We start from the raw sequence: 72,089 nt of genomic DNA, 5'->3' as shown, positions 1-72,089 counted from the left end.
AAGATCATGTATAAGTTTCATACCAATTGGATTCACCAAAATGGTACTTACTTCACAAACATCCTTGCTGACCAGAAACTTGCAAAATTTCTAGAGGAAAAATAGATTGATGAAACATGCCCAAAATGGGTTGAGGTAGGTTATATGGATAATAGAAGGCCTAGAAAAATTGACAGCCATAATGGAGCAAGAAAAAATATACTTGCTTCACAAACTGAAATTTTGGGCAGAATCAAAGAATTGAAAGTGAGCTCACATGGAGGCATGACATGAGCTCTACTTTGGTGGAGGGCTATGATATGATGATATGAGGGACCATGCAAAATGATAACTCATTTGGATATGACTAGCTTGTACTTCCTTCACAACCACTTCCCTCAGACAGGAATTTAGGAAAATCATAATTAAATAATTACTAGGCAAATGAGGTTTCATTTTGGCATGTGGCAATGATATGGACTGAAAAAGGTGTCCAAGGAGTTTGAGGTCAATTGGGAAAAGATAAATGGCACTTTCTTCACAGTGTGCCATTTAGGGCAGAATAGGAAATGAATTAATTGAGCAAGATGATAAACTTGACAAAGGAAATATTTTGCCATATTTGAGAAAGATATAACCCAAAAAAATTATGAGAATTATTTGGGAATTTTAGGAGTGATCGAAATAAAGGTTGCTTCACAACCTAGGGCAGACAGGGTTATTCCTTTAATGGAAAAAGGAATATTCCTGAGAAAAAGAATTTAGGGTTTGGTCAAGTAGTGAAGTGACAAGATCTTGGCAGGGTTTTCAGAATGATGAGTCACTTGGGAAGGAAAAACAGGATGATTTCCCAGGAGACAAGGCCATAGAACCACTCCAAAAAGAAAAAGCAGAGCAAAAACCAATAAATCAAAAAGAAAAAGGAAAGGGCCAAAATCTAGGCTGTTACAACTCTTACCCCCTTAAAGAAATCTCGTCCTCGAGATTTAGTTGCTCTGGGAACAAGTATGACTTGAGGATACCATTTCCAACTCGGGCATCCTTTTTCCTTTATTTATTGTTCCCCCAAGAATTTCAGATGATCAACTTACCTTGCTCTGGGGTGTCTTTTCCCAAATTTTGATGGGTCTTTTCTCATATACCAAATCCTTTTGCTGACGTTGATTTTATCATATCTGCGGTGATGTCCGATGGATCTGATCATAAATTTCTTTTTGGTCATGAAAACCTTTTTACTTCTGTCATGCGGTTACTGCAAGCCTTCTGGGTTCAATAAATGATTAGAATTAATCATGGCCATCTTCTGACGGCATGTGACTGCTCATAGGTGCACTGATTTATCTTGATTTATTTCCTTTGGCTCGAGCATGTGGCATACACCAGACATTTGACTGCCTTCTGTCGTGAGCAATATAACGGTGCATGGAGTTATAGCTATGTCATTCCTCAAATATTTATATCTTGAGACCTTGCCCGACAGGGGCTGACGGACAAATGCTTTTCCTAACAGACTAACCGTGTACTTGATTCCGTTGGCGAGTATACCGGGTCTGAGCTGATTAGTTGGCTTTTGACTTTCTCATTTTGTCGGTATACCCATTTTTGGTAATATGTTGTGATATGTTTTAACTCTGCCATTGAGGTCAAACCGTTGATGTTGCAAAGGAATCTTGGATCTGACAGAACAGACTTGGATATTCCACACTAACCATGTCAAGCGGGTCAGCGGGATATGCAAATCCTTATAAATAGAGTAGGGCGCTGAAGGTGTATGTCTTTGTGGATCCATATGGAATTATGGCCTCCAATTGGTTTGGGTATCCAGACCCTGATGGTCTTGCAAAATACATAATACCTTTGTTGTAAGTATCACCCTTTAACGGTCATGATTCTCTTTGTCAGGATACCTTGCTGAAATAACTTGGCCACACATGTCCTTGATTCTTTGTATGACCATGGATGTGATTAATGTTTTTGACATTATTCCTTGTGCTTGTTTTTCTGACCTGTGTCCGCACATATATGGCATGTACTCGAGGTTTGTAGCTGTACGGAGCTCATTGTTGAGGCCAATCATACAAGAAGGTGACAAGATTTCATATATCACCTTGTCTGGTGCGGGAATAATGACCTTGATGACTGTTGATTTTGTGATGTCATCTCCCGATCTTGTCGATCCTTGAAATTCATGAGATGTATCTCAGCTTATCTTCATTTGCATGGCTCACGAGGCTGTTAGATCCGTACCTTTCTTAGGTATATCTCTGACAAACTTATTGCAAATCTGATCCTTGATCTGGAGAGAAAAACCATTCGTGTAGCTTGGTGAGGAAGGCTCATTAGCTTCTGCTCGAAGCTTTTGCCTGTGTAGCATACAGAAGAAGCCTTGATATCTTACACATGATGCTTGACCTGAGTAGTGTGCAGAAGAAGCCGGGTTTCCGTACTTGAGAAACTTCTCCTCGGGTATGCTTGTTGAGAAAAATTCATTTCCCGTCTATCGGAAGCTTTTACCGAGGTATCGTGGGCCGGAAATAGTTCACATATCATGCTAAGGAAAACTTGAGGAGCCTTGCCTCTTAAATTTCTTCCGATAGCGTGTGGAATAATGCTGGGTTTCTTATATCCAAAACTTCATACTGATATCCATGCACACATCCATAATATTTTGTGACTGATTATTTGCATGAGAAAATTTGTTTGACTGTCTTCCTTGAGCATATCACATCCTGACTTTCTCTTGGAGTATAACATATTTCAAGTATCATTTATTGCTGAGCCAAGACTTTGCCTATGCTCCATACCTTTGACTGAAAAATATACCGTTGGTCTTGCATCTGACTTGTATTTCTGCTGGCTGGATCATTACTGCTGTAGAATTGTTGCAGATAATCAATCCAAGATAAAATATACTTGCTTCACAAACTGAAATTTTGGGCAGAATCAAAGAATTGAAAGTGAGCTCACATGGAGGCATGACATGAGCTCTACTTTGGTAGAGGGCTATGATATGATGATATGAGGGACCATGCAAAATGACAACTCATTTGGATATGCCTAGCTTGTACTTCCTTCACAACCACTTCCCTCAGACAGGAATTTTGGAAAATCATAATTAAATAATTACTAGACAAATGAGGTTGCATTTTGGCATGTGGCAATGAAATGGACAGAAAAAGATGTCCAAGGTGTTTGAGGTCAATTGGGAAAAGATAAAAGGCACTTGCTTTCACATTGTGCCATTTAGGGCAGAATAGAAAATGAATTAATTCAGCAAGATGTAAACATGACAAATGAAATATTTTGCCATATTTGAGAAAGATATAACCCAAACAATTTATGAGAATTATTTGGGAATTTTAGGAGTGATGGAAATAAAGGTTGCTTCACAACCTAGGGCAGACTGGGTTATTCCTTTAATAGAAAAAAGGAATATTCCTGAGAAAAAGTATTTAGGGTTTGGTCAAGCAGTGAAGTGACAAGATCTTGGAAGGTTTTTGAGAATGATGAGACACTTGGGAAGGAAAAAGATGATGATTTCCCAGGTGACAAGGCCACAGAACCACTCCAAAAAGAAAAAAACAGAGCAAAAAACAATAAATCAAAAAGAGAAAAGGGCCAAAATCCAGGTTGTTACATATAAGTGTATGAAAGCTCAAACTGAAACTAAGTGGGTGTGCATCCAACTTGCTTGCTCATGAATACCTCGGGTATTTGGGGAAGCCCATCATCGGAATATACAAGCCAAGTTCTATAATGAAAGATTCCCACTAGTATATGAAAATGATAGCTCAAGAGACTCTCTATATGAAGAACATGGTGCTACTCTGAAGCACAAGTGTGGTAAAAGGATAGTAACATTGCCCCTTCTCTCTTTTTCTCTCATCATCATTTTTTGTGGGCTTCTTTGGCCTCTCTTTTTTATTTGGGGTTTTTTGGCCTCTTTTATTTTGATAACCTCACATGGGACAATGTTCTAATAATGATGATCATCACACTTTTATTTACTTACAACACAATATTACAACTCAATACTAGAACAAAGATATGACTCTATATGAATGCCTCTGGCATTGTACCCGGATGTGCGATGATCTGGCATAGCAAAGATATCAAAAAGCGGGCAAGCCATGATAATATCATGCTAGCTATCTGTAACACCCCGGATATGACTTTCCCAATTTGTACTCCAACTCTTGCCGTTTCCGGCTTTAAGTTATTTTATTTTCTCGGGTTCGGGTCTTTGTCTCCGTGTGTTGTTATCGTTGTCATGCATCTCATATCATGTCATCATATGCATTGCTTTTGCATACGTGTTCATCTCATGCATTCGAGCATTTTCCCCATTGTCCGTTTTGCATTCCGGTGCTCCGTTCTCCTCCGGTGGTCATTTCTACCTTTCTTTCGTGTGTGGGGATTAAACTTTTCCGGATTGGACCGAGACTTGCCAAGCAGCCTTATTTTACTACCGGTAGACCGCCTGTCAAGTTTCGTACCATTTGGACTTCGTTTGACACTCTAACGGTTAACCGAGGGACCGAAAAGGCCTCGTGTGTGTTGCAGCCCAACACCCCTCCAAGTTGGCCCAACACCCACCGAAACCTTCTCCATCATCTAGAGCGTTCGATCACGATCGTGTGGCCGAAAACCGCACCTCATTTGGACACTCCTAGCTCCCTCTATGCCTATATATACCTCCCCCTCTCCAAATTTCGGATCTCCCCGTCCAAAACCCTAAAAAAACACCTCGCGCCGGCCGGACACGTCCGTCCCCGGCCGGACAGCATCCGCCGCCACCTCCGGCAAACCGGGGCGCGCCACATCACCTGGGGGAGAGCCCCACTTCGCCGCCGCCACGCGGGCCCGCCAGGCCCGCACCGGGCCCCCGCGGCCCACCTGCCCACCGCCGCCCGCGCCTTCGTCTTCAAGCGCCGCGGCGAGCCTGCGCCGCGGCGAGCCCGCGGCGCGGCGAGCCCGCGCCGCCTCGCCTCTCTCTGCGGCGGAGCTGCGCCACCGCGCCGCAGCACGAACTCGCCGGTGGTCGCCTCGTCCCTTGGTGGCAGGAGCCTCCCCGCCGCCATCGCCGGCCGTCACCATCGACGCCGGCGCCCCGGCCTTCCTCCTCCCTCCTCAACGCCGCCTCCCTGAGCTCTCCGGCAAGCCGCAGGCCTACCTCCCCGACGAACTCCGGCATTCCTCGGTCAGCGTGTGCCCAGATCCAGATCCGAGCTACAGTAACGTAGGGTTGACCTCGATTTTTTTCCAAAGTCTGCATATTATTTGCTCATGTTCTTCATGCTATAACTTTGCATCCGTAGCTCCGTTTTGGGCATATAGCATATCAAAATGTTCATCTCAGAGAGTACATCATTTCATCTCATTGCATGTTTTAATTTGAGTTCATCTTGATGCCCGAAATGCTGTTAGAAGAGTGCTACTTCAGATAATTGTCAGATCTGCTGCTCCATTTAGCTATTTGTCATTTTTGCCATGATTTTTGTGTGCATGATATGCCCATGAGCTCTACATATGTTTTGTTAAGGCTTTTGCCATCTATCCAGAGGTGCAACCCATGTATTTTTGTGATGTGTGTGGTGACTAGCACAAGCTTGCAAAGTGAGGCACTTGGTAATTCTGATTTCAGGGACTTAGCATTTCCACTAAGTCCTTGAGCTGTTTATCTCATATGGCCATATGTTCATGTTGTTTCCTAGTGATACGTGCCTCTTTTGAGGATGATCAGTAAGGATGTTTTGTTATTCTTGTAGTGCTCTATCCATCCATGTCTTTGTTTGAAATTATGGAGCACCCTAGCTTGAGTCAATCGAGCTCTACTTTTGCTACTTCGTGAATCTGGGTAGATTGTCTACTTGTTAGCGATTTTGCCGATGATGTTGTAGTTGATCCGTGCATGCTATGCTATTGTTCTTGCCATGTCTAGCTTGTATTTTGTGTACTCTTGATGGGTGTATACTTAGATTGTCATGACTTGCTCTGTAGTGAGTGCATCGAGCTCGTAAACATGCCTACTTGATATCTGTTTCAGCATGCTCCAGTTTTCACTAAGTCTGTGATCTGATTATGTTTTTGCCATGTTCACATGCTTGCAAATGTATTTTCTGATCCCTTTTGGCTCAAGGTCAATAAGGGACTTTTGTTAAGATCTTTGAGTAGATCCATGCCATGCTTTACTTTGCCATGTTCAGGTCCTGTAGCATATAGTTTTGTTGCTCCAAAGAGTGCTATCTGATCTGAAATTCCACACAAGTGTTAATTTCACAAAGTCTGAAATCTGTTTGCCATATGCTTTTTTGCCATGCTTGTTTGAACCTGTTAATGGATAAATTGGCCGTAGCTCAGTGCTAGAATTTTGTTAAGCATCATGAATGCATCCCTGCCATGTATTTTGTTGTCTTGTTTGGGTGTTGTAGCATGTTCATCTTGTTGCATTTAGATGGCTACTTGCAGTAAATCGCAGAACGGGGCCATATTTGAATTGCTTGCCATTTCCAAACCGTAACTCCGATTCTGGCGTTCTTTATATCGTTTTCAAGCAATTTCATCTCATCTTTCCAGTGGCACACTTGGATTTCCATGTTGGGGCCAGGTTCATGCATCCCTTGTCAAATCTTGCATATGCATCCCGCATCGCATCCCGCATAGCATACCATCATTGCATCATATTGTTTGAGCTTTGCACGTGGTTTATTGTGTTCCGTTTGCTTGTTTATCTTGTTTGGGTAGAGCCATGAGACGAGTTCGCTTACGAGGAGCCCATTGAGTTTGCTTTCGAGGATCCAGTCAACTCTGGCAACTTCGCAAGCAAGATGATCATACCCTCGAAATCACTAGTATCTTTGCTATGCTAGATTGCTCGCTCTTTTGCTATGCCAATGCTACGATGCCTACCACTTGCTTTCAAGCCTCCCAAATTGCCATGTCAAATCTCTAACCCACCTTGTCCTAGCATACCATTGATTGGCTATGTTACCGCTTTGCTCAGCCCCGCTTATAGCGTTGCTAGTTGTAGGTGAAGTATGGAGACCGTTCCTTCTTGGAACATTATTTACTTGTTGGGATATCATTATATTATCTTGTTGTCTTAATGCTTCTATATACAGGGTAAAGGGTGGAAGGCTCGGCCTCTCGCCTAGTGTTTTGTTCCACTCTTGCCGCCCTAGTTTCCGTCATATCGGTGTTATGTTCCCGGATTTTGCGTTCCTTACGCGGTTGGTTTATAATGGGAACCCCTTGACAGTACGTTTTGAATAAAACTCCTCCAGCAATGCCCAACCTTGGTTTTACCATTTGCTACCTAGACTTTTCCCTTTGGTTTCGCGGACCCAAGGGTCATCTTGTTTTAACCCCCCCGGGCCATTGCTCCTTTGAGTGTTGGTCCAACCTAGAGCACCGTGCGGGTCCATCCCTCGGCAACTTGGGTTACCTTGGCTCCCGTATGCTTAGCTTATCCAGTGTGCCCTGAGAACGAGATATGTGCAGCTCCTATCGGGATTTGTCGGCACAACGGGTGGTGTTGCTAGACTTGTTTTACCATTGTCGGAGTTGTCTTGAAGAACCGGGATTCTGAGTCTGATCGGAACGTCTCGGGAGGAGGTCTATTCCTTCATTGACCGTGAGAGCTTGTCATGGGCTAAGTTGGGACTCCCCTGCAGGGATTTGAACTTTCGAAAGTCGTGCCCGCGGTTATGGGCAGATGGGAATTTGTTAATGTCCGGTTGTAGATAACTTGAACCTTAACTAAATTAAAATGAATCAACTGAGTGTGTTACCGTGATGGCCTCTTCTAGGTGGAGTCCGGGAAGTGGACACGGTGTTGGAGTAATGCTTGCGCAGGTTGCTCTCTAGTTTCTCGCTCGCGCTTTGCCTCCTCTTCTCGCTCTCTTTTGCGAACAGGATAGCCACCATATATGCTAGTCGCTTGCTGCAGCTCCACCATATTTACCTTGCCTTACCTATAAGCTTAAATAGTCTTGATCGCGAGGGTGCGAGATTGCTGAGTCCTTGTGGCTCACTGATTACTATTACACCAGATGCAGGGCCTGATGCTTCCGCTCCAGATGATGCGCTTGAGCTCAAGTGGGAGTTCGACGAGGACTCTCAATGATACTATGTTTCCTTTCCTGATGATCAGTAGTGGTGCCCAGTTGGGGGTGATCGGGACCGTGTCGCATGTTGGGTTATCTTTTATTTTGGCGCCGTAGTCGGGCCATGAGTGTTTGGATGATGTAATGTTATTTATGTACTTGATTGACGTGGCGAGTGTAAGCCAACTATGTTATCTCCCCTTTTATTATCTATATTACGTGGGATGTCGTGAAGATTGCCTAACTTGCGACATATGCCTTCAATGCGATTATGCCTCTAAGTCGTGCCTCGACACGTGGGAGATATAGTCGCATCGAGGGTGTTGCAAGTTGGTAATCAGAGCCTTCCCCGACCTTAGGAGCCCCATTGCTTGATCGTTTTTAGCGGCCGAGTTGTGTCTAGAAAAATGTTTTGAGTCATTTAGGAATTATATATCCGAGAGTTTAGGAATTCCTTTTACTTCCCAGTCTCCTCATCGCTCTGGTAAGGCATCCTGACGTAGAGTTTTGACTCTTCTCTTCTCAAATTTCACTAAAAAAAATTTTAGGATCACGCGGGTATCTTGGAATCGTTCCGATGGTTTTATGATGAGAACATTGTCTTGGTGCCTCCTGTCAGGGGTTTTGTGGAAGTGTCCCGGGGAGTTGAGCTCTGAGGTGTTGTCGTCATAATTTTATCGTTGCAGTTCTGGAATACCCGAGTTTAGTACGCCGACATCGAAAATCTCTTTTATGCAGTTCGTTGGTGAGATAACCTCGACACCACCCAGTACTGGGGAGGGAGTTCGGGAGTATCGCCATAACTTGTATAACGGATGCTTTTCGAATGTTGAGGTAGATGGTTTCCCTAGTTTTGTCGGTTATGTGTTGAAGGATGGATACAACTGGATGTAGGATTTGCTAGATTTGGGTGAGATATTATGCTTCCCCTGTATCCCCAACACCTGATTGCATAACCGGAAAGGTTCGGGAGTTTCATAGGTGGGAATTCTAGTAGATCTAGTTCTTCTTCCATGGATAGTTGGTTTGAGATTGGGATTTCTTACCGAGTATTCGTTCTTGATCCATACCTTGTTGATTTATTTCTCTACCTTAATTCTAAGTGGCTTCTCAATTTATGGATATGTGACCATTTCAAGAGGAATGCATTCGTTCATTTTGTTCGGATGTGAAGACTTTATGTTGCAAGTTTCATTCCGTTGGATTCAGCTTCAATATTTGTCTATCAATGTGCTAATGGATGTCAACCTCTTCAGGATGGCTCCTCCAACGCGCACGACTCCGAATCCTGATCCGCCACCACCTCCACCTCCTCCGGAGGCATGGCAAGCTGTGATGGCCGCAACCAATGCAAACACACAGTTGATCATGCAAATTCTTCAAGAGCGCAATCAAGGCAACCAAGGGAACCAAGGCAACAATCAGAATCACTTTGCTACACTCAACCAGTTCCTTGCTAATGGGCCAAAGACTTTCAGCAATTGTGTTGAGGCAACCGATGCTGACGATTGGCTTGTGGATCTTTGCAAGCATTTCGAGTGCAGTAACGTCAGGCCTGAGGACTTTGTGAAGTTCGCTTCCTTCCAAGTCAAAGATCAAGCTGCAGAATGGTTCCAGCAGTACAAGGATTCCAGAGGTGGACGTGTTATTACCTGGGATGAATTCCGTCAAGATTTCAGAGCTCACCATATCCCTCAGAGCATGGTTGAAAGAAAGCGTGAGGAATTCCGCAACCTGAAGCAAGGCTCTTTGTCCGTCTACGACTACAACAAGTTGTTTCAGAAGCTCGCCCGTTCTGCCAAGCAGGACGTCCCTGATGAGAAGAGCATGATATACCAGTTCAGTGGTGGTCTCAGAGAAGAAATCCAGCTCGCTCTTGTCCTCTTTGAGCCCTTGAGGTACGATGAGTTCTACAACATGGCATTGAAGCAAGAGTCCGCTCAATTCAGGTGTGATGCTTCCGAGAAGCGAGTCGGAGATGCTACTCCTTCTTCCTCTGCTCAAGTGGCCAAGCAGCAGAAGTATTGGCTTCCTCCTCCTCCGTTCCGGCAGCCGTATCAGCAGAAGAGCAAAGGTGGCAGTGGATCTTCCCACCCACCCAACCCTGGTTTTCAGAACAAGACTTCGTCTCAAGCTCCAAGATCGAGTGCTCCGTACCACCGTCCGCTTTCAGAGGTCACGTGCAACAAGTGCCAACAGAAGGGTCACTAGCCAATAAGTGTCTCAACCAGAGGCGTCTCCCTCCTCCTCCTCCTGTGAGATCGGCAAGTACAGCTGTCGTCAAGCATAACCCCAAGCACGCTAAGGTCAACTTGCTGAATGCAGCTCAGGCAGAGGACTCATCAGATGTCATCATGGGTAACTTTCCAGTTAACTCTTTTCCCGCAAAAGTTCTTTTTGACACTGGTGCATCGCATTGTTTCATGTCGAGATCATTTGTTTCCAAGCATGACTTTGTTTCGCAAATGTTGGGTAAACCTATGGGAGTGGTTTCTCCGGCTAAGTCTATGAGGGCTACTTCAATAGTCCCGGATATTTCTATCATGTTGGGTGACTTCAAGTTTCTGGCTTCCCCAATGGTTCTTGGTAACTCGGATATTGATCTTATTCTCGGGATGGATTGTCTTTCTAAGCACAAGGCTCAGCTTGATTGTGCAGCCAGGCAGATTCAATTGACTCCATCGTCTGAGGATGTAATTGAACTGGATGCTATCTCGCAAATTCCAGTCGTTTGCGAATATCAAGACATCTTTCCAGAAGAGCTTCCATGAATGCCTCTGCATTGGCCAGTTGAATTCGTTATTGATCTTGAGCCCAGCACGGAACCTGTGTGCAAGAGTCCTTACAAGCTCGGACCTGAAGAGTTGAAGGAGCTGAAAAAGCAACTCGATATTCAAGAGAGAATGGGTCTCATCCGGCCTAGTTCTTCTCCGTGGGGTTGTGGTGTTCTTTTTGTGAAGAAGAAGGATGGAACGGACCGACTTTGTGTTGATTACCGTCCATTGAACAAGAAGACCATCAAGAACAAATACCCACTTCCCAACATCAACGAGCTGTTCGAACAACTCAAAGGTGCCCAAGTATTCTCCAAGCTTGATCTCCATATGGGTTATCATCAGATTCGTATCCGTGAGCAAGATATTCCCAAGACGGCTTTCAGGACAAGCTATGGTTCATATGAATACACTGTCATGTCTTCTGGCCTCGTCAACGCTCCTCCAACGTTCTCTCGCATGATGAATTTCATCTTCAACGCCTACACCAATGACTTCGTTTTGGTCTATCTCGACGACATTCTGGTTTTTCTCAAAGAACAATGAAGATCATGCCAAGCACTTGCATTTGGTACTCGATAAGTTGAGGGAACACAAGTTCTACGCCAAGTTCTCCAAGTGCGAATTTTGGCTCGATGAGGTTCTTTATCTTGGTCATATCATCTCTGCCAAGGGCATTGCGGTGAATCCTGAGAAGGTGTCTGCAATTGTGAATTGGGAACCTCCTCAGAACGTGAAGCAACTCCGTAGCTTCCTCGGTCTCGCAAGCTATTGTCGAAGATTTGTTTAAAACTTCTCCAAGATCGTGAAGCCTCTCTCAAATCTTCTCCAGAAGCACGTCAAGTATGTTTGGTCTCCGGAGTGTGACATTGCTTTCAACACTTTGAAAGAGAAATTGATCACTGCTCCAGTTCTGACTCCGCCTGATGAATCCAAGCCGTACGAGGTCTTTTGTGGGGCCTCTCTCCAAGGTCTTAGCGCAGTGTTGATGCAAGAGAAGAAAGTTGTTGCTTATAACTCTCACCAGTTGAAGCCCATTGAGAAGAACTACCCCACTCATGATCTCGAGTTGGCGGCGGTTGTGCATGCTCTTTTGACTTGGAGACATCTCTTATTGGGAAGAAAAGTGGACATTTTCACTGATCACAAGAGTCTCAAGTACATCTTCACTCAGCCTAATCTCAACCTCAGGCAAATTCGATGGGTCAAAATGATTAAAGAGTATAATCCGAGTATCGAGTATACTCCAGGCAAGGCCAATGTGATTGCTGACACATTGAGCAGGAAAGCTTATTGCAATAGTCTGATTCTCAAGCCTTATCAACCCGAGCTTTGTGAAGCTTTCCACAAACTTAATCTGCAAGTTGTTCCTCAAGGTTTCCTCACCAACCTTCAAGTCTCTCCTACCTTGGAAGACCAGATTCGCCAAGCCCAGCTTCTTGATGCTATGGTGAAAAAGGTGAAGATTGGGATTGCCAAGAGTCAACCCAAGTACAAGTGCTACCGCCTTGATGACAAGGACACTCTCTTCTTCGAGGACCGTATTGTTGTACCCAAAGGTGAGCTCCGTAAAGTGATCATGATCGAGGCTCACAATTCTCTCCTCTCCATCCACCCTGGGAGCACGAAGTGTATCAGGACCTCAAGCAGGCTTATTGGTGGACTCGAATGAAGCGCGAGATTGCTCAATTCGTGAATGAATGTGATGTCTGCAGAAGAGTGAAGGCAGAACACCAAAGGCCAGCTGGTCTCCTCTAACCTCTTGACATTCCAGAATGGAAGTTTGACCACATTGAAATGGACTTCGTGACTGGGTTTCCAAAGTCCAAGCGTGGCAATGATGCTATATTCGTTGTCATCGACAAACTCACTAAAGTGGATCACTTTCTGCCTATCAAAGAGTCAATCACTGCAGCTCAATTGGCGGAACTCTATACCTCTCGAATTGTCTCTCTGCACGGTATTCCACAAGTGATCTCTTCAGACCGTGGCAGCATCTTTACCTCCAAGTTTTGGTATTCTTTTCAGAAGGCCATGGGCACCAACATCCGCTTCAGCACAACTTTCCATCCTCAAACTAGCGGTCAAGTTGAGCGTGTCAATCAGATTCTTGAAGATATGCTCAGGGCTTGTGTGATCTCCTTCGGCATGAAGTGGGAGGATTGTCTTCCTTATGCTGAATTCTCCTACAACAGCAGTTTTCAAGCAAGTTCGGGCAAGGCCCCTTTTGAAATTCTGTATGGCTAGAAGTGTCGTACCCCTCTCAACTGGTCCGAAACCGGTGAACGTCAGCTTCTCGGAAATGACTTAATCACAGAGGCAGAGGAAATGTGCAAAGACATTCGAGATAACCTCAAAGCAGCCCAATCCCGTCAGAAGAGCTACTATGATAGTAAGCACCGTGATTTGACTTTCGAGATCGGAGATCATGTTTACCTCCGCGTCTCTCCTATGAAAGGTACTCGTCGCTTCGGTATCAAAGGGAAGCTTGCCCCCAGATACGTGGGACCTTTCAAGATTGTCAGCAAGAGAGGCGACCTCGCCTATCAACTCGAGCTTCCTTCAAACTTTGCAAATGTTCATGATGTGTTCCATGTCTCTCAGCTCCCAATGTGCTTCAAGACTCCTGACCGCACCGTCAACTTCGAGGACCTTGAGCTCCAAGAAGTTCTATCCTATCATGAGCACCCCGTTGCTATTCTTGAAGAGACTAAACGCAAGACTCGCAACAAGTCAATCAAATTCCACAAAGTCAAGTGGTCAAACCATTCCGACCGTGAAGCTACCTGGGAACGCGAGGATCACCTCCGTTCTGAGTACCCGGTGTTCTTTCAGTCCTAGATTTTAGGACGAGAGCCTTTCGTAGTGGTGGAGTGTTGGAACACCCCGGATATGACTTTCCCAATTTGTACTCCAACTCTTGCCGTTTCCGGCTTTAAGTTATTTTATTTTGTCGGGTTCGGGTCTTTGTCTCCGTGTGTTGTTATCGTTGTCATGCATCTCATATCATGTCATCATATGCATGTCTTTTGCATACGTGTTCATCTCATGCATTCGAGCATTTTCCCCGTTGTCCGTTTTGCATTCCGGCGCTCCGTTCTCCTCCGGTGGTCATTTCTACCTTTCTTTCGTGTGTGGGGATTAAACTTTTCCGGATTGGACCGAGACTTGCCAAGCGGCCTTGGTTTACTACCGGTAGACCGCCTGTCAAGTTTCGTACCATTTGGACTTCGTTTGATACTCTAATGGTTAACCGAGGGACCGAAAAGGCCTCGTGTGTGTTGCAGCCCAACACCCCTCCAAGTTGGCCCAAAACCCACCAAAACCTTCTCCATCATCTAGAGCATTTGATCACGATCGCGTTGCCGAAAACCGCACCTCATTTGGACACTCCTAGCTCCCTCTATGCCTATATATACCTCCTCCTCTCCAAATTTCGGATCTCCCTGTCCAAAACCCTAAAAGACACCTCGCGCCGGCCGGAGACGTCCGTCCCCGGCCGGACAGCGTCCGCCGCCGCCTCCGGCCAACCGGGGCGCGCCACGTCACCTGGGGGAGAGCCCCACTTCGCCGCCGCCGCCCGGCCCGCCAGGCCCGCACCGGGCCCCCGCGGCCCACCTGCCCACCGCCGCCCGCGCCGCCTCACCTCTCTCTCCAGCGGAACGGCGCCACCGCGCCGTAGCACGAACTCGCCGGCGGCCGGCTCGTCCCTCGGCGGCAGGAGCCTCCCCGCCGCCATCCCCGGTCGTCACCATCGACGCCGCCACCCCGGCCTTCCTCCTCCCTCCTCAATGCCGCCTCTCCGAGCTCTCCGGCAAGCCGCCGGCCTACCTCCCCGACGAACTCCGGCGTTCCTCGGTCGGCGTGCACCCAGATCCAGATCCGAGCTACAGAAACCTAGGGTTGACCTCGATTTTTTTCTTAAGTCTGCATATTATTTTCTCATGTTCTTCATTCTATAACTTTGCATCCGTAGCTCGGTTTTGGGCATATAGCATATCAAAATGTTCATCTCAGAGAGTACATCATTTCATATCATTGCATATTTTTCATTTGAGTTCATCTTGATGCCCGAAATTCTGTTAGAAGATCTGCTGCTCCATTTAGCTATTTGTCATTTTTGCCATGATTTTTGTGTGCATGATATGCCCATGAGCTCTACATATGTTTTTTTAAGGGTTTGCCATCTATCCAGAGGTGCAACCCATGTATTTGGAGATGTGTGTGGTGACTAGCACAAGCTTGCAAAGTGAGGCACTTGGTAATTCTGGTTTCAGGGACTTAGCATTTCCACTAAGTCCTTGAGCTGTTTATCTCATATGGCCATATGTTCATGTTGTTTCCTAGTGATCCGTGCCTCTTTTGAGGATGATCAGTAAGGATGTTTTGTTAATCTTGTAGTGCTCTATCCATCCATGTCTTTGTTTGCAATTATGGAGCACCCTAGCTTGAGTCAATCAAGCTCTACTTTTTCTACTTCGTGAATCTGGGCAGATTGTCTACTTGTTGGCGATTTTGCCGGTGATGTTGTAGTTGATTCGTGCATGCTATGTTGTTGTTCTTCCATGTCTAGCTTGTATTTTGTGTACTCTTGATGGGTGTATACTTAGATTGTAATGACTTGCTCTGTAGTGAGTGCATCGAGCTCGTAAACATGCCTACTTGATATCTGTTTCAGCATGCTCCAGTTTGCACTAAGTCTATGATCTGATTATGTTTTTGCCATGTTCACATGCTTGCAAATGTATTTTTTGATCCCTTTTGGCTCAAGGTCACTAAGGTACTTTTGTTAAGCTCTTTGAGTAGCTCCATGCCATGCTTTACTTTGCCATGTGAAGGTCCTATAGCATATAGTTTTGTTGCTCCAAGGAGTGCTATCTGATCTGAAATTCGAGACAAGTGTTAATTTCACTAAGTCTGAAATCTGTTTGCCATATGCTTTTTTGCCATGCCTGTTTGAACCTGTTAATGGATGAATTGGCCATAGCTCAGTGCTATACTTTTGTTAAGCATCATGAATGCATCCCTGCCATGTATTTTGTTGTCTTGTTTGGGTGCTGTAGCATGTTCATCTTGTTGCATTTAGATGGCTACTTGTTGTAAATTGCAGAACGTGGCCATATTTGAATTGCTTGCCATTTTCAAACCGTAACTCCGATTCCGGCGTTCTTTATATCGTTTTCAAGCGATTTCATCTCATATTTCCAGTGGCACACTTGGATTTCCAAGTTGGGGCCAGGTTCATGCATCCCTTGTCAAATCTTGCATATGCATCCCGCATCGCATCCCGCATAGCATACCATCATTGCATCATATTGTTTGAGCTTTGCACATGGTTGATTGTGTTCCGCTTGCTTGTTTGTGTTGTTTGGGTAGAGCCGGGAGACGAGTTCGCTTACAAGGAGCCCGTTGAGTTTGCTTTTGAGGATCCAGTCAACTCTGGCAACTTTGCAGGCAAGATGATCATACCCTCGAAATCACTACTATCTTTGCTATGCTAGATTGCTCGCTCTTTTGCTATGCCAATGCTATGATGCCTACCAATTGCTTTCAAGCCTACCAAATTGCCATGTCAAACCTCTAACCCACCTTGTCCTAGCATACCGTTGGTTGGCTATGTTACCGCTTTGCTCAGCCCCTCTTATAGAGTTGCTAGTTGCAGGTAAAGTTTGGAGACCGTTCCTTGTTGGAACATTATTTACTTGTTGGGATATCATTATATTATCTTGTTATCTTAATGCTTCTATATACTGGGTAAAGGGTGGAAGGCTCGGCTTCTCGCCTAGTGTTTTGTTCCACTCTTGCCACCCTAGTTTCCGTCATATCGGTGTTATGTTCCCGGATTTTGCGTTCCTTACGCGGTTGGGTTATAATGGGAACCCCTTGACGGTCCATTTTGAATAAAACTCCTGCAGCAATGCCCAACCTTGGTTTTACCATTTGCCACCTAGCCTTTTCCCTTGGGTTTCGCAGACCCAAGGGTCATCTTATTTTAAACCCCCCGGGCCAGTGCTCCTTTGAGTGTTGGTCCAACCTAGAGCACCGTGCGGGGTCGTCCCTCGGAAAATTGGGTTACGTTGGCTCCCGTACGCTTATCTTATCCGGTGTGCCCTGAGAACGAGATATGTGCAGCTCCTATCGGGATTTGTCGGTACAGCGGGTGGTGTTGCTGGACTTGTTTTACCATTGTCGGAGTTGTCTTGAAGAACCGGGATACCGAGTCTGATCGGAACGTCTCGGGAGGAGGTATATTCCTTCGTTGACCGTGAGAGCTTGTCATGGGCTAAGTTGGGACTCCCCTGCAGGGATTTGAACTTTCGAAAGCCGTGCCTGCAGTTATGGGTAGATGGGAATTTGTTAATGTCCGGTTGTAGATAACTTGAACCTTAACTAAATTAAAATGAATCAACTGAGTGTGTTACCGTGATGGCCTCTTCTCGGCGGAGTCCGGGAAGTGGACACGGTGTTGGAGTAATGCTTGCGTAGGTTGCTCTCTAGTTTCTCGCTCGCGCTTTGCCTCCTCTTCTCGCTCTCTTTTGCGAACAGGATAGCCACCATATATGCTAGTCGCTTCCTGCAGCTCCACCATATTTACCTTGCCTTACCTATAAGCTTAAATAGTCTTGATCGTGAGGGTGCGAGATTGCTGAGTCCCTGTGGCTCACCGATTACTATTACACCAGATGCAGGGGCTGATGTTTCCGCTCCAGATGACGCGCTTGAGCTCAAGTGGGAGTTCGATGAGGACTCTCAACAATACTATCTTTCCTTTCCTGATGATCAGTAGTGGTGCGTAGTTGGGGGTGATTGGGACCGTGTCACATGTTGGGTTACTTTTATTTTGGCGCCGTAGTCGGGCCATGAGTGTTTGGATGATGTAATGTTATTTATGTACTTGATTGACGTGGCGAGTGTAAGCCAACTATGTTATCTCCCCCTTTATTATCTATATTACATGGGGTGTCGTAAAGATTGCCTAACTTGCGACATATGCCTTCAATGCGATTATGCCTCTAAGTCGTGCCTCGACACGTGGGAGATATAGTCGCATCGAGGGTGTTACACTATCTTAGGATCATGCAAAGCAATATGACAATGAATGCTCAAATCATGTATATAATGATGATGAAAGTTGCATGGCAATATATCTCAGAATGGCTATGGAAATGCCATAATAGGTAGGTATGGTGGCTGTTTTGAGGAAGATATTAGGAGGCTTATGTGTGATAGAGCGTATCATATCACGGGTTTGGATGCACCTGCGAAGTTTGCACTAACTCTCGAGGTGAGAAAGGGCAATGCATGGTACCGAAGAGGCTAGCAATGATGGAAGGGTGAGAGTGTGTATAATCCATGGACTCAACATTAGTCATAAAGAACTCACATACTTATTGCAAACGTCTATTAGCTATCGAAACAAAGTACTATGCGCATTCTCCTAGGGGGATAGATTGGTAGGAAAAGACCATCGCTCATCCCCGACCACCACTCATAAGGAAGACAATCAATAAATAAATCATGCTCTGACTTCATCACATAACGGTTCATCATACGTGCATGCTACGGGAATCACAAACTTAAACACAAATATTTCTACAATCCACAATTACCCACTAGCATGACTCTAATATCACCATATTTATATCGCAAAACTATTGTAAGGAATCAAACATATCATATTCAGTGATCTACAAGTTTTATGTAGGATTTTATGACTAGCCATGTGAATGACCAATTATTGTCATCTCTCTAAATAAATATAAGTGAAGCAAGAGAGTTTAATTATTTATCAAAAAGATATGCCCACGCTCTAACAAATATAAGTGAAGCAAAAGAGCATTCTACAAATGGCGGTTTTCTATGTGAAGAGAAACAGGCAATCCAAACTTCAAATGATATAAGAGAAGCACATGAAGCATTCTATAAAGCCATACTCAAAAGATATAAGTGAAGTGCAAAGAGAATTCTATAAATAAACCATGGACTATCTCATACCATCATGGTGCATAAAAGAAAAGTGAAAACTAAATGCAAAAGATGCTCCAAGATTTGCTCATATCGCATGAACAAAACGAATCCGAAAAGATACCGATACTTGTTGAAGAAAGATGGGATGCCTTCCGGGGCATCCCCAAGCTTAGATGCTTGAGTGTCCTTGAATATTTACTTGGGGTGCCTTTGACATCCCCAAGCTTTAGCTCTTGACTCTCCCCCTTCTCCTGACTTCGAGACCTCCTCGATCTTCGAACACTTCACCCACACAAAACTTAACAGAAAGCTCGGTAAGATCCGTTAGTATAATAAAGCAAATTACTACTCCAAGTACGGTTGCAAACCAATACATATTTCATATTTGCATTGTAGCTACTGTAATATAACTTTTCCATGGCTTAATCCACTGATAGAAATCAATAGTTTCATCAAAACAAGCAAACTATGCATCAAAAACAGAATCTGTCTTAAAGAGGACAGTCTGTAATAATCTGACCATTAATCATACATGTGATACTCCAAAAATTCTTAAATAATTAGGAAAAAAAATTTGTATATAAAGACAGTGCAAAAAGTTTCAGAACGGTTTGACGTTTCAGTAAAAAATTTAAAATCGCGCACTACAGCCAAAGTTTCTGTTTTGCATCACACAAACCAACAAGCAATGTAAATGTCCTAAAGGCGAATCTTGGCACATTATTTTTATAATAAAATGGAATTGTACAAGGGGATAATTATTTTTGTTGAAAAGTTTTTGTAATAAAGTTTCACAAAGTTTCCATGAGCATGAACAAAGTTCAAGGAGCTCCCCCACTTCAACAATGCTTGTCTCTCTCACTTTCACTTTCCTTTTTGAAAAGTTTTGGGTTCCCCTCTTTATATTTTTGTTTTTAAACTTTATAAAGAACTCAACAGAAATAAATGACTCTCTAAAAATTCCGGGTTGTCTCCCTGGTAGTGCTTTCTTTAAAGCCATCAAGCTAGGCATAAATTGCTCAAGTAATGAATCCACCCGGATCCCAAGGTATATCAAAGCCAATTTGAATCAACAATGATTTGTAATTTAGTAATGAGCACAAAGTAACATATATCATGCAAACGAATTCTAAATCTCTTCCTATGCATCGGGATGTCATCAAAGAACAATTCATGCACACATAGTAAAGGCCAATGCATAGTATAAACAGTTTCTTGCAATTTTATCATATTGGAAACATGGAGAGGCGGAGATATATTTACTCTCTCATAATAATTGCAAGTAGGAGCAGCAAGCACATGCATACTATATCTATCAAAATCATCATGTGTATTAGTAAAATGCAACCCATTAATATATTCCTTAATAAGGGCAAACTTCTCCGATATAGTGTAGTCGGGAGAATTCAAAAAGATAATAGGACTATCATGCGTGGGTGCAATAGCAACAATTTCATGTTTAACATAAGGAACTATAGCAAGTTCATCTCCATAATAATAATTCATATTGGCATCTTGGCTACAAGCATAGCAAGCATCATCAAAAAGGGATATTTCAAAAGAATCAACGGGATCATAACAATCATCGTAGCAATCATCCTTCGGTAAATTCAAAGGGAAATTAAAAAATGTATGAGTTGAAGAGTTACTTTCATTAGAAGGTGGGCACGGGTAGCTAATCCACTCTTCCTCCTTTTGTTCTTCGCTCTCCTCATCATCTTTTTCATCCAATGAGCCCCCAGTTTCATCAATTCCTTCTTCCATAGACTCCTACAAAATATTAATCTCTTCTCGGACTGCGGAGACTTTCTCAATAAATTCATCAATATCATAATTGTATTTATAGTTCTCATAGCAATATTTGAGGATAGCTAAATTTTCAGGTCTATAAACTGAATCATCGAAATCTTCAAACTCTTTAAACAAAGATTCAATTTCATAAGCACCCATAAAAGCAATGAATTCTTCTATTTGGTCCACATCATAATAATCATATATACCCTTAGCATAAGAGGCCCAGGTTTCATCATCATTAAATTCACATGAAAAGGGAAGGTGTGGAGCCTTCATCCCAGAGCAACAAGTATAATCATATCTCAAGCATAGTTGCCGAGCATACCAATGCAACATATAAATTTAATCCCATAATAGTTTCCCTTTTTGAGTCAAGCGATAATCCCTAAAGTACTCACGTTGATCCAACGTTACTCCCATTATAAAGTTTAATGGGGTTTTCTTAGGATTATCAAAGTAGTACATAATATCTTTCACATAATGAGCATTGATGGTTTTAGGAGGTTCCCCATCTCCATGAGTAGCAAGTAAACCTAATTTTTTTGGTACTTCATGTTCCATATCCATAACTAAAGATAGAGAGCATCTTAGAACACCAAATAAAAATTACTTGGTGATAAAGCAAACAAGTACACACGAGAATATTCACCCCACGCTATAACTCCCCGATAACGGCGCCAGAAAAAGGTCTTGATAACCCACAAGTATAGGGGATCAATTGTAGCGTCTTTCGATAAGTAAGAGTGTCGAAACCAACGAGGAGCTAAAGGTAGAACAAATATTCCCTCAAGTTTTATCGACCACCGATACAACTCTACGCACGCTTGATGTTCGCTTTACCTAGAACAAGTATAAAACTAGAAGTACTTTGTAGGTGTAATGGGATATGTTTTCAAGAATATAAAGAGCACGTAAATAAAAACTAGGGGCTGTTCTAGGTAAAGAAGCAATGAAGTTAGTCTAGCGAGTGTGGAAAAGTGGTGGCAGGAGTTGCGAAATTGTCCCTAAGCAATTGACTACTTTACTAAACCGACAACAAGTTTTGTGTGGGAGAGGCCACTGCTAGCATGTCATCCCTAACATGGAATTCTATGCACTTATGATTGGAACTATTAGCAAGCATCCGCAACTACTAATGTTCATTAAGGTAAAACCCAACCATAGCATTAAGATATATTGGTCCCCCTTCAATCCCGTATGCATCAATTTCTACGCTAGGTTGAAGCTTCTATCACTCTTGCCCTCCAATACATAGCCCTATCAACATACAACTAACCCTATGGTGTGATCCATGTGCGCGCTCATATGACGGGCACCAAAGGACAGCAACATAACCACAAGCAAATTAAACCAATCATAGCAATTCACCAATTGCCGATAGGACAACGAAAATCTACTCAGACATCATAGGATGGCAACACATCATTGGATAATAATATGAAGCATAAAGAACCATGTTCAAGTAGAGGGTATAGCGGGTTGCGGGAGAGTGGACTATTGTAGACAGATGGGGGAAGGTGATGAAGATATTGGTGAAGATGATGGAGGTGTTGGTGTAGATTGCAGTGATGATGATGGCCCCGGCGGCGCTCTGGCGCCACCAGAATAGAGGGGGAGAGGGCCCCCTTCTTCTTCTTCTTCCTTGACCTTCTCCCTAGATTGGAGAAGGGTTTCCCCTTTGGTCCATGGCCTCCATGGCGACGGAGGTGCGAGATCCCCTCCGAGATTGGATTTGTCACTCTGTCTCTCTGTGTTTCTGCCTTTCAGATTCTACCCTTTCACTATTTCTTATATTCCCGGATATCCGTAACTCCGATTGGTGTGAAAATTGAACACGATTTTTATCCGGATATTAGCTTTCTTGCGGCGAAAGAAGGGCACCAACCGCCTTATGGGGTGGCCACGAGGGCCCATGGCATGCCTGACTCCCTAGGGCGCGCCCCCTGCCTCGTGGCCCCCTCGGGCATCGTCTCGCGTTGATTCTTCTTCCCAAAAATAACATATATTCCAAAAAAAATCTACGTCAGCTTTTTTCCCGTTTGGACTCCGTTTGATATGGATTTTATGCGAAACAAAAAACATGCAACAAACAGGAAATAGCACTGGGCACTGGATCAATATGTTAGTCCCAAAAATAGTATAAAAAGTTGCTAAAAGTATATGAATGTTGTATAATATTGACATGGAACAATAAAAAATTATAGATACGACAGAGATGTATCAGTGCGGCAGCCTCAACGTCCAATGTGAGGTCTTGGCTGATGCACCTGCCAGAGAACTCCATTTTGTTATGGGCAGACCTATACCACGAGTTCATCGGTTCCTTCACTGGTGGCCCCCAAGAGGCCGGCAGGCCCAAGGACCTGCAACTTCTCCGGCAGAAGGAAGGAGACACTCTCTGTAAGTATTTACAGAGATTCAGTAAAGTTCAGAGGAATATTCCAAAGATGCATCCGACAACTGTTATAGCAGCCTTCCAGTCCAATGTGCGCAACCGTCGCATTCGTTCTAAGATGAATGTGCGGTTGCCCAAGACTGTGAAGGAGCTATACACACTGGTGGATAAGCGTGCTTGGACGGAGGAAGGAAGGAAGTTGCCCGAAGAGGAGGTTTGCATCAATGTTGATTCATAGGATGAGGATGAATCAACTAGTCAGAGAAAGGGCAAGAAGCCAAGAGATAAGGCAGTGATGACCGTAGAAGGTTTGGGCACACATAGTACTGATAAGAGGGCCAAGGCTGAGGCCTCCGGCAAGGAAGTTGATGCTTGCATAGCCTGCCGGGAAGCCGCAGCCGCCGAGAAAGCTTGGAAAGGTGATGGCCCGTACTTCCAGATCCTCCGGACCAAGGGCCATGACCTTCATGAGTGCTACCAGGTTGAGCAGCTTGTCAAGAAACAAAGGGTAGAATATGATAAGCGTAACAAGGAAATAGGTTAGAATGCCGCTGGCGGAAAGGGCCGAGGTGGTGAAGTAAATCGCCCCGGCAATCCCTTTCGGAACCAAGGAAAACCCACCAGGGGCCAAGAGAGGGAAGTCTATGATGATGTGAGTGAAGAAGGGAATGAAGAGGAAACTAGTGAGCGGGAATTTCAGAAGGCCAGTGACGCCCTATGGATTGATGGGGGTGCATCTTTGCATGCCTCACACCGCCATCTCAAGCGATGGGAATGAGAGATCAATGTTGTGGACCTAGCGCCAGAGGCCCGGAAGCCGCTCAAATGGTCTCGCACGCCAATCATCTTTGATGAGGAGGATCACCATGGACCCACCACCGTGGTAGGGTGCTTGCCATTGTTGGTCTCCCCGACAATTCGCAACCTCAAGGTCACAAAGATGTTAGTGGATGGTGGGGCCGGGCTGAATCTGATTTCCCCAATAGTCATCAACAAGCTTCAGATAGGAGAAGAAGAGCTAGATGTTACCGGCACGTTTCAAGGAGTTAACACTAGTAGTAGCCATCCTAAAGGGAAGATTACGTTGTTGGTGATGTTTGGGGGAGAGCTGAAGTACCTGATAGAGAAAGTTGTGTTTTATGTGGTTGATCTCCCCCTGTCGTACAATGGGATTTTTGGACGCACGGACCTGGCCAAGTTTATGTCAGCATCCTTGACGGTGTCCTGGACTAGGGCGTACTAACCACGCCGTCTCCCGATCAGTTGGATTGGGAGGAGGACCCCCATGGTCGTTTGCTCATGGGCCAGTTTGGAAAGCTGATGTATACACGAGGAAGATTCCACAAGACATGGTGATCAAGACAAGGACTCCTCTCACCGGCGTATTCTACTAGGACTCTTGTTATCCTAGGCCTCTGGTACATTATATAAGTCGAGGCCAGGCTAGTCGATATAGCATCATGACATTACTCATCATACCTCTAGGGTTTAGACCACAACATATGATCTCGAGGTAGATCAACTCTTGTAATCTCTATATTCATCAGGATCAATCAAGCAAGAAGTAGGGTATTACCTCCATTAAGAGTGCCCGAACCTGGGTAAACAATGTGTCCCCTGTCTCCTGTTACCATTGATCCTTAGATGCGTAGTTCGGGACCCCCTACCCAAGATCTCCCGGTTTTGACACGGACAATGGTGCTTTTGTCGGCGTTCTAGGAAAGGGGTTCCCCAGACTTGCCTGCCTATGGCCCACGGCGTGGCTCTGCGAGCGGTCCCGTATGGCCCATCTTCACCAACAAGCATGCAAGACCCTCGCGAGGGGCCAAGCCTCGTGAGGCGGGCGACACAAGACCTTCTCGGGAGCGGCCTCACCAGGCTGGCTCGCGAGGGGCCAAGCCTCGTGAGGCGGGCGACATAAGACCTCCTCGGGAGCGGCCTCACTAGGCTAGCTCGCGAGGGGCAGAGAGATCAAGGCCAGGCAAACCTCGCGAGGTTCCAATGACGTGAGCCATGACGATTGAGACCAGGAGGGCGCCAGCGTGCATAGTGTCCTTGTTTCCTCTTTGGTGCTAAGGAGGCAAGCACAGGAGCAGAGTACCGAGGCGTAAAGCAAAGGTTTCCATATCGGTGCAACGAGACCAAGACCAGCAGGACGACAAGACGGAGGTCACCGTGGAGCCCAAGACGGTGTCACCACCAGAGCCTTTGGCAGGTGAAGACTACTTTTGTTAGGATAAGCTGTACTAGCTGTCCCCTTTCAAATTGGCCGTTGTTGGCTCCCTTCCCGCTCAGTATTTGGGGAGAGGACCAGGGCCTCTATAAATAGGATTAGCCACCACATTAGAGAGGGAGATCCATCCGGACAACCACAAGTTCACCAAGCACAAGAACACCTCTCCTCAAGAGGCTGTTATTCCCCTTGTACTGTTCATCCTCAGCCCAAGAGGCAATCCACCACCACCACACTGGAGTAGGGTATTACACCACAACGGTGGCCCGAACCAGTATAAATCTTGTGTCCCTTGTGTTGCGAGTTCGTCGAGCTTGCCTTTGAGATTGTGTCGAGGTTGAGGGCGTGAGTTGGTAGGGGGAGATCTTCGCGCGCACCCCCGTTTCGAACCTTAAGGGTTTTGCCGGAACCCGAAATCCGACATTTGGCGCGCTAGGTAGTGGTGCGCCGAAGCTTTCCTTCCGTCGCTTCGCGTTCCACCGCTTTGTCGCAACCATGTTGGACGCTCATCGTGCCCGAGCTGAGCGTCGGGCCGCCCTCGCTGCCCGCGTCACCCAAACGGCTCCTGTCGGAGAGCCTCCTCGTTGTTATCCATCACCCGCCACCAACGCCGCCACCGGCCCGGCGGGGAACGAACAACAAGCATCCTCGCTGCACCCCTCGGTGCGGCGGGACAGCCTCACCGCCACTCCATCGCCGACCCCCGTCGGTTCCTCGTCTCACGCTCATCACGCTCCCATGGACGCACGGGCCGCGCTACTCATGGTGCGCGAGCTCCTGCGTTACCGCCCAGTCGATGACCTCTACGAGCACTGACTGGACCGCATAGCCGAGCTCGTCAGCACCGCTGGGGGATCCCCTGCTCCATCCCTCTCACTGCCTTGTCCACCGCCAGCTACGGGCGATGTAGATCACGCGGCACCTCCGCCACCCCTGCACCAAGACAGCGCGCTGGCGCCAAGGCGTGCGGCTCCGCGGCGTGACCCGCCGCGCGCCGGCGCGTGAAGAAAGAAGATGTGAAGAAGTTCCTCGACCGCAAGAGAACGCTCCACTGCTCCCTGCACCGCCACGTTAGGACCGCTTAACATAGTAGGGCCATGCGCCGCTTTCCATGGTGGCGCACGGGAGCCCAGACCAGGCTCCACCTCCATGGCAGGCCTCGATGACTACGACCGGCTGCCGTGCCTTCACCCCCGAGCTGCCTAGCATCGCATGGCCAGGCAAGTTCAAGCCAGACCTGCCTCCACGCTACAACAGCACCCCCGACCCCGCTGAGTTCCTGTAGCTCTATCAGCTGAGCATTGAGGTGGCCAACGGATGGCAAACTGGTTCCCTATGGCTCTTAAGGATGGTGCACGCTCGTGGCTCCTGAACCTGCCTCCAGGCTCCATCTCTTCCTGGAACGAGATGCGCGGCCGCTTCGTCGCCAACTTCCAGGTCACTCGCGGCTGCCCCCCGGCCGCAGGTGACTTGTGCCGCATCAAGAAACAACCGGGAGAGACCCTCCAGAAGTACATCCAGCGCTTCAACAACATTCGTCTCAAGATCCCCAAGATGACGGACGAGGCCATCATCTCTGCGTTCTCTGATGGCGTCCGTGACGTCAAGAGGAAGGAGGAACTCACCATCCACGAGAAGCTGTGCACATCCCTGGAGCTGTTCAACCTGGTGGCCAAGTGCGCAAGGGCTGAGGAAGGGCGCCTTTCCCTCCTCGAGCTCCCAACTGCCGACCCGGAGGAGAAGAAATCCAAGGCCAAGGACGTGAATGTGACGCCCCAAGACCAGAGCTTCAAGTGTCTTCCATGATTTCCAGGATTCGTCGTGTGATTTGTTTGGTTCATTGCTTTCTTTTTTTGCATCATGTCATCATGCCATCATGTCATAAATCTTTTGCATCTCACTTAATTAAATTGCATGGATCTTCGTTCCATTTAAACCGACGGAATTCACATGGTGATTCTCTTTATAACATATCCTCCCGATATTAGGTAGCTATAATAAATATTCCATTCTTTTGGAATTAACCATAACACTTGAAAATTATCCCAATGCTTTTGTTATCTCAAGTCTTGGTCTCCAACCTTGCCATATATTTCTTTCCTCATTTTACAGAGCTCCATCAAAATCCGAACATTTTTGGACCTTCCCAACCCTCACTTACTATTCAAACCATTTGAATTAAATCCAAATGCGTTTGAATTTAATTCTGCAATCTTGCCACTTCTATTTTTTCTGTGATCATGATTATTTTTATGAGTCCAAGAAATTTGTCCTCCTGCTCAAATTCTTTCCCTAACCTCCCTCTTTCTTTTTCTTCGCCTTAATTGTTTTCTGCTAAAGAAAATATGAAGAGGAGAGAGAGATAGCTCCTATCAAGCCGGCACAACCATCCGCGTGGCTCACCTAGGTCGAGCCAGCCTGCTTAAGGCCCACCTGCGGCATGACCTAGCCGGCCCGAGGCCCAGCCGCGACCACCCTCACCCGTCGATCCCATCTCTATCCCTCACGCCGCCAGGAGAAGCCCGATCCCCATCTCCATACGTTCCAACCCCCTCCTCCCTCTCGATCTTCATCGCCAGCGCACCCCATCGCCCCTTGCTGGATCATGCAGGCCCCCTCCCGGCTCCCTCGCGCCCCCGCCGGATCTCCTTCCCCACACGAGCCTCCTCGCACCCGACCAGCAGGCCACCAGCGAGGCCCCGCATCTACGCCGACCTCCCTTCCTCTGCTTGGTTTGCGGCTCCAGCAGCCCCTACACGCGCCCCTGTGCTATAGCCGGTGCATCTTCTCGTCATGGCCGCCGGCCATGGAGGCCTCCGTGCTGGCCGCAGCTCCTCCTCCGCGCGCCTCCTTCCTCCTGCGTTGGCTTCTGCTTCCTCGCTCCAGCCAGCGTGGAACCAGGCCGCCGCTCTGGTCAAGCCTCGTCGCCGACCGACCCTACCAGCAGGAGTAGGCCAAGCTTCCGGCGCATGGAACCGACCTGAACAGGAGAGTCGTGGCCGGTTCCGGTCTCCCTGACGCCCGCAGGACCTCTGCCTCACCCTGCTCGTTGTCGAAGTCCCAGCTCCGCGGCGGTGGTTCTTCGGCGCCGCTGCTTCCCTTTGCATCTACCGGCACGCCTGCATGCCTCGCTGCTGGTTTCGTGCAGAGCCCCTCCTCCTCATGGCCATGGTGCCCGTCAGTGCCCACACGTTGCTGCTGCTTTGCTGCCCGCCTCCCACCGTCGATCGCGAAGGGCTTGGAGTCACCATTTACCTCTCCGAACGAACTTGAACGACTACCGTTGCCGTGGATACGACAAGTACCCCTACAACAAGTGTACCTCTACCGCCATCTTCGGAATCACTAAGAACGTCAAATACCCCTTCGAGTTGACGAGACCGGCAAGTTCGAAGACCCCAAGTACCACGACGATCGACGCATATTACCACAACCTTTGTCGTGTACATCTACCATTGCCAAAGACCCATGAACGCCTATCGTCGCCCCGAGGTCATTGGATTCGACAAGTACCTCTTCGTGACGATGGAGTACCACTACCGTCAACCCTCGAAGACCCCGTGGACGTCAAGTTCCTTGCCATGTACCACTACCGTCGACGTGTACGACTACTATGTAAACATGAACCACTACTTCCACTACTGTCGCGAGAACGACTACTTCCACTATGAACGTCCCGAGAACATCTACTTCCTCTACTTTGCACCGAACGAGAACCATCCCGTTTGCATGCTTTGAAGGTATAACCCAGAGACGACCGTCCGAGAACGATTGCATGTGTTGTTTAAGATGCACCCGTTGTCTGCACCGTGTCCCTAGTGTCTCTCACTTCCATGCTGTCGACACATGGGACACCCGGTAACCGGGAGGACCCCACCTTCTATCGCATGTCATGCTCCCGTCGCACTTTCTTTTTCACCGGTATCTCAATCGAGTTACCGGAACCGATATGTTGCCGTGGCATCATTTTCGGATTCGTTGATGTGGCCCCTTTTCCTTCCGCCATGGCGACAATGCTTCATATCATGCTCATATCAACTTTTAACAAAATTGTTTAAAACTTGCACATGTCATCCGCATCATGATAACAACATTTAAAATGGTTTAAATTGTTGTTTGCATTGAATTGCTAAATACACATGGGGATTTTTCGGACTTGTTGCTTGTTGTTCCGGCCCCATTTAAATTACTTAGATAATTAGTTCGTTTATGCTTCACCCTCTTGCCTTGTTAAACAACTTTTAATTTTGTCGAGTACCTAACCGGGAGTGAACTAAATAATTGATGTGGTGTTCTGTCAATATGCAACTCGATGCATATTGGGCTCCACTTAACTTGTAGTGCATGCCATGCATATTTAAACCGGACATGCATCATACTTGATTGTGCATCATGCCATGTTTATGTGATGGTTGTTTACTATGTTGCCTACTTCTTTCCGGGTTGCTTCTCTAGTTAGCTTTGGTTTCGTTCCGGAGTTGTGAGGATCCATTCGACTATGCCCGTTTGTCTTCTTCATGGACTCGTTCTTCTTCCTTGCGGGAATTCAGTCAAGATGACCATACCCTCGAAATCACTTCTATCTTTGCTTGCTAGTTGTTCGTTCTATCGCTATGTCGCGCTACCTACCACTTGTTATATCATGCCTCCCATATTGCCATGTCAAGCCTCTAACCCACCTTCCTAGCAAACTGTTGTTTGGGTATGTTATCGCTTTTGCTCAGCCCCTCTTATAGCGTTCCTAGTTGCAGGTGAAGCTGAAGTTTGTTCCATGTTGGAACATGGATATGTTGGGATATCACAATATCTCTTATTTAATTAATGCATCTATATACTTGGTAAATGGTGGAAGGCTCGGCCTTATGCCTGATGTTTTGTTCCACTCTTGCCGCCCTAGTTTCCGTCATACCGGTGTTATGTTCCTTGATTTTGCATCCCTGACGTGGTTGGGTGTTATGGGAACCCCTTGACAGTTTTCTTTGAATAAAAATCCTCCAGCAAGGCCCAACCTTGGTTTTATATTTTCTTAACAACCTATCACCTTCCCTTGGGTTCTGGAAACTCGAGGGTCATCTTTATTTTAACCCCCCCGGGCCAGTGCTTCTCTAAGTGTTGGTCCGAACTAGAGCCCCTTGTAGCGCCACCTCGGGGAAACTCGAGGGCTGGTTTTAGTTGTACGAATTGCTCATCCGGTGTTGCCCTCAAAACGAGATATGTGCAGCTCCTATCAGGATGTCGACACATCGGGCGGCTTTGCTGGTCATGTTTTACCATTGTCGAAATGTCTTGTAACCGGGATTCCGAGTCTGATCAGGTCTTCCTGGGAGAAGGAATATCCTTCATTGACCGTGAGAGCTTGTGATGGGCTAAGTTGGGACACCCCTGCAGGGTTTGAACTTTCGAAAGTCGTGCCCGTGGTTATGTGGCAGATGGGAATTTGTTAATATCCGGTTGTACAGAACTTGACACTTAACTTAATTAAAATGAATCAACCGCGTGTGTAGCCGTGATGTTCTCTTTTCGGCGGAGTCCGGGAAGAGAACACGGTCTCGTGTTATGCTTGAGCGTAAGTAGCTTGAGGATCGCTTCTTGATCACTTTTAGTTTCTCGACCGTGCTTTGCTTCTCTTCTCGCTCTCTTTTGCGTAAGTTAGCTACCATATATGCTAGTCCTGCTGCAGCTCCACCTCACTACCCTTTCCTACCCTTAAGCTTAAATAATCTTGATCTTGCGGGTGTGAGATTGCTGAGTCCTTGTGGCTCATAGATACTTCCAAACAGTTGCAGGTGCCGATGATACCAGTGTAGATGACGCAACCCAGCTCAAGTGGGAGCTCGATGAAGATATTGATCATTGTTTTGTTTCGTTTCTTGTTGATCAGTAGTGGAGCCCAGTTGGGACGAACGGGGATCTAGCATTTGGGGTTGTCTTCTTTTACTTTGGTACCATAGTCGGACCTTGATTGTATTCTGGATGATGTATGTATAACTTGTATATGTGTGAAGTGGCGATTGTAAGCCAACTCTTTATCCCCTTCTTATTCAGTACATGGGATTGTGTGAAGATTACCCCTCTTGCGACAAACCTACCATGCGGCTATGCCTCTAAGTCATGCCCCGACACGTGGGAGATATAGCCGCATTGTGGGTGTTACAGTGAAGCGCAAGGGAGCGGCCGTACTCACGGCAGAGCCGGACACGAAGTGCGGCAGGGACCAGCCTGAGTCATCCAAGGGCAGCCGACCGTTCTGCGCCTTCCACAACGTGCACAACCACAACACCAACGACTGTCAAGAGCTCAGGGCCATTCGCGAAGGACGCTTCGGTCGACGCCACGAGTGCAACGACTAAGGCCACAACCGAGGAGAGGACATGGCGGAGGACGCTGGGACGACCATGGCCCACGGCAGGAGTGGCGCGACCGACCTCATGAGGACCACTAGCAAGATCAGCCTCACGAGGGCGCCTGGAGGGATCATCCTCGCAAGTATTGCCCTCAAGGCAACCCCAATCTTCCTCCGCTGCCGCCACCACCAAGAAGGAACGACGACCACAATCAAGATGATGGGCTGGGGGCTTCCAGGAGCCGCGTGCTATCGCCTGCATCTTGGGCGGAGCTCAAGCCCTAGCCTCACAGCGTATCTTCAAGCAGTTTGCTCGCGAGGTGAACACGGTCCTCCCCGAGCTCGAGGCCACTCGCCCGCTCAGGTGGTCCAAGTGTGCCATCACTTTCAGTTCGGCAGATCAGCTCAAGTGCGTGGCCACTATTGGAGCTCTCCCAATGCTTTGTTCACCCGTCATCAGCAACGTGCATGTCACCAAGACCCTCATCGACAGTGGCGCAGGGCTCAACGTCATGTCCGTCGAGGCGTTAGACAACATACAAGTGCACTACGATCAGCTTCAGCCTACTAAGCCCTTCTCAGGAGTGACCGACGGCTCCACCATGCCGATATGTCAGGTCCGCCTCCCAGTCGCCTTTGGAGAATGCAACAACTACTGCACCGAGCTCATCGACTTCGACGTCGACCACATCCGTCTGCCGTACAATGCCATCCTTGGTTACCCAGCCCTGGCCAAGTTCATGGCAGTGACGCACCACAACTACAACGTCCTCAAGATGCCTGGGAGCGGTGGAATCATCACAGTCCCCTGCGAAGAAAGAGATGCGGTGTGCTCCCTCGAGCGCGCCTTCGAAGCAGCGTCAATTGAAGACCCCGACAACAATGCAGCTCGGTACCCTCATGAGGTCATCCCCAAGATGAGTAAGCAGCTACTCCGTGCCGGACCTCGGGAGGGCAGTGCCACTAGTGGAACCACGTCAGGATCAGCGCCCGCTCCTGGGGCGCATCCTTCTGTCGCATAGGAAGGCGCGCCAGCCGCCCTCATCGGGCAAGGCTCAGGGGCCCACCTGGCATCACTCCACACCGAGGCGAGGGTGGTGAGCTACGCGTCTGCATCGATATCCCAGTGCTCAACCGAGCCGCATCTCAGGAGCGCTTCTGGCCTTCGCATGTTGGGCGCTACGAAGCCCACCTCACAGCTACGTTCGCATGTCATTCAGCCTGCCGAGCGTGGCTGCTTCCTTCCAGCGCAACCTACGGAGCATCACGGCGGGTTAGTAGGCCAGGCACCACGCAATCCTGGTGGTGATGGCAACAGTCCTCAAGGAACCCCTTGGACCCCCAGAGCCTCCCGAGGCTCAGGGCCCCGGTGGCAAGTGAGGAGCAACCCCTTTGCCGCGTACCTTCAGCTACCTCAACACCCCTTCATCAATGGAACCAGGTGACACTTTCCAAGTTTATTTAGCTGGGAGCGCCCCCAGGGCAGCATCACTCCGAGGCAGCATGGGGCTGTCCCTATGGCATGTACCCCTTCTTTTTTATGAGTTTAGCTTACCTCGCTCGGGGAGCCCCTCGGGCCGCATCACCCCCAAGCCGCTCGGGCCTGACCTAGTGGCACGTATCGTTCATGCATTTACCTGAGCTAGTTTGCCTTCCTTGCTTAATCTATCTATGACTATCACCTGCTTGATTGTCGCCCACCACGAGAGCCGTGCACCGGCCGTCTTCCTTCAGGACGCTTCGCGTGAGAGGGTTAGGCACGACGTCTGTGCTCGGGCCCGTCCCTGCAGCGTCGATAAATCCAACGGTTGAGCTCTGTCTGGTGGGCCGGCCCCGTTCATGTCACCTCCTGGGGCCGTTGGTGCTTGGCTTTCTCATGCGATAACCTCAGGAGATTCGTTTGGCGCAGGTTGTCTCACCACCTCACAGGACCACCACAGCGAACAAGAATCAAGACCAGGTGCAACCCTCCTTGAGGTAGGGCCTCGTGAGTCCCTTGCTGGCTCACGAGTGCCAGACACACCTCGTTTAGCCCTTCCGTCCAAGCCACGTGTCAGGGCGGGGCTGTACACGCCCCGGGGGCTCTCCGCAGTAGGGAGTCCCCTCCCACGTACCAGTGGAAGCACCATGCTCCGTGCTGGCAGTCGACACTACCGAGGAGCGGCTATGCCCGTGCAAGTGCAGAAGCGTCATGGTCCGTCCTGGTGATAAACAACTGAGGGCGGCCTCATGGCCATATCAACCTCAGGGAGCCTCCGGGCTCGGTGTCTGGCCTCATCGCAACGCCTCCCCTCGGGAGAGCCGCGCGAGGGGGCTGGGCACGGGGGATGCACTCGGGTCACACCCAAGCGTACACCACCCCGCCAAGTCCATCGGACCTGGTCGTCAGGCGCCCCTCCTGAGCTGAGCCTCGGAGAGGACAAATGTATGATGGTTGTTTGCACGTCAAGGGGGACTCCTGAGCATCGCGACTCGAGAGCCTAACTGGTCATGTAGCTCCTCACTCCTTGGTGCTGTCATGGTCTCCGGTCGGCCCAACGATGGTAAAGGTATGCGGGGGGTCGGGCCCTGCCGACGTAGAACACTAGATCTATCCCCGCGTCTCCTTCCTATAAGTTGTTTGCGCGTCAAGGGGGACTCCTGAGCATCGCGACTCAGGAGCCTAACTGGTCACGTAGCCCTCACCCCTTGGGCTCGTCCTGGTCTCCAGATGACCCAATAGCGGCTGAGGTATGCGCGCGGCCGGGCTCTGCCGACGTAGAACATAAAGCAAATGGGAAGGAAATCAAAAAATCTCAAAGCAAATAATACAAGACATATTGCTCTCCGAATATCAACTGAGGGCGGTAAAGGTATGAGGCATGCTACATGCTGCAGGAGTTTCAACCAGAAAGGAGCCGCAAGCCAGTCACCCCTGGATACCGCGGCACCAACAAGAGGCCCCCCTCCTGGGTGGCATCGCCTTCACCTGCACCACCGGTCAAAGGCGCAGGGGCGAAGGTGTCGAACTTCTTCAGTAGGGCTTCCACCTGACCTTTCACGGCTGCGGCGGCGGCTGCGCAGTGTTCATCAGCCACGGGCTCCAGCAGCTCGTCAAGGTAGGCGGCCGGATCGCGAAGATGGAGGTGGTTAAAGATGCGCATCAGCGCGGCTAAAGAAAGGACGCAAGCCTCTTCCTCTTCCATGCGGCTGATGCCGCGCATGACTTCCTCAAGCGCCTCGACCAAGTAGGGAAGCAACTGGGCGGGGCCATCCTCATTGGTGGCCAGCGGTTTCTCCAAGCTCTTCTCATAGAGTGACTTCAGAGCCTCGCAAGACCTCTTCTCGAGAAGCGCGAAGGCTGGGCGGTCCTCGGCCAGACCCTTCGTCTTGGCGTCCAGTTCGGCTTTCTTAGCTTGCACCTTTTGCTCCAGCTCCTCTAGTCGGCCGCGCGCAGCGGCCTGCGCTTGTGCCAGCTGCTCCAGCTCGGCGTCGCGATCATTGATGGTGTCCTCCCGAGCTTTCATCCTCTCTTCCTCTGCCTTATGGCCATAGGCATCTTTGGCACGCTCTTCACGCAGGATCTTCAGTTCGTCCTCCAGCACCAGGCAGCGACCTTGGGCGGCCTCGGCGTTCTTCAGCGCCGCCTCATGAGCAACTGTTGCCTGAGCTGCGGCTCGCTTCTCCCCCTCAGAGGTCACCATGACCTGGCTCAGCGCCGCCCGAACGGACATGTCAAAGTGGAGCCAACCAGAGACCAGCTCCAGACGCCCAGCCGCCAGGAGGGGTTCGGCGCTCTAGAGATCTTATCACAGCTGGGCCATCTCAGAAAGGGCCCGCTCCAGGACATCAAGAGAAGCAGAGGAACCTGGGCCAGCAACACGGCAGAAGGAGGAGGAAGAGGCGTCATCATCACCATGGCCTGGGAGGCTGGAAGCTCCTCTTGGACCTCAGAACCCGAGCTGGACTCTGGCACCTCCCGAGTCAGCGGGGCCTTGGGGGTTGACTTCTCCCGAGGATGATCCACCCAGCCTCGCGAGGATGATCGGGCTGGAGAAGCACGAGCACCATCCCCACCTTTTCTCATGGAGAGGGGTGCAGCCACAGGAGGCGACCTGGGCTCAAGCAGCACCACCTCTCTCTCCCTTCTCCTCTTCACCACGGGCGTTGGCCTAGTTTCACAACAAGGAAGAAGAGTCAGAAACAAGCATCAGCAACAAGAACAAGGCAGGACGAGAACACTTACTGATCCGCCATGGCGTAGTCCCTTCGCTTCGGGAGCCTGAAGCCAGAGAGCTTCGCGACCCGAGGCATGGGCGCGCCGGCTCTGGAAGCAAAAGCAGGAGCAGCAGCTGAGCCGGAAGCAGCTCCTGGTGGCTCCAGAACAGAAGCATCATCCCAGGAGATCAGCGCCGATCGGTCCCTTGTCGGGATTACGGGCGGCTCTCCCTTCTCCTGGCGGGTGTCAGCCTTGTCGTCGTCAGGAAGGGTGCGGAGGATGTCAGCTTTGCTCAAGGGGAAGGTCTCACCCGTCCGTTTAGGGGTCACCACCGAGTCTTCTACCTCCTCCTCCTCCTCTTCCCCCCCGCGGGACTCACCAGAAGATAGCTCCACTCGCCTCGGCACCGCAAGGGCCCCGGCGGTCGCCGGCGGCACTAGCCCGTGCCCATCAAAGGTCGGCATGACAGACACGACCTGCTCCCCATCCTTGCGGCGGAACAAGGGAGTGAAGACATTCGGCGGGTACTCCTGGCCATCCCCGACCAGGAGGTGGAGAGCCACAGCCAGCTCATCATCGGACAAGGCTTTCGGGGTCAGGCGAACCTTGTCCTCTTTGTTCCCAAGCTCCCACAAGGGGCGCGTATGCGCCTGAAGCGGGGCTTCACGTAGCATTAGGAATTCCCAAGGAGCATGGCCCCTGTCACCTTCACTGCCTTTGCGTTGCCCGGCTTCAGGTTGGCGTTCATCTGTTCCAGCACCAACGTCGCTGGCTCATCAGTGAGCTTCGCGTGAGACCACCCCTTGTCGGACTGGGGCATCTCGGTCGGCAGCGTCAGTCATGGGTGGACGCACTTTGGCGTCCATCATGGCCCACTTGCTCCTGAAGCCATCAGCCTTCTTCCCCGTCTTCGAGATTGAGTTTTCCTTGCCGGCCGCGATGAAATTGGCACACCCGGAGGTATGACCCTCATTGATGCGGAGGAAGAAGAAGTGACACAGCAGAGCCACGGACGGCATCACACCGAGGTACGCATCGCAGTAGTAGGCGAAGATTGACAACGAGAAGGTGCAGCGCCTGCAGTCCGTAGTGGCCAAGGACCTCGTAGAAGAAGTCAGAGAAGGGGGAACCAGCCCTGCGACGATGCTGCTTGTAAAGAAGGGGAAGAAGGTGCTTCCCTCGGGCTCCGGCATGTCGGAGCCGGCCCGGAGCCCAATCTTCCCCCTCTCGTTGCTTTCCCCCGCCGCCAGCAAGCGATTGGCGACTAGGTCCTTCTCCGAAACATTGGGCGTCTCGAGACCTGGCTCATACTAAGCCAGCGACGAGGCAGGCTTGTCCCTCCAGGGCGCCATTGGTCACTGATGCGGAAAAGGATGGGAGTACATCTAGAGATTTTGAAAGCAGGGAGCAAGAAAGGGGATCTAGAGCAAGAAGAAAGGAAGCAGTGAAGGCAAGCGCTGGCTACGCCAGCATTTTGATAGTCGGGCAGTTGCCGAGATAACGTGGGAAGCAAAGACGTCCACGACCAATCAACTGCCATGCGTTGACCAAGGCCGCAGGCTATTGGGGCCTGCGGTGCTCCGCAGTTGCCCCTTGGCTTCGCCTCGAAGCCAAGCCCGAGCGCGCCTTGTGCCCGGGGGCTACTTTTCGCGTTTGGGAACAGGGGTCCCCAGACTTACCTGCCTGTGGCCAACGGCGTGGCTCTGTGACCGGGCCCGTACGTCCCATCTTCCCCAACAAGCATGCAAGACCCTCGCAAGGGGCCAAGCCTCGCAAGGCGGGCGACACAAGACCTCCTCGGAAGCGGCCTCACCAGGCTGGCTCACGAGGGGCGGAGAGATCAAGGCTAGGCAAACCTCGCGAGGTTCCAATGACGTGAGCCATGACGATCGAGACCAGGCGGGTGCCAGCGTGCACAGTGTCCTTGTTTCCTCTTTGGTGCTAAGGAGGCAAGCGCAGACGCAGAGTACCAAGGCGTCAAGCAAAGGTTTCAATATCGGTGCAACGAGACCAAGACCAGCAGGATGACAAGACGGAGGTCATCGTGGAGCCCAAGACGGCGTCACCACCAGAGCCTTTGGTAGGCGAAGACTACTTTTGTCAGGATAAGCTGTACTAGCTGTCCCCTTTCGAATTGGTCGTTGTTGACTCCCTTCCCTCTCAATATTTGGGGAGAGGACCAGGGCCTCTATAAATAGGACTAGCCACCACATTAGAGAGGGAGATCCATCCGAACAACCACAAGTTCACCAAGCACAAGAACACCTCTCCTCAGGAGGTTGTTCTTCCCCCTTGTACTGTTCATCTTCAGCCCAAGAGGCAATCCACCACCACGACACTAGAGTAGGGTATTACACCACAACGGTGGACCAAAGTAGTATAAATCTTGTGTCTCTTGTGTTGCGAGTTCGTCGAGCTTTCCTTTGAGATCGTGGCGAGGTTGAGGGCGTGAGTTGGTAGGGGGAGATCTTCGCGCGCACCCCAGTGTTCAAACCTTAAGGGTTCTACCGGAACCTGAAATCTGAAAGTTTGCATTGAGAGCCTGCCGGGCGTTTGCCGCGGTTCGATGGGTTACTCATCTACATCAGTTCTGACCTCCTTGATCAAGATCAAAAGAAATTTTACGGGCGGCATCAACTAGGTGATATTCCTCTAATTAGATCATTTTGTGATGAATAATTTATTTTGAACCTTGCTGCTGGCTTGCACTAATTCTTCGCAGATCAAAAGCTTAAGCTGCCGCGTCCATGAGTGGTGCGCGCATCTGCTTCCTAATGGTCCAGTCACGGACGCGTGGATTACCATGCAGTAGTGACTGGCTAGCCACAAAGTGTGCAAGGGCGCTAGCTGCGCCGTCAACTTTTTCCTCCACCGGCCGGAGTCCTAGGCCAAGTCCCTTGGCTGATGTCCTACTACTAGCATTGTCCCCGTGAAACAGAATTTACTCCATATGAAGCATCAGGGAAGTTAATCAATTTATTAATTGGTATTATTAGTTTAATGTAGCATGATCTTCAAGGTTTAATCATTTGAATAGTACATCTTACTTTGGTTGTTTATGTGAAGGCCGAATCTAACACTACTTGATTTTGGGTCTTCCTTAACAATTGATGTTGCAAACTCCTCGCCGGAGTCTATCTAGCTCAACTAATTCAGCTATTGTACAAGAGCAATCAACTCTTCACCGATCTCCAACTTCTACAGGATGCGTAAACGCGGGCCGCAACCACACATGATAATCCCAGGTTGTATTTTTCCTAGCTATTCGTTTACAATACAAAATATTTTTCCGTCGGTTTGAGCTGCATTATTTTTGCAGAGATATTCTACCGACGCTTGTACCTATTGTCGGTCTGGCCAGCCTTTCACCGTGACCTAGGTTGGCCGACCTGTGTCGACGTCAACACGCCACCACTCGATCGTGCCATCAAATTGACCTCCGTTCAGGCGACACCCCTTTAATAATTTGTTTTGCATAAATTAATTATGCCAAAAAATTCTAATATATATATATATGTGTGTGTGTGTATTATTTGTTATTATTTTGGGACTGCACTATTTTACATGTGCAGGTAATCGACTTCGACTATGTCACGCGGCCACCTCGGCACGCCGACGTTGTTATCCCGCCTCCGATGATGAAAGTGTGCTAGTCTAATCTGGCTACCTCACACCCTGGCGCTATAGAGCACTGCGGTGCAGTTTTTTTATTCCTCTGGGTTCATCCGAAGTATAAGCTTAGGTCGAGAAAGCACATGCGGAGCCGAGTACACTCCTGCACAGGCAACGGCTATGCAGGGAATTCCTTCCTTTTTTATTTCTGCTCTTTCCTTTCTTCAATTCTATTCTTTATGCTCTTTCTTTTTTTAATTCGGCACCTATGGTCGCTATCGTCTGCTAGTGGATTTCTCTAGTGCATGCATCGGCCGAAGTACTAATGAAAAAGTGCCACTTTTTGCAGCACTGTTTTTAAGGTCTAATTAATGAACAGTACAATCTAGCTTTGCACTAGTGTTCTATCAGCGATTCAGCACCCGCATGTGGATTTTTTGTCCACAGTCTGACGGACGTTGTATCTGCATTCGGATATGCCCCATAAAAATATGTCGTCACTCCTCCATCTTCATCGACCTTGGCAACAGGCTATATCACTTAAATTTATTTATTTTGCATATATAAATTGTACAAAGGGAATTTTTATTTCCATCCTGCACTACTTTATGTATGCAAGAAAATTAATAGTGGCACCTTATGCCGTCATCTACGCAAACCGTTGTTGTCGTCCCAACCAGTGTAAATCGGCTCGCGCTACCCTACAGAACATCAGCTCGTGTTTTTCCTAATTACACATTGTATGTATTTTCACACAAAATATTTTTTTTCTGGTTTGCATTATTTTTTCATGTAGATTTTCCATGATCGGTTATAATTAGGTTCACCGCATCCGCGACTTTGTCTGCCATGCAAATTCAAACTGCCTCATATGGTCGCGGCATCGCGGTGTCATCATCATCGTCCAGTGGATTTCTGACCTGTTCCCACGTCTCCACGCCACTACTCCACCGAGCCAACTTAGGCGTCCAGGCCATATTTCTTTAACTATATACCTCCTTAAATCAATTAAGTAGAGGAAAATTATTATTTGTTATTGTCTTTCACATGTACTATCTAAATGTGTGCGGGTAGTCACCTTAGACTGGCCCATGACGCCTCCTCGGTAGGGCGCCAACATAGAGTTTATGAGAGGCCTCAAGACCAGGACCTTCAAGAAGAAGCTCGAAGCCTGCGGCAGGGGCTGGCACTATGAGCTCCAGTCCGTGTTGTCGTCCATCCGCACCACCGCCACCAAGCCAATGGGAGAGACCCCATTCTTCCTCGTCTACGGAGCAGAAGTGGTTCTCCCTAACGAGGTCAAGCATCGCTCCGCATGGTTCTTGGCGTTTGATGAGACGCAACAGGACGCCACACGGAGGATGGACCTCGTGCTGGGGGAGGAACGCCGCCGCGAGGCTGCACTGCGGGCGGCAAGATACCAGCAGGCGCTGCGGCGGTACCACTGCCGTGGCGTCCCTTCCAGGACGCTCGAGGTGGGTGACCTCGTCCTGAGGCGGGTTCTCTCCAAGGAAGGGCTGTATAAGCTCTCAACCATGTGGGAGGGCCCGTTCAAGGTCGTCCATGTCTCTAGGCCTGGCGCCGTGCGCCTGGAGAGACAGGACGGGGTACCCATCCATAACGCGTGGAACATCTAGCACCTCCCAAAGTTCTACCCCTAATGAAAGGCAAAGTGCCTATGAAGAAAGGCCCAGCGCCTGTGAAGCAAGGCCCCGTGCCTATGAAGGTCTCTGCTCGTGACACTCTCACATAATAATGAGTGGGGCTGTACACGCCCCGGAGTCTCTGGAGTGCCGCCCTTGGGCCCCGGGAGCTCCCTCCCACGTCTTAGTGGCAGCACTTAGCTCCGCTCTGGTGAGAAGACATGAAAACTAGACTAGGTGCCGGACGCGACTTTTCATTTGCCTTCCGATGTTGGCTTGGCCCTCTTTTAATTGAAATTTGCCTTCTGGTGCCTCTTGCTGGTATTGTCTTGTCGTTTTCAGCCTCTGTTTCTGCCTTCATTTCTCTGGTCAACCTGTACTCTCTCGCGCGTCCCTCGCGAGGGGGCTGAGCAGGTACCCTCATGAGCTTCCTTCTTCTATTTTTTGCGAGGTGCCCTCGTTCGAGCCCGCAAGCTGGTGCATTTCTCCTAATCTGTGCCCCTCAGGTACCGTGATACGAAGCGCTGGGCCAAGGCCAGCGGCGCCTGTGACCAAGGCTCGGGTGAACGATAAGCCTCTTAACGAATTTTTTGCAGTTCCTAAGCGCCCACTAGGCCAAGGAGGCCTCGGCAGGCACCAGGGAGCAAGCGCCTCATGAGGAGGAGACTACTCCACGCAAGCCAAGCTAAGTTATATCTACATAAAATGATGATGTAGCGGCACAGCACCGAGATGATAAACACTGCATAATAATTGAGAAATCACAGTTCGTTGCACGCCCGTCCGGGGCCCATACTGGTTTCTTTCTTGGTGCAAGAAGGAAAGGAAGAACAAAATAAAAGTGGCATGGGCCCCTATAGTGATCCCCGAGGGCTGGCTCTTGGCGCCGTCCCGAGCTCAGCCAGACCCCTCCTCGCGCTTCACGAAGGCGCAGCGACGACACAACCCACAGCTGCCTTCGAAGCGGGCGCGGCGGCTCGTCGTAACCGCCGCTGTTGGAGCTGTCGTTGGAGGAAGAGCCGTCGTAGGTGGAGGAGACATGGTCGTTCCCAAAGGGCGGTTTGCCTGTCAGGACCCCGACTCGATGTCACATTGATCTAGCCTGTAACACCTCATATCACTTTGCGGCCTCACGCACGGTATCCCCACGGGTGTCGCCTTACCTTTGCCCGGGACCGTTTGCGCCTTTTGGCTCACGTATATGATAGTGTCGCTAGCATCCATATGATAAGGAGCCCGGGCTGACATGACTAGTCGTAAACCCAAAGTGGCACAGACTTACAGGGACAGGCATCCATGACCCAGCTTCGAACGTGTCGGTCAACAGCAAGTGGGTCCGGGCTGTAGCACTGGGCTAGCAGGACTCTGGTAAACCAGGCTGTAGCGGGCTAACAGGACTCCGGTACTCAATGCGTGACATTTCCCCGAAGGGACAGACACAGGAACGAAGAAGGACACATGCCGGCCAGCCTAAGTGTTCCAGAGCAGTAGCAAGCTACCATGGCTCAGCGGTAACACTAGGAGACATTTCCCGGTAAGAGAGGCTACTAAAGATAAACAACTAGATAGTCAGATCCCACACATACCAAGCATTTCAATCATACACACAATATGCTCGATATGTGCAAATACAACAAGGCATCACAACATGACTCTATGACACAAGTACTTTATTTAAGGCTCAGAGAGCCATACATAACATACACAAAGGTACGGGTCACACGACCCAGCATTCAAGTCATACAGTCATACAAAACAGCAGCGGAAGTAACTTGTCTGAGTACAGACAACTAGAAAAATAAAAGAGGCTTGGAAAGCCTAGCTATACTACGTGGTCCTTCACAAGCTCAGGATCACCACCTGGGCCTTAGCCTACTCATTGATGTCAACGTCTACGTAGAACCCATCAGAAGGGGTTGCAGCGTCTTCTGTAAAAATGTAAATTATAGCAACATGAGTACAAAGGTACTCAGCAAGACTTACATCAGATCCTACATACATGCATATTATCAAGAAGGGTTGGTGGAGTTATTGCAGCAAGCCAGCTTTGACTCTTGGCTAGGCTAACCTACGAGACTCCAACTTGAAATGGTTTTGCGCACACGAGTCCACTACTCTCCACTTCAATACCCTACCGAGGATCCACCTCCGTCTTCCTACGGAAGAGCCATCCTCGGCACTCACACTTATCTTGAGACTTTTAGTAGTTTCCATTTACTTGTCTATGAACTGTATAGGCAACCAAGTAGTCCTTTACCGCGGACGCGGCTATTCGAATAGATCATGATAACCCTGCAGGGGTGTACTTCTTCATACATGTTTCCACCACTTAGCGTCTGCACACGACATGTGCTCGGCAGACTTCAAGCGAAAGCCGGCGTGGGTGTAGACCACGACCTACCTAAACACTTAAGCCTCTAGTCCAGGTTTATCGCCTATCCAGGTTCCATCCGCAGGGAGTCCGGCCGAGGTTTCCCATACGGCCCCGAACGATGTGAACAGGGTTCCCGAGATACCTAACGGGTATTCGGTACACCGTGCCATGTACCTACCGCATCACAGCCCACCCCTACGGTCAGCGCTGTCCACGGCCTCCAGTAGGCTACAAACACCAGAAACTACGTGCAACTACTGGACAGAGAGCTAGGGTGAATAAGAAGTCGAGCGGGGTCATATTTCAGGGCCCAATGCATGGTAGTAGCTGTATCTTAAATCGCACATACAGATCTCAGTGCTTAAGGTCGGCTTCAATGAAACAACCCACCATGTACTCCTACATGGCCTCTCATCGATACCTTTACCAAATCGTGTTCACCACACCACTCTCATTACCGACATAATCATTTCACTCTAGCCATCACCCAGATGAACCAGACCTGACACGACTCTAAGCATAGCAGGCATAGCAAGGTAGGAACAACACACACATATGGCTCAATCAACTCCTACACATGCTAGTGGGTTTCATCTAGTTACTGTGGCAATGACAGGTCATGCAGAGGAAATGGGTTCAACTACCGTAGCACACAGCAGTTGGAAACGCGTTGTCTTAATGCAGTAAAAGAGAGTAGGAGAGAACATGGGATTGTATCGATATGATCAAATGGTTGGTTGCTTGCCTGATGGTTCGATGCACTAATACGGTTCTTCGTTAGGGTAATCACGATACTCCTCGGAGGCAGAACCTGTCGCAAAGGACACCGATACACAACCATCACCAAACAATGTGCAACAGTATGATGCATGCATGAAACATAGCAATATGAGTGTGTTGGGCTAATGCAACTAACACCAGAAGGGTTTGGACCAATTTGAATCAAAGATTCAAATTTCAAACTCAAACATGGCCTTTTAAAGTGCTTTTCCTTGTTCTGCATTAAACATCAAGTTAACTTGTTTAGTCATGCATGGAAATAGTACAGATGGATATATTGGATTTTTCTGATCATTTTTCATATATAATTTGTCTGATTTAGAGTTACAGAATAAAAGTTATGAATTTTTGAAGTTTAAATTATATTCTGGAATTTCCTATATTAGATTAATTCCAGAAAATCAATTATTGCGTCAGCCTGACGTCAGTGTGACGTCAGCAGGTCAACGGAACACGTCCGGGTCAAACCTGACAGTGGGTCCCGCATGTCAGAGTGATTAAATTAATTAAAGTTTAATTAAAACTAAACCTGTTTAATTAACAGGGCTGGGCCCCACCTGTCATTGACTCAGGGGAGTCAACCAGGGCCCACCCGTGGTCAAAGTCAATGCCAGCGGCGCCGGCGTTTAGCCGCCGGCGAGCCCGACGCGGCGGCGGGAGTGGTTTTGGCCGTTTCGGCCACCAAATGGGTCACGGAGACCACCGGAGTGGAGCTGAGGACGAACCGCAGCTCCTGGTGGAGTCCATTGGGGTCGGGGTGGCCGGAGTTGGCGCCGGTGACGACCTTGGCAGCCACCGGAGTTCGGGTGAAAGCAAACTCGGCCTAGGGTGTGCGGGGAGGTGCGGGAAGTGCACGGTTGGGCCCAACGCAGCGTGGTGAGTGCGTTGGCCACCGCGGGTTGGCCGGAGGATGGCCGGGAGCACGTTGGCGACGAGATCCGCGGCGGTGCGTGCGTGTGATCTTCGTGCGGTGGCTACACGGCTCGGGAATGAGAGAGGGAGGGTCGGAGGGGTAGCTAGGCTCATAGCGCTCCCGTAGAGGCCACCGGCGGGGTCGGGGACGAGCTGAGGCGGCGACGGCGTTGAAGGGGATCTCCGGTGACGGCGAGCTCGGGTGAGGTCGGTGCGGTGGTCTCGGGCCGCACGAGCACACGGGGCTCGGCTAGCTCGATGAAGTGGACGGCGGCGGAGCTCCTGGACACGGCGGCACGGCGTGGGGTTGACGGAGGGCGTGGCTACGGCGAGGGGGTGGCGGCGATGGCGTCGGCCATGGCGTGGGAGAGCGAGGGAGAGGAGCTGAAGAGGTGAGGGGGTGTCTGGGAGGTTCGGGAGAGAGAGAGAGGTCGATTCACGGCGTTAGCCGGGCGAGGGAGGCGGCGAGGCGGCGAGCAGGTGCGTGGCACCCATGCGGTGCTCGCCGTCGAGCACCTGCCTGCCTGCCTGGCCGGCAAGCAGCTCGGTGGCGCGGTGCTGGGCTGGGCCGGCAGGTGGGCCGGGTGCTGGGCGCCAGGTAAGCTTTTTCCATTTTTTTCTGTTTTCTGTTTTTTAATAATTCTGCAACTTTGTTGAATTAAATAAAATACTTAGGCTACTCCTAAAATCACCAAACTACTCCTGGTCCATAGTTGGATTATTTCCAATAGGAAACATTTTAGTTTGGAGATATTTGAGCATTTAAATATTTCATATAATTTTAAATGCCCAAATTCAAATATTTATGATTTAATTCAAAAACCCTAAGCTGGCCTAGGAAAATGTACACCACTTTTGGCAGAGGTTCTGAACCAAGACAAAAATGATGGGCATTTTAGAAGGGCATTTCAGGTTCATTGAAAAAGTTTTTAGTAAACCCTAATTGGATTCAGAGGGGACTGGGGGTTCTGTCATCCCCATTTCAGGTTTCTAATGAAAGATTAAACATGATGCAACACTCTAATGCATGGCTAACTAGGATGTGACAACTCACCCCCACTCAAAAGAATCTCGTCCCGAGATTTGGGTTCCTCCGGGAAGAAGGCGGGATACTCGAGTCGAAGACGATCCTCCCTTTCCCAAGTTGCTTCATCCTCAGAATGGTGCGACCATTGTACTTTGAGAAACTTGATATTATGACGTCGAGTGGTACGCTCGGCCTGATCGAGGATACGAATGGGGTACTCTCGATATGTAAGATTATCTTGGAGATCAAGCGTTTCGTAGTCCACTCCACGGATAGGATCCGAGAAGCAACGCCTGAGTTGAGAAACATGGAAGACATCGTGGACTCTGGAGAGGTGCGGAGGTAGTTCCAACTGGTAGGCAACTTCTCCTTGCTTGGCGAGAATGCGAAAAGGTCCAATGTAACGAGGAGCCAATTTGCCTTTGATACCGAAACGATGGGTTCCCTTCAGAGGGGTAACCCGAAGATAAGCCTTCTCGTCAACCTCGAAGGTCATAGCCTTATGTTTTCGGTCATGTTGACTCTTTTGACGAGATTGGGCTGTTTTCAACTTTTCACGAACGATGCGAACTTGTTCTTCTGCTTCCTGAATCATATCCGGGCCAAAGAATTGTCTTTCCCCGGTCTCTGACCAGTTAAGGGGTGTTCGACACCGTCGTCCATAGAGAACTTCAAAAGGGGCTTTACGCAAGCTAGATTGATAGCTGTTGTTGTAAGCAAATTCTGCAAATGGAAGGCATTTCTCCCAATCCATTCCGAATGAGATGACAGAGGCTCGAAGCATGTCTTCTAGGATCTGGTTGACGCGTTCTACTTGACCACTCGATTGAGGGTGAAAAGCGGTGCTAAAGGAAAGGCGGGTTCCCATAGTGTTTTGGAAACTTTCCCAAAATCGAGAGGTGAAAAGACTTCCTCTATCCGAGTTAATTTCCAAAGGAACACCATGGAGAGACACTATCCGGGAGATGTATAAGTTTGCCAATTGACTAGCGGTTATACTCTCACGAATAGGTAGGAAATGGGCTACTTTGGAAAGACGATCGACAATGACAAAGATAGCATTATTCCCTCTCTTGGTCCTGGGAAAACCGGTAATGAAATCCATACCAATTTTATCCCATTTCCATTCAGGAATAGCTAGGGGCTGAAGGGTGCCAGCAGGCCGTTGATGCTCTGCTTTTACACGACGACAGACGTCGCAATTAGCAATATACTGAGCAATTTCTCTCTTCATCCTAGTCCACCAGAACCTCTGGCGTAGGTCCTGATACATCTTGGTACTACCCGGATGAATGGTGAGAGGAGATTCATGAGCCTCCTTAAGGATCAACTGCCGTAAATGCTGGTTCTTGGGAACCACTAGACGGTTCTCAAAGTACACAACACCATGATCATTTGTGGAGAAACAACTAGCACCTCCGCTAGCAATGTTCTCCTTGATTTTAGATATTCCTTTATCTCGCTTTTGGGCAGCGATGATTTGATCCGTAAGAGTAGGTTTCGCTACCAAGGTGGAAAGAAATCCTTGAGGAACAATGTGAAGGTTAAGCTTCCGAAATTCCTCATGGAGAAGCGGTTGACTTTGTTGTAACATTAGGTTGTTACAATAAGATTTACGACTTAGCGCATCAGCCATGACGTTGGCTTTCCCTGGGGTGTAAGTTATTCCTAAGTAGAAATCTGTGATCAACTCAACCCAACGTCTTTGCCTGAGATTCAAATCCGGTTGGGTGAAAATGTACTTCAGACTTTGGTGATCAGTGAATATTTCGCAACGGTTACCGAGGAGGTAATGTCGCCAGGTTTTAAGTGCATAGACTACGGCTGCAAGCTCTAGATCATGAGTAGGATAATTCTCCTCATGTGGGTGCAATTGCCGTGAAGCGTAAGCAGTTACGTGTCGATCTTGCATGAGAATGCAACCTAGTCCTTGTCGCGAGGCGTCGCAGTAGATAACAAAGTCCTTAGAGAAGTCTGGCGGTACCAGAACGGGAGCAGAAGTCGGGCGTCTTTTCAGTTCCTGAAAGCTGTGCTCACATTGTGGAGTCCATTCGAATTTCTTATCTTTCTTGAGGAGTTCGGTTAGAGGTTTAGCAACTTTGGAGAAGTTTTCGACAAAGCAACGACAATAGCTCGCTAAGCCCAGAAAACTCCGAACTTGCTTGACCGATTTAGGTGGAGTCCAATTAAGGATGGCTTGAACTCGCTCGGGGTTAACAGCAATACCTTTACCAGATATTACATGACCCAGATAGGTCACTTCTGACAACCAAAATTCACATTTGGAAAACTTGGCATAAAGGCGGTGCTCTCGAAGTTTCTTCAACACTAGCCTTAAATGTTCGGCATGTTCTTCCTCGTTCTTGGAGTAGATGAGTATATCATCGAGATAAATTACGACGAATTTATCCAAATACTCCATGAAGATTGAGTTCATTAACCGAGAAAAGGTGGCTGGAGCGTTGGTTAAGCCGAAGGACATGACGGTGTACTCGTATTGGCCATAACGAGTAACAAAGGCCGTTTTAGGAATGTCCCCGTTTCTGATTTTGATTTGATGGTAGCCCAACCTCAAATCCATCTTGGAGAAGACCGGGGATCCAGCGAGCTGATCATACAGGTCGTTGATCCTGGGGAGCGGATATTTGTTCTTGATTGTGACCAAATTGACAGGTCGATAATCTACAACCATCCGGTCCGTACCATCCTTCTTCTTGACGAATAGGACGGGGCAAGCCCACGGAGATGAGCTAGGTCGGATGAAACCCTTTTTCAAGGACTCATCGAGTTGTTTCTTAAGCTCGGCTAGTTCTAGTGGTGCCATCTTATAGGGTCTTCTAGCAATCGGAACGGTTCCTGGAATGAGGTCTATTACGAACTCAACATCCCTGTCAGGTGGAACACCTGGCAATTCCTCTGGGAAGACGTCCGGGAAGTCACGGACTACCGGAACGTCCTCAAGGTCTGGCAAAGGGCTGGCGTTAAGAGAAAATAATTGTCGCTTGGCTAATCGGGTCAAGACATTGACTATCTTCCCTGAAGGATGGGTAAGTTGAACAGTCCTAGAGAAGCAATCAATTTGGGCATGATGAACTGACATCCAGTCCATACCCAGAATGATATTAATATCTGAAGATTTAAGGGCTATCAAAGATGCGAGGAAAACAAGTCTGTCGACTTGGATTTCATTTCCATGGCTTACTCTAGAAGTTTGCCATTTGGATCCCGGAGTTTACCATAGAGGCTGGCATGTCACAGAATGCGATGTTATGCAAATGAGCATAGTTTTCAGATATAAAAGAATGAGAGGCTCCTGTGTCAAAAAGAACAGATGCCGGGTGGCAATTAACAAGGAGCGTACCGAGAATGACGTTGGGATCCTCTTGAGCTTCTTCGGCAGAGATACAGTTGACATGGCCACGTGTAGCGGTGGCCGGCTTGGCGTGGAACACTTTCCCCATCGGCTTGCCACGGCCAACAGCTTTAGCAGGCTGGTTGGGGTTGGTCTGGGGACACTCACGCATATAGTGACCAGATTCCCCACACTTCAAACAGGTCACGGAACTGGTACGTGGAGGAGCATTGTTGGTTGGACCCCCATAGGGCTTGGCTGGTGCAGACTGTTGAACAGGGTGAGGCGCCTGGAAAGATGGCCTCGGTGTGAACCTGGGTGGCAGGGCGGTGTTGGGCACCCACACGCGGCGCTTCTGAGGACCAACACCGGATGAGGAACCCATGTCACGGCCATGCTTGCGTGTTGCGTCATAATCAGTCTGACCAGTTTTAGCACTGATGGCCTTGTTAACAAGTTTCTGAAAAGATGTGCACTCATGCAGACGGAGGTCGCGGCGAAGCTCAGGACTAAGTCCCTTACGGAACCTCGCTTGCTTCTTAGCATCAGTAGAAACTTCCTCAGTTGCATAACGTGCGAGGTTACCAAACTCCCTGCTGTAAACATCCACAGAGAGTCGGCCTTGGGTGAAATTGCAAAATTCCTCACGTTTACGGTCCATGAGACCCTCCGGAATGTGATGTTCACGGAAAGCCTCGCTGAATTCAGCCCAAGTAGTGACATGGCCCGCTGCGCGCATAGCTCCATAATTCTCCCACCATAGACTGGCGGGGCCTTCAAGATGATATGCAGCAAAGGTGACCTTGTCAGCCTCCGCTACCAGCGCGGAACGCAGTTTGTGAGAAATACTGCGAAGCCAGTCATCAGCGTCAAGAGGCTCGACGGAGTGGTGGAACGTGGGTGGATGTAACTTGATGAAATCACTGAGTGACACCACGTTAGTCCTCTGATGGTGTGCCGTGTTCTGTTCAATACGCTCCAACAAACGGTTGGTCTCCCGCTTGTTTCTTTCGGCTTCCATCATAACCTCGGCTAGGGAAGGAGGATGAGGCAGATTTGCATTCCTGACTTCACTGCCTTCGGCCTACTCTTGAGGAGCAGGGTTAGTGCGCGTGTTGACCATCCTAGGTAAACAAGACAATGATTCAGTCAGAATGATAAAATTCCGACATAGGATACAGAATGTAAGGAATAACTCGGAATGCAAGATGATCATCCGTATGACATGGTAGATACAGAAACTGCTTCTTTATTCCATCGTCATACACACCATACAGGGTTTAGTACAAGACCAAACAAAGTACTATTACGGTGAAAAGAGGATTACATCTCATCGGAGGCATCCCAAGCTCCTATACATTATTTTTCTACATCTCCGGAAAGAGTACAAACTAGGTCATATCCCACGAGTCACGCAGGACGATAGACGACACAGCTAACACGAACTAGTGATACTACCACTAACTCAGACCGATCCGTAGTAGTCCTCGTCGAAGTCACCTCCATAGCCTGGAAGCTCAACATGATCATCCGGAAACAGACGATCTCGCGGAGCTTGTGGACCATAGGGACTAGGATGAGGTCTTGGACCAACAGACGGTGGCCTGCGGGGACCGCGAGGTGGGGTGATGCCTCCTACATCACGCCAACCCATCACGTCTGGCAGAGCAGATCTCACAGGATAGAGATCGTGCATATCCGAATATCCAGCTTGCACTGCCGGTGCAAACCGAGTCAATGTGGCCCAATGGTCAGCACGGGTATTGAAGAGCTCTAACCTCAAGGCCCGATTTTCACGGTCCTTATCCTCGAGCATCTCAGCAGTAGTGCGGGTCCGTGAATCCTCCTGGGTGGGGTCAGCATAGATAGCCTGGAGATACCCTTGTGCTCCCGGAAGTGATCCTGGCATATACCGGAAATCAGAGTCCCGAAATAGACCAGACCTGACTCGCATGATGGTCATCATAGAGTAGGCGGCGTCCTGCACAGCCATCTCAATAGTAACCCCAAGTCCATAGGAGCAGTGAAGGGGCTCGGTGGATCCAGGATAAGATGGAAATATCCTGACAGTGCAGAGATACTGGCTTTGATTGAAGTCCCGAAATTGCTCTTCGACCGTGTACTCAGGATACCAACGGTATCCAGCCTCAGTCATTACCCTGACCAACATGGCGGTATGACCGGGTACATCTAGGCATCGAGTCAGGCGAACCACTTGATTGAGGTCGCGAGTGGCCATCTGAAAGCACAATCATAATGCAAAGGCATTAGAATTTCTAGCAAAATTTTGGCAGCATAACAGCTGTAAATGCTCAAGAAGGATTTTGAGACATTTGACAAAGGATTTCATACACACTCAACATCATCATATCAAATTCTGAGTCCATCCTAGCAACATAATGTGGTAGTAGAATTGAACTAGGCTTGTATCCATCAAACCTATAAGGTACTACTGATTAGTAACACGTGATCCTGATAGAGAGAATAGATCCTAATTCCTAAACCCCCGGTGGAAGAATAGACTGACTCAGATCAGAATGTCATAAGATAAAGAAGTAAAAGGAGCCTTACGTTCCAACCCACAAACAATTCCCCTACATATAACTAAAGAATTTCTAGACTCAACATCGACCAGTTTGGCTTGGAGAACCTACAGGCAGTCCGGCTCTGATGCCAACGCTATCAGGACCCTGACTCGATGTCACATTGATCTAGCCTGTAACACCTCATATCACTTTGCGGCCTCATGCACGGTATCCCCACGGGTGTCGCCTTACCTTTGCCCGGAACCGTTTCTGCCTTTTGGCTCACGTATATGATAGTGTCGCTAGCATCCATATGATAAGGAGCCCGGGCTGACATGACTAGTCGTAAACCCAAAGTGGCACAGACTTACAGGGACAGGCATCCATGACCCAGCTTCGAACGTGTCGGTCAACAGCAAGTGGGTCCGGGCTGTAGCACTGGGCTAGCAGGACTCCGGTAAACCGGGCTGTAGCGGGCTAACAGGACTCCGGTACTCAATGCGTGACATTTCCCCGAAGGGACAGACACAGGAACGAAGAAGGACACATGCCGGCCAGCCTAAGTGTTCCAGAGCAGTAGCAAGCTACCATGGCTCAGCGGTAACACTAGGAGACATTTCCCAGTAAGAGAGGCTACTAAAGATAAACAACTAGATAGTCAGATCCCACACATACCAAGCATTTCAATCATACACACAATATGCTCGATATGTGCAAATACAACAAGGCATCACAACATGACTCTATGACACAAGTACTTTATTTAAGGCTCAGAGAGCCATACATAACATACACAAAGGTACGAGTCACACGACCCAGCATTCAAGTCATACAGTCATACAAAACAGCAGCGGAAGTAACTTGTCTGAGTACAGACAACTAGAAAAATAAAAGAGGCTTGGAAAGCCTAGCTATACTACGTGGTCCTTCACAAGCTCAGGATCACCACCTGGGCCTTAGCCTACTCATTGATGTCAACATCTACGTAGAACCCATCAGAAGGGGTTGCAGCGTCTTCTGTAAAAAGGTAAATTATAGCAACATGAGTACAAAGGTACTCAGCAAGACTTACATCAGATCCTACATACATGCATATTATCAAGAAGGCTTGGTGGAGTTATTGCAGCAAGCGAGCTTTGACTCTTGGCTAGGCTAACCTACGAGACTCCAACTTGAAATGGTTTTGCGCACACGAGTCCACTACTCTCCACTTCAATACACTACCGAGGATCCACCTCCGTCTTCCTACGGAAGAGCCATCCTCGGCACTCACACTTATCTTGAGACTTTTAGTAGTTTCCATTTACTTGTCTATGAACTGTATAGGCAACCAAGTAGTCCTTTACCGCGGACGCGGCTATTCGAATAGATCATGATAACCCTGCAGGGGTGTACTTCTTCATACATGTTTCCACCACTTAGCGTATGCACACGACATGTGCTCGGCAGACTTCAAGCGAAAGCCGACGTGGGTGTAGACCATGACCTACCTAAACACTTAAGCCTCTAGTCCAGGTTTATCGCCTATCCAGGTTCCATCCGCAGGGAGTCCGGCCGAGGCTTCCCATATGGCCCCGAACGATGTGAACAGGGTTCCCGAGATACCTAACGGGTATTCGGTACACCGTGCCACGTACCTACCGCATCACAGCCCACCCCTACGGTCAGCGCTGTCCACGGCCTCCAGTACGCTACAAACACCAGAAACTACGTGCAACTCCTGGACAGAGAGCTAGGGTGAATAAGAAGTCGAGCGGGGTCATATTTCAGGGCCCAATGCATGGTAGTAGCTGTATCTTAAATCGCACATACAGATCTCAGTGCTTAAGGTCGGCTTCAATGAAACAACCCACCATGTACTCCCACATGGCCTCTCATCGATACCTTTACCAAATCGTGTTCACCACACCACTCTCATTACCGACATAATCATTTCACTCTAGCCATCACCCAGATGAACCAGACCTGACATGACTCTAAGCATAGCAGGCATAGCAAGGTAGGAACAACACACACATATGGCTCAATCAACTCCTACACATGCTAGTGGGTTTCATCTAGTTACTGTGGCAATGACAGGTCATGCAGAGGAAATGGGTTCAACTACCGTAGCACACAGCAGTTTGAAACGCGTTGTCTTAATGCAGTAAAAGAGAGCAGGAGCGAGAACATGGGATTGTATCGATATGATCAAATGGTTGGTTGCTTGCCTGATGGTTCGATGCACTGATACGGTTCTTCGTTAGGGTAATCACGATACTCCTCGGAGGCAGAACCTGTCGCAAAGGACACCGATACACAACCATCACCAAACAATGTGCAACAGTATGATGCATGCATGAAACATAGCAATATGAGTGTGTTGGGCTAATGCAACTAAGACCAGAAGGGTTTGGACCAATTTGAATCAAAGATTCAAATTTCAAACTCAAACATGGCCTTTTAAAGTGCTTTTCCTTGTTCTGCATTAAACATCAAGTTAACTTGTTTAGTCATGCATGGAAATAGTACAGATGGATAGATTGGATTTTTCTGATCATTTTTCATATATAATTTGTCTGATTTAGAGTTATAGAATAAAAGTTATGAATTTTTGAAGTTTAAATTATATTCTGGAATTTCCTATATTAGATTAATTCCAGAAAATCAATTATTGCGTCAGCCTGACGTCAGTGTGACGTCAGCAGGTCAACGGAACACGTCCGGGTCAAACCTGACAGTGGGTCCCGCATGTCAGGGTGATTAAATTAATTAAAGTTTAATTAAAACTAAACCTGTTTAATTAACAGGGCTGGGCCCCACCTGTCATTGACTCAGGGGAGTCAACCAGGGCCCACCCGTGGTCAAAGTCAATGCCAGCGGCGCCGGCGTTTAGCCGCCGGCGAGCCCGACGTGGCGGCGGGAGTGGTTTTGGCCGTTTCGGCCACCAAATGGGTCACGGAGACCACCGGAGTGGAGTTGAGGACGAACCGCGGCTCCTGGTGGAGTCCGTTGGGGTCGGGGTGGCCGGAGTTGGCGCCGGCGACGACCTTGGCGGCCACCGGAGTTCGGGTGAAAGCGAACTCGGCCTAGGGTGTGCGGGGAGGTGCGGGAAGTGCACGGTTGGGCCCAACGCAGCATGGTGAGTGCGTTGGCCACCGCGGGTTGGCCGGAGGATGGCCAGGAGCACGTCGGTGACGAGATCCGCGGCGGTGCGTGCGTGTGATCTTCGTGCGGTGGCTACACGGCTCGGGAATGAGAGAGGGAGGGTCGGAGGGGTAGCTAGGCTCACAGCGCTCCCGTAGAGGCCACCGGCGGGGTCGGGGACGAGCTGAGGCGGTGACGGCGTTGAAGGGGATCTCCGGCGACGGCGAGCTCGGGCGAGGTCGGTGCGGTGGTCTCGGGCCGCACGAGCACACGGGGCTCGGCTAGCTCGATGAAGTGGACGGCGGCGGAGCTCCTGGACACGGCGGCACGGCGTGGGGTTGACGGAGGGCGTGGCTACGGCGAGGGGGTGGCGGCGATGGCGTCGGCCATGGCGTGGGAGAGCGAGGGAGAGGAGCTGAAGAGGTGAGGGGGTGTCTGGGAGGTTCGGGAGAGAGAGAGAGGCCGATTCACGGCGTTAGCCGGGCGAGGGAGGCGGCGAGGTGGCGAGCAGGTGCGTGGCACCCATGCGGTGCTCGCCGTCGAGCACCTGCCTGCCTGCCTGGCCGGCAAGCAGCTCGCTGGCGCGGTGCTGGGCTGGGCCGACAGGTGGGCCGGGTGCTGGGCGCCAGGTAAGCTTTTTCCATTTTTTTCTGTTTTCTGTTTTTTAATACTTCTGCAACTTTGTTGAATTAAATAAAATACTTAGGCTACTCCTAAAATCACCAAACTACTCCTGGTCCATAGTTGGATTATTTCCAACAGGAAACATTTTAGTTTGGAGATATTTGAGCATTTAAATATTTCGTATAATTTTAAATGCCCAAATTCAAATATTTATGATTTAATTCAAAAACCCTATGCTGGCCTAGGAAAATGTGCACCACTTTTGGCAGAGGTTCTGAACCAAGACAAAAATGATGGGCATTTTAGAAGGGCATTTCAGGTTCATTGAAAAAGTTTTTAGTAAACCCTAATTGGATTCAGAGGGGACTGGGGTTCTGTCATCCCCATTTCAGGTTTCTAATGAAAGATTAAACATGATGCAACACTCTAATGCATGGCTAACTAGGATGTGACATTGCCCTCATTCTCACCCCAACCATCGCCAAGGCCGAGCACCTCCTCGCCGTCGTTGACCTCGGGGTAGCACCCGGCGCGGCGGCCACCTTCTCCAAACACCCTCCAGTAGAGGGTCGCATCACCGTCATACTTAAAATGGAGGGTGGACCGCCTGCCCAAGCCGCGCGCGTGGGCAAACGTCTGCCAGATGCAGGCCAGGGCTATGTTGCCCGCAACGGAGACCTCAACCGCGACCTAGGAAGCCCTGCCGCAGTAGTCGTCCGCTTGTAGCCAGAGCCCGCAGGGACTAGAGGTCGGCACCTCATCGGCGAAGAAGCGCGGGAGCTGAAGCCAGTTGCCGGCCGGGTTCGTCGACCAGACGATGAACTCCGGTAGCACCACCGCCAAGTGGAAGCACGAACGGGGAGGCCACGTGACCATGGCACGTCTCCCCTCATCAACAGGACTACCATGACTGGAGCGACCCCTGTCATGCGAAGCGGCACCGCCACGGCCACGCGCGGCCGCGGCAGGGGTCGCGGTGTGCTTGCAGGGACGGCCGTGACCACGCTTGGGCATCGGAGACCCGGGCCCCTCGCGAGGGGCTTTCCCCTTCTCCGCTGTGGAGAATCTCTTTGATGGCGCCATTGGTGTAGCATCTGGCGATGGAGCAAAGGTGGAGAAGCGAGCGGAATGGGAAGAGATGGGCGACGGGGGCTCTGCCCCCCTCCCCATTTATAGCAGAAGAAGGCCAACCAACGCCCCCATGATCACAGGTAATGATGGTTTTTCCTTGCATGCAGCAGGGACTCATGAAATCAGGCAGTTGCCGAGGCGGCGTGGGGAAGTGGAGACGCCCACGTCCAATCAACCGCCATGCATCGACCAAGGCCGCGGGCAATTGGGACATGCGGTGCTCCGCACTTGCCCCTGGGCTTCGCCTTGAAGCCAAGCCCATGTGCACCTTAGGCCCGGGGCTACTGTCGGCGTTCTGGGAATGGGATTCCCCAGACTTGCCTACCTGCGGCCCACGGCGTGGCACTGCGAGCGGGCCCGTATGACCCATTTTCACCAACAAGCATTCAAGACCCTCGCGAGGGGCCAAGCCTCACGAGGTGGACGACGCAAGACCTCCTCAGGAGCGGCCTCACCAGGGCGGCTCACGAGGGGCGGAGAGATCAAGTCCAGGCAAACCTCGCGAGGTTCCAATGACGTGAGCCATGACGATCGAGACTAGGCGGGTGCCAGGCGGGCGCCAACGCTCGGAGTGTCCTTGATTCCTCTTTGGTGCTAAGGAAGCAGGCGCAGACGAAGAGTAGCGAGGCGTCAAGCAAAGGTTTCAATATCGGTGCAACGAGACCAGGACCAGCAGGACGGAGGTCACCGTGGAGCCCAAGACGACGTCACCACCAGAGCCTTTGGCAGGCGAAGACTGCTTTTGTCAGGATAACTTGTACTAGTTGTCCCCTTTGAAATTGGCCGTTGTTGGCTCCCTTCCTGCTCAATATTTGGGGAGAGGACCAGGGCCTCTATAAATAGGATTAGCCACCATAGTAGAAGGGGGATCGACCTCACCTTAGATCTGAGCCATCCCATCCTTAGCCACACACCAACCAAGCACAAGTACACCACACCTCCGGAGGTTGTTCTTCCCCTTGTATTGTTCATCATCAGCCCAAGAGGTAATCCACCACACCACACTAGAGTAGGGTATTACACCGCAGCGGTCACCCCAACCAGTATAAATCTCGTGTCTCTTGTGTTGCGAGTTCGTCGAGCCAGCCTTTGAGATCGTGAAGTCCTTGAGGGTGTTATCGGTGAGTGAGAGATATTCGCTCGCACCCCAGTGTTCGAATCTTAAGGGTTTTGCCGAAACCCGAAATCCGACACTAATGTTGTTGATTTGTTCTTTCGTGAAATTATTCACTTGCATGGTGTGCCAAATAATATTGTTTCAGATCGTGATACTAATTTTCTTAGCAACTTTTGGAGATGTTTATGGGCTAAGTTGTGGACTAAACAGTTGATGCAGAGCATCCTACGGTCATCCCCATGGACCTAACTTTGTCTCCTACAACACCACATGGACCTATGACAAGAGCTCGAGCAAGGGCTATCAAAACTAAGGTGAACACCCTCCTCTCCGAACTAACACTTTCCGCATGTGAGACATAAATACCTCAAGAGGAAACTCTATGCATGATCAGGTCCTTAGAGCGAAGACATGGAGCAACTACACCCAACAACCCAGACGGCGAGGACACCAAGCACAAGGACCAAGAGAAGAAGCTGCCTGAAGTTGACAGCCACCGGACGATCGGCACCCGTCGGATGTCCGACGCCTGGAAGCCTCACGGGCACCCGTCGGAGAAGATCTATCTTTGGCTACAAGACCCCTCATGGGAAGACCCCTAGAGACCTCCTCACGGAGAAGAACTACTGCCTCTTCTGTCGTCCTTTGTTTCATTTGGATCTTGTATCTCTCTTTATGCTCATGGATCTAGCACATGTGTGATTGTTCTCGTTGATTAGAGTGTTTTTCCCTTGTGTTCTTTGTGTTCTTCGTAGCATTCCCTCCATTTCATGAAAGATCGGCCCTAGGGTTTCCGCCCTACATCATCTTGGTATCATGAGCCTTGGTTGATCGCAAATTTGGACCCCCTACCCTTGTTTTGTAGACTTGTTTTGTTTTGTTTTCCCCAAATTTCGAAAATCCCCACAAAAATAACCCTAATTTTTTTATGATTTGTTGGATTTGATCTGTGGATTTCGCATGTAGTAGGTAGATCTAGCTTTGCCCCATCATTTCCCCCTTTTCCAGCCACAAATTCATCCAAGTTTCCCCCAAATTTTGCCCCTCCACCATGAACCCTAGAGTTCATCCCATGCCCAAAAATGCCCAGCCACCGGACGTCTGACACATACCGGACATCCGACAAACACTGATGAAGCTGAACTTTGTTCAGTCCCACCGGTCCATTTCCACTCTCGCATACGCACTCCCACAACACAACGCTTTATGCAACCACCATCGCTCGCCCGCCACCAACTCCGACAATTTTAACATGCTTTGTTTTGAGAATTTGAGTTGTGGCTTCCATTTCCTATCATGTTTCGGCAACATAGGGATGGTTCGGCTCCGACATCACCACTGCTCATCTTTGCCTGGGACTCATCATTGACAACGACATCTTCACCGTTTTGATACTCTCAACCGTAAGCAAGGACAGTAAGTTCGACAACACCTTCGTGTACTCCTTGCCATTCCATTGATAACCCCATAGCCCATTTAGCATACCTTTCCTATCGAGACTAGCCTTTGAGTATTGTCCGCAACATTACTTGTCCACATTACTGGTCATTGCATATATCACATCACACATCACATATACACAATTGCTATCTTGGTTTGAGAAGTTTTGCATAAGAGGCCAAACAAAGAGCTCAAAAGAGAAAGAGCCAAAGAAGCTTTTAAGCAAGAGAAAAGGATAAGCAAAGAGCTTTTAAGCAATAACCATAGCATCATAATACATTAAGATTGCCATACTCGATCATCTTGGATCATATCATCGGAACACCATACATATAGCATACTTGTGATGGAAGTCATTGCATTTTTCTTAGTAGGTTGTGCACAAGTGTAAGTGCATCTGGTGCCAGCCCTAGTTGGTTTTGGAGTACTAACGACAAACATGGTTGAGGGACTAATGTGTTTGTGAGAATTGTAGGATAACACAAGTAGTAGTCCCTCATTAATTCGGTTTACCTACCAGAAATGACCCCTAAAAATGTATGAAGATAATGACCTATGAAGACATTCACGTTGAAGATTGTCACAGCCCTAGAATTTCATTGCAAATAGTTGCACAAGCATCCATGCATCATGTCCAAATTTCTTTGAATGTTGAAATGGGGATTGTTGAAACCCTAGCACCAAATGAATTCAACTAGGTTAAATAAAAATATTTTCAATGAACCCAAATGCCCTTTAGAAATGTTCATGATTTTTGTTAAATGTGAAAACCTCTGCCAAAATGATGCAAATATCTCTAGGCCATTCTGGATTTTTGAATTAAATCTTATTGTATTTGACTACGGGCATTTAAATACTATAAATAATTTAAATGTTCAAATAATGTTGGGACTATTTTTGGGCCACTGAAATAATTCAGCAAGTGTCTAGGAATATTTTCAGGATTCATAGAAGTGATTTGGTGTTGTTACTAAACCAAAAACAAATTGCAAATTAGAAAACAGAACAAAGTAGAAATTAAGAGAGAGACAGAGGACTTACCTGGCTTACCTGCAGCCCAGCTGTGCGGCCCAACACTGTAGCCAGCCCAGCCCAACTGCTCCCCTGTCTTCAACCTCATGCCAGTAGGCACGAGGGCGTGTGCCCGCGGCACGCACGCACGCGCCCGGCCACCTCCTGCTTTCCCGGGGCGCCCTGAGCCTTCCGTCGTGCCACGCCACCCCCCAGACCCGTATGGATCAAACTCTCCCTCCCTCGCTCTCCCCCTTGCCCGTTCCCCGCCAAGGCCGAAGCCTCCATGGGCGCACCGCCGCCGTTCACCGCTGCCATCGACCTCCCCACGCCCATCCAGCTATGCCACGAGCTCCGCCTCGACCCCCGCGTCCTCTGCACCAATCCAGGCGCCGCTAGGAGCTCCGTGACAACGACCCCAAGCTCTTCTTCCTCCCTCGGACGCTGAGATCGCCGGCGACCTCCTGCCATTGCCAGCCCTTCCCCAAGCTCTTCGAGGACACCACTGCACTCGTCGTGATCTCCTCTTCCTTCTCCCCCTAGTCGCGTCGCCCAAGCTGCCCCCTAACCCCGTTGGCCATCACGGCCGAGAGCTCGGCTCTGCCGGCCATGTCGCCGTCGTGGCTTTAGCCACTTGAGCTTCCACCTGAGTACACAGCCATGCTCAGAATGGCCTCGCGTGCCCATAAACACCAATACCTCCCCGTCCCATGCACCGTAGCACCGCCCGTGTCAAGTCCATAGCTCCGGCCGCCGCCTAGCTGCTCGCCGGCGTCGTTTCCGGCCTCCCCGCGTCCAGCCACTTGCACCAACGGATGCGGCGCATGTCCAGCTGCACCTAGCGCAGCTCCGCCAGCCGTTTGGTTGTCGAAGCAGCGAACCCGAAGCCCTCCGTTGTCCCTGGCCTCGCCAGCGACATGCCGCGGGTCAACTCCGGCGGGGTTAACCTCGTTTAACCGAGGTTTGACCTCTCTGAGTCATTGACATGTCGGCGAAACCTCTGTTAATTAGTTTAGCTTTGGGTTAATTAAACTGGTTTAACCACTGTGAGTTTGACACGCGGGACCCACTGGTCAGTTTGACCTGGGCCGCTCCATTGACCTGCTGACGTCAGCATGCTATCATGCTGACGCAGTAAATCATTTTCTGGATTAAAAATAATCAAGGAAATTTTAGGAAATAGTTAAAACTTCTAAAATTCATAGAAATTCAACCGTAACTCCAAATGAAATAATTTATATATGAAAAATGATCATAAAAATCCAAATAATATGTTTATGGCATTTTCATGCATGTAAGAACAACTTATGGATGGTGTTTAGGAAAATCAAATGAATATCATTTAAATGACCACATGTGGAGTTTGAATCTGAACCTTGGGTTCAAACCAACTTCATTTAATTATGTTGCTAGTTGCATTAGCTCAATGAACTTCATATTGCCATGTAATGATCATGCATCATATTGTACATTGCATTGATCGTGTTTCTTCTTTGTTTGCCGGTGTTGTTCCCCCTCGGTAGATGTTGTTCCGACGTTGTGATCGTTGACACTGATGAAGACTCAATGCTATCTTCAGAAGTGCCAGGCAAGCAAAACCCCCTTGTTCATTCCGATACAATCCCACTCTCTCTCGCTCCTGCTATCTTTTACTGCATTAGGAAAACAACGATTCAACGGTTACATGATGCGGTAGTTGAACCCCTTTCCCCTGCATGACCTGTCATTGCCATAGTAAATAGATGAAACCCACTAGCATGAGTAGGAATTGTTTGAGCCCTGATGTGCCTACTCATTCATGCTTGTTGTCATGCTTGCTACTGCTTAGAGTTGAGCCGGGTCTGATTCATAATGAATTGGAACATGGTGAACATGTCCTACCGTTGAGAGCTAAGTGTGTGAACACGATTTGATAAAGGTAGCGGTGAGAGGCCATGTAGGAGTACATGGTGGGTTGTCTCATTGTAGCCATTCTCAGGAACTGAGTTCTGTGTTTGTGATCCATGAACAGTTACTACCACACATTGTGTTCCGGTAACTCGGCCCCTCTCGGCTTATTAATCAACTCGATCTCTGTCCAGGAGTTGCAACTAGTTTCCGGTGTTTGTTGGTAGTGTTAGTAGTCTACCAAGTGGCACCCTCGGTACAGGTGGGCTTGCGACAGACTAGGCACAGTGGCACGGTGTACCAAGTGGCACCCGGATGGTGGGCTTGGGAACCCTGCACATATCATTTCGGGCCGTGAGCGACACCCCTACCGGATCTCCTTGCGGATGGAACCTGAATAGGCGATAAACCTGGACGAGAGACTTGTGTGGTTAGTCAGGTCGTGGCCGACACCCTCGCCCGGCTTCCTCTTGAAGGTTGCTGAGGTACATGACATGTACAGGGCAATAAGTGGCGAGAGCGTGTGTGAAGAAGTACATCCCTGTAGGGTTATCATTATCTATTCGAATAGCCAAATTCCTCGGATATGGAAACTTGGACCCCTTGCATAGTTCATAGACAAGTGAAAGTGGATACTCTAAAACTCGCAAGATAAGTGTGAGTGCTATGGATGGCATTCTCGTACGGAGACGAGAGCGGATCCATAGTGGTGTACTGTGATGGTGAATATGTGGACTCGTGTGCGCCACCTCACAAGAGTTACATGCAGTCATACTTTAGGATAGCCACTGAGTCAAAGCTGTCTTCCTGCAGTCAAACTCCACCACCCACTTTGTTGATACTGATGCATATGTAGCTAGTTCTGATGTAAGTCTTGATGGGTACATTTGTACTCACATTTGCCTATTTTATGTTTTGCAGAGAGACGTCAGTCTCGCTAGTCGTTCCGTGTGGACTTCGAAGTTTAGCTTGATACCTCAGCTATGATCTTGTGCCCTCGGCCGGATCTAGTATATAGTCAGGCTTCTCAGCCTTTTTCATTTGTCGATGTCTGTACTTAGACATGTTAAGCTTCCACATGTGCTTTGACTTGTATGCTCTGAATGTTGGGTCATGAGACCCACATTTGTATTATCTGGCTCTTCGGAGCCTAATGAATAAATACTTGAGTCGTAGAGTTATGTTGTGATGCCATGTTGTATTTACACATATCGAGCATATTATGTGTATGATTGAAATGCTTGGTATGTGTGGGATCCGACAACCTAGTTGTTCATCCTTGCTAGCCTCTCGTATGGGGAAATGTAGTCTTGTGCTTCCATGAGCGATAGTAGTCCGCTACAGCCCGGTTAACCGGAGTCCTGCTAGCCCAGCACTACTGCTCCGGAACACTTAGACTGGCCGGCATGTGATTCACTTTGTTCCTATGTCTGTCCCTTCGTGGAAATGTCACGCGGTGACATCCGGAGTCCTGCTAGCCTGCTAGAGCCCGTGTTACCGGAGTCCTGTTAGCCCAATTGCTATAGCCCGGATTCACACGCTGCTAACCGACATGCTCGATGTTGATTCATGTATGCCTATCCCCGTAAGTTAGTGCCACTTTGTGTTCACGACTAGTCATGTCAGCCTGGGTTCTCTGTCATATGGATGCTAGTGACGCTATCATATACATGAGCCAAAAGGCGCAAACGGTCCCGGGCCATGGTAAGGCGACACCCATGGGGATACCGTGCGTAAGGCCGCAAAGTGATATGAGGTGTTACAGGCTAGATCGGTGTGACTTAGAATCGGGGTCCTGACAGCGTGGGTATCAGAGCCTGACTTCCTGTAGGATTACCAAGCCAAACTGGTCAAAGTTGAGTCTAGAAATGCTTTAGTTATATAAGGGAATTGATTGTGGGATGGAACGTAAGGCTCTTTTTGCTCCTTATACCTCATGCCCTCTGATCTGAGTCACCCTCTTCTCTTCTACGGGGATTAAGAACTAGGCTTCTCATATTTCTATCAGGATCACGTGTTACTAATCTGTAGACTTATAAGATTGATGGTTTCAAGCCCAGTTCAGTCCTACTACATCTGTGTGTTGACAGTTGATCTCAGAACCTTGATATTTTGATGTTAAGTGGTTATGCTACCATTTTGCAGGACGACTCAAATATCTTTGAGCATTTACAGCCGTTATGCTGTCCGAGTCATCCCTGGTTTCTAAATGGTCTGATGCGTTTGCAAATCCCTCCTTTCCGATCCCGATATCCTTTTGGGCTAGATTAACCACACTAATTGTGGAGTTGAGGTACTCCGTTGCCTCAACATATATGTTGAAGCCATTATTATGACCCTAGGCATCTTAGGGAACCACCCAGTAATTTTGCAATGCTTTATATTCCGAGTGTGATGATTCTGGCCACCATTCTCGAAAGCATCTCGTGATGTTATTTAGTTAGTAGGTATTCTACTCCTGGGTTTTGAACCCGAGATTCATCCTACTTCATGTTGTTAGTATTTGCTAATTCCCTTAAGATATTAGTAACCTTGTGATAGTCCTCGAGGTCCGTGGTTTATCATTCTTCCAAATACCATGAACCATTCTTGGCAGGAGTTCTTTTGAACCAAAAGATCACAACCAGGGTGCTCTTGAGGAGTACTCCATTCATATTGTGAATCTGCCAGTCCCTTTTCTTCTGCATGGGTTATCCGGAAGAAATATGTTGAACTTGTTCGACATACTAATCTATGCATCCATAACTCAGAAAATCATATGTTCCCTGAGTTGTCCCTCATTAGTTGTTTTCTGACCTTCGACTATCAATTTGTAGTCAGGAGTAGTCGTGTTATCGATGTCTATTATTCTTGTGGTCCGAAAATCCATTCTATTCCGGAATGACTAGGAGAAAACAAACTCCAGCACCTCATCCATTTCTTGGAATAGTCAAAGTAGTTGTATTACACAGATCAAAATGCCAATCCAGCTTTTGCTCTGTTCTACCTTGGAGTGTTACCATCTTTATGTCAAGAATGTCATGAGAATTGCACCACCTCTTATGAATTCTTGACGCAGTGATACTTCTCACCATCATTATTCATTCCTCGGTCCCGTGTTGTTGTAACCGAAATGCCGACAAGTGAATTGTGATGTGTGAAATCAATACTCTAAGCAACTCGTTGCTTGTAGTAAATGGACAATATTCTCATTCTTAGGGTGTTGATCATTAAATCATCATCCTAAGATTGATCGTGCTACCTAGTCCTTATTTCTAGTGCACTCTTTGATCCATGAGTTGGGATTGTGTCAATCCCTCACTCTTTCGATCATATCGTCTTTCCCTGAAAAGCAAGATTGTTCTCGAGCTTACAGTCATATTGGTGGTTTGTGATTTTCCGGATATCTTCACGGAAGTATCACCAGGTCATCCCCTGACCGATATGGTGAGTTCGTGATCAAGTAGGTTTACCAATAAACCACTCTTTCTCCAAGAATCCGTGTTGGATCCCCCTGAGCTAGTTGGTTAAGCTAAACAACAACTTGGAGAGTTGGAAGATAAAAGCTTGTCTGACTTAGTTCATGTTAAGGGATATTTTGTGTGTGTGTGTGTGTGTGTGTTGAAGAAAGATGATATCTCCATCGATTGGTCCTCGTGATCAGTTGTTTGATCTATTGTCTTGTCCAACCTTGATTTGAGTGTGGGCTATCCCCAAATCAAATAAGAACCAACGATATTCGTAATGTTGTCTACTCATGGTTGACTCCTCGAGCATACACCATTACATCTTTTGGTCTGACCAATACTATCACATTGTTCACATAATGGTGAAAGTCCAGTGATATGGAAATTCCGATGAGTCACTGTTGAGCCCATCAGCAGCATTTTGTCTCCTCCATGATTTGTGTTGAACATCCAGCTAGTGTTGGAAACTTGTGTAAGCATTTTCTTCATGCCCCGTTCATGAAGTATCTGTTTGGATGAAAGAAGTGACTTCCTTTGATTCACGTGCATTTGATGTAAGTTACCATCGTGAATTCGAAGAGGTTTGTTTTTGCTTCCTCTGGAATCATCCCAAGTCAGTCATGCATGTGTAGCGACCAGACCTCAAACGGTCCAATCTCTGTGCTCAGGTGTCATCCCTGGACCAGTAATGCTGATGCCACACAGTACTTGAAGGATTTATAACAAAGTAGAATCACACACTTATTACATCGAATGTCTCAAAAGAGAACTTATTACAATAGATATGGCTTAAGGCCATCTAATAACGATAACAGCGGAAGGCTTGGAAGATAAGTGAGTCCATCAACTCCAACAGCATCACTGAGTATAGAACCACGACCTAAAAACTCCTTAATCATCGTCTGAAAAGTATGCAGCATTAATGTTGCAGCACAAAACGGGTCAGCACATGGAATATGCTGGCAAAGTAACACATAGAGAGTAATGGAATGAAACAGATATTCTACATGCATATTTGGCCGGTGGAAAGCTCTCTGGTTACAGTTTTGCGTAAAGCCAATTTTTCCCTACTACAAAGGAATAAATTTTATTTAACTATCATGGTAGTTGTTAAACATTGAGAATGGTTGACAGCATTCTCAATCCCAATTAAGCATCATCATTAAACAAAACCCAACAAAATTAATTTAGAGTAACATGTTGAGATTCACATGATAATCCAGGTACTAGATACTCAAGATGTCCATAATCGGGGACATGGCTAATCATGATTAGTTTATACACTCTGCAGAGATTTGCGCACTTTTCCCACAAGACTCGATCGCCTCCGTTTGGTTTCTCGCAATGCATGGTGTTTGAGAAGACAGATGACTGAGCCATAGTCTTTCAGAAGTGCTAGCACCTTACGATGGGTAGACCGTTACACCTACTTTCCCCTACATTTGCTAGTCTACCACTGTAAGAGTTCGCACGACTTAGTCAACTATGCTAGAGCCCATAATAGCTTGTGGCTGCACACGGAAGTTTCTAGCATGAATAATCTCATGATGCCTTTGAGCCTGGGTGGCGGTCCAAAAGAAAACTGGCAATCCTGGAATACCCAGGTACCTCAATCCACCCAGATGTGTGTTTAAGTTGCCACCTTAGATAAACCATTAATTAACAATCTCACATCTGTCATGGATACACTCACCCAATCCACGTCTACTAGCATAGCATGGCATAATAAGCAAACGTAGAAGTAACGCCCAAAGGTTTGATAATAAACAGGTAATAGGCACTACCTCAACTACTTCCCAAACCCACAATTTAATTAGATCCTAATCATGCAATGTGTGAGGATTGATCTAATGCAATAAAACTGGGTAGAGTGAAAACATGATCAAAGTGTTACTTGCCTTGCTGATGATCTGGGAAACCTAGTGATTCGAAGTAGCAAGCGGCGCACTCCGGGTACTCTATCGCAAACAAACAAGCATACAATAAGTACTCAACTAATGCACAGGTAAAACTCAAATAAGAGATCTAACCAGAAAGTTCAACTTAAGAACTTCGGTTGGCAAAAAGAATCAAATCGAACGAAGCAACGAAAGACAAACGGCAAAAGAAACAGTCTTCGTTTACTATTCTGGATCTAAGGCAATTTTTACAGTAGCAAAAACTTGTTTGAGTTGGTTAAACGGAAAGAGGGTTTCAAGACGAAACTCCAGGCACTTGAATCGCCTGATTCCGATAAACGAGCGAAAAGTTAGACTAAAACAAAAATCGGATCAGAGATCGCGATCAGAAAAACCGCGGATTTAATCCGAGAGAAAGAAAAATGGCGAACGTTCGTTAAAACGAATGAACGAACGAATGCTCACTATTTAAATAAACCGGAAAAACCGATCTATTTAGAAAAAAACCGAAACTAAAAAAATTAACAAAACCGTCGGAAAACCGAATGGTTTTTCGAGAAAAATCGGAGGCGAAAAATACCTCCGGCGACGGGGCGGCGAGGCGGCGGCGCGGCAGCGGCGGAGCGGCGAGGCGGCAGCACGGCGGCGGCAGCGGTGCGCGGTGGCGGCGGCGGGCGACTAGGGTTAGGGTATGGTGGGGCAGCGGCTTTGGGCTTCGACCGGGGTGGGGGCGCGGCTTATAAGAGGCCTGGCCAGGAGAGTCCTGGTCGGTTACCGCCCAAGGTCGGTTCGGACATTTTTTTTAAATAATTACGCTCGGAAGAAAAAACAAAATAAATACTAAACGGACTCCAAAAATCTCGAAATAAATTTTATCCGGCTTCTAAACTCAAGCCGCACAGGATGAACATTTATTTGGGGCCTAAATGCAATTTTGAAAAATGCACATTTTTCCTAAATTCAAATAAAATAGAAAATAAAACCAAAATAAAACCTTATTTGATTTTTTATTAAATCCTCAATATTTCCTTATTTTGGCAAAGTCATTTTATTCCCTCTCTCTTATTTTTGTAATAGAAATAATTGAAGATAAAATAAATAAAATCAAATGATCCTATTTTCAAAATTTGAGACAACTCAAATATGAAAATAACGAAAATGCAATAAAATATGATATGCAATGATGATCTAGTGTATAACATTCCAAATTGAAAATTTGGGATGTTACAAACCTACCCCTCATAAGATGAATCTCGCCCTCGAGATTCGGGTTGGCTAGAAAATAGGTGAGGGTGGTCCTTCAGCAAATCTTTCTCTCGTTCCCAGGTGGCTTCATCCTCCATGTGCTGGCTCCACTGAACCTTGCAAAACTTGATAACCTTGCCGCGGGTGACTCGACTGGCATACTCTAGAATCTTAACTGGTTTCTCCTCATAGGTCAAATCAATGTCCAACTGAATTGCTTCCAGTGGCACCCTATCTCTCAGTGGTATGTCAGCCATCTCTGCATGGCACTTCTTCAACTGGGAAACATGGAACACGTCGTGAACTCCTGACAATCCTTCGGGCAATTTCAGCTTATAGGCAACTTCTCCCATACGCCTCAAAACCTTGTATGGGCCTACAAAACGTGGCGCTAACTTTCCTTTAACTCCAAAGCGCTTAACTCCTCGAAGTGGAGATACTCGAAGATAAACCTGGTCTCCGACTTCGTAAACTGTCTCCTTGCGTTTCGAATCTACGTTGCTCTTCTGCCTGGATTGGGATACCTTGAGCCTATCGCGAATAAATTTCACTTTCTGTTCAGACTCCTTTATTAGATCCGGTCCAAACAACTGGTGGTCTCCAACTTCATCCCAGGACAATGGGGGCCTGCACCTCCTTCCGTACAAGGCTTCAAAAGGGACCATCTTCAAACTTGATTGATAGCTGTTGTTGTAAGAGAACTCTGCATAAGGCAAATTCTCATCCCAACTAGATACGTAATCTAGCACACAAGCTCTTAGCATATCCTCCAAAATTTGATTGACTCTCTCAGTCTGCCCATCTGTCTGCGGGTGGAAAGCTGTGCTAAACTCCAGTCTGGTTCGCAAGGTCACATGCAACTGATTCCAGAACTTTGAGGTAAACTAGGTTCCTCTGTCCGATACTATGCTCCTTGGAACTCCATGCAGACATACGATTCTAGTCATGTATATCTTTGCCAACTTTGCACTGGTATAGGTAGTCTTTACTGGAATGATATGAGCTACCTTTGTCAAACGATCGACTACAACCCATATCGAGTCATAGCCTGAATGTGTTCTGGGAAATCCCGTGATAAAATCCATGCCTAACTTATCCCACTTCCATTCGGGTATCGGCAATGGCTATAGCAATCCTGCTGTCTTCTGATGCTCTTCCTTTACTCTCTGGCATACGTCGCAAACTGCTACATACTCCGCAATATCCTTCTTCATTCCGGTCCACCAGAAAATATCCTTCAAATCCAAATACAACTTGGTATTTCCGGGGTGATTCGAATACAGTGAATCATGGGCCTCTTGTAAAATTAACTTCCTGATCTCCGGATCATTTGGCATATAAACACGGTCTTCAATCCATAGGGTGTCGTGCTCATCCTCACGAAACCCCTAGCTTTTCCTTTTCTCATTTTCTCCTTAATAGAAGCAATCTCCTTGTCAGTCTTTTGAGCTTCTCTGATCTTATCGATCAATGTAGACTGAATCTCCAATGCTGCTACATAACCTTTCGGGACTATTTCCAAACATAGCTCTCGAAGATTTTCAGCTAACTCCCTTGGTAAATCTCCCGTCATTAGGGTGTTGACATGACTCTTGCGGCTCAACGCATCAGCTACTATGTTAGCCTTTCCGGGTTGACAATGCAATTTCATATCATAATCCTTGATGAGCTCCAACCATCTCCTTTGTCTGAGATTCAACTCCTTCTGTGTGAAAATATACTTCAGACTCTTGTGATCGGTGTACACCTCGCAATGGTTTCCAATGAGAAAATGTCTCCAAGTCTTCAATGCATGCAGTACGGCTGCTAACTCCAAATCATGTGTAGCATAATTCAACTCATGAGGCTTAAGTTGTCGCGAGGCATATGAAACAACTCTTCCTTCCTGCATAAGCACTGCTCCAAGTCCTCAACGTGAAGCGTCACAATACACCTCATAATCCTTGGTTTGATCCGGTAAAATCAACACTGGTGAGGTAACCAACCATTTTTTCAATTCCTGAAAACTAGCCTCACATTCCTCATTCCATATGAACTTGGTATCCTTCTTCAACAACTCCGTCATAGGCTTCACAATCTTTGAGAAATTCTCAATGAACCTCCGGTAGTATCCTGCGAGTCCAAGAAAACTCCGGATCTCACCAACTGTGGTTGGCGCTTCCCACTTGGTCACGGTATCGACTTTAGTGGGGTCTACTACTATACCTTCTCCGGATATAACGTGTCCGAGAAATCCAACTTCTTTCAACCAAAACTCACATTTGCTAAATTTGGCATATAATTGATGTTCTCTGAGCTTTCCAAGAACCAAACGCAAATGCTCCTTATGCTCCTCTTCATTCTTCGAGTAAACCAGGATATCATCAATGAACACCACAACGAACTTATCCAAGAACTCCATAAACACTTTGTTCATCATGTTCATAAAATATGTAGGTGCGTTAGTCAGACCAAATGACATAACAGTATACTCGTACAGCCCATACCTGGTGGTAAAAGCCGTCTTGGGTATATCCTATCCTCGAATCTTCAACTGGTGGTATCCTGATCGTAGATCAATCTTGGAAAACACCTTAGCTCCTTGCAATCGATCAAACAGATCATTGATCATTGGTAGGGGGTACTTGTTCTTGATGGTTACTTCATTCAATCCTCGATAGTCGACAACCATCCTTAGCGATCCATCCTTCTTCTCCACTAGAAGTACTGGCAATCCCCAAGGCGAACAACTTGGGCGAATATATCCTTTATCTAGTAACTCCTTAATCTGCTTCTTAATCTCCACCAAATCCTTTGCAGGCATCCTATATGGTCTCTTAGATATTGGCCCTGTGCCTGGCAAAAGCTCAATCAAAAACTCAATATCTCTATCCGGTGGCATGCCTGGCAATTCTTCTGGAAATACTTCAAGGAAATCCTTCACTACTGGTACTTCCTCCTGCACAACTCCTATTAAACAATTTACTTGAGTCCTCTTCGGCACATGCCAGGATACATACTTGATCCTTCTCCCTTCTGGGGTGGTAAGCAAGATCGACTTACTGGCGCAATCGATGTTTCCTCCATACATCGACAACCAATCCATAACCAGAATTACATCTGAACCTTGTGATTCCAATATTATCAAATCTGAGGGGAACACATGCCTAT

The sequence above is a fragment of the Triticum aestivum genome, chromosome 2A (genome assembly GCF_018294505.1).
Source record: "Triticum aestivum cultivar Chinese Spring chromosome 2A, IWGSC CS RefSeq v2.1, whole genome shotgun sequence".
Taxonomy (NCBI): Eukaryota; Viridiplantae; Streptophyta; class Magnoliopsida; order Poales; family Poaceae; genus Triticum; species Triticum aestivum.
This window is presented reverse-complemented; position numbering follows the sequence as displayed.